The sequence below is a fragment of the Ostrinia nubilalis genome, chromosome W, assembly GCF_963855985.1.
Source record: "Ostrinia nubilalis chromosome W, ilOstNubi1.1, whole genome shotgun sequence".
NCBI classification, from domain to species: domain Eukaryota; kingdom Metazoa; phylum Arthropoda; class Insecta; order Lepidoptera; family Crambidae; genus Ostrinia; species Ostrinia nubilalis.
In genome coordinates, this window is record NC_087118.1 from 6,400,202 (window position 1) to 6,472,290 (window position 72,089).

General features: G+C 38.2%; 1 long non-coding RNA gene across 1 annotated transcript; it reads right to left on the reverse strand.

Annotated features, from left to right (window-relative positions):
- Positions 1 to 12,434: 12,434 nt before the first annotated feature.
- Positions 12,435 to 27,395, reverse strand: LOC135086397 (uncharacterized). The gene is made up of 3 exons (XR_010260467.1): positions 27,360 to 27,395; positions 27,234 to 27,284; positions 12,435 to 13,152 (listed from the first exon to the last, which is right to left on the reverse strand). It is a non-coding gene; the product is annotated as an uncharacterized LOC135086397 (long non-coding RNA).
- Between the last annotated feature and the right edge of the window lie 44,694 nt (positions 27,396 to 72,089).

Genomic DNA, 72,089 nt, shown 5'->3' on the forward strand with positions numbered 1-72,089 from the left:
TTGTCCTTTTAAGCAGTGAAAAAATCAAACTTCTAAGTTAACGCGATCAAAAGATATAGCAGTTTATACCGACACCTTAGACGAATTTCCGTCACACGCTAGGGAATCAAAACCTACAAGGTACTTCCCGTGAACTCAGAATCTTGAAATTCGGCACGAAGCAACGTTATACAGTGTGTCCGGGCATGTAGTGATCAAACTTTAAATGCGTAATCTACGGACAATTTTATCGATGAAAATACTTCAAATTTGGGGCCAGACCCATTTCTCGAAAAATTACATCGATTTAAGTTTTTAATTTTTAGTTTACACCTCTTCTTTAAAAAACAAGTGAAAGCGTGGGTAGCTTAACATTAATAGGCAAATATTTTATATCATGCGATAGCCAATGTTGGTGTTGTCTCAACATGCGAACACCCAATGCCTTATCTTTTTTATGTTTTTTAAGAGGTCGCTTTTATGACAGGCGAGGCACTCCCCCTTCCGGCGCACACGAGACGATTTCCATATTTTTTGTAGTGGTTATCAAAGTAATATTAATAATAATTGTAACAGTTTACAAGCTCACATTAAAACTATTTGCATCATACAACAGTGGTTTTAATAAAACATGGTGGCAGCGGTGGGATGGTGATTGTGGATATAATAAAGAAAAACATTCATCACCATCATGGCGGAAGATCTAGCCACGATTGTGGCCATGCAAACATCCATCCTTCAAACGATGCAAAAACAAATTGAAAAATATTAGTGTTCCGTGGCCCACGCCGGTAAACGTAGAAATAGACCCGGAAGATGCTTTCAAACTATTCCTAAGATCATGGGAAAATTATTGCCGAGCCACAGAAATTCAAGAATGGCCAAAAGAAAAGGAACCTAGAAAGGTAGGAATACTTTTTAATGCGATTGGTGAAGAAGCATTGAAAAAATACTCAAATTTCGGTATTATTCAAACCGAAAAAACCACATCGACTGAAGTCCTAAATAAAATGGCCTCAGTCATGGTCCCTAGAAAGAACATAATCTATAATAGATACCTATTCTGGAGCACCAACCAACACAGTGAATCTTTTGACATATATTACAGCTCCTTACTACAGCTAATTGAAGAATGCAACTATCATGATAAGGATGAAATGCTGCGAGATAAAATAGTGTTGGGTATAAAAAATAATACAATAAAGAAGGAGCTTCTGAAGAAAGAATCTTTAACACTGGGTGAAGCAGTCAACCTGTGCAGAGCTGCAGAAGCCACGGACTCACAAATGAGAAATATGTCAACTTTACCCAATGAGATCAAAGCTGTAAAAAATAAAAAGAAAGGAAAATGTCGTTTCTGTGGCACAATGCATATATTTCAAAAAGAAATTTGTCCTGCTTGGGGTAAAGTCTGCCAACACTGCAAAGGCCGTAACCACCTCGAGACTGTATGTAAAAAGAAGAAGCAAGTAAAAGAAGTTATAGAACAGGAAGCAAGAGACACAAGTACCGGATCAGAATCAGAAATATCTATTATCAATAAAATAGTGGAGAACAACAATAAGAACCTGGCTGAATGTGAAATTGAGTATAAAAGAAAATCAAGATATGGAAAACAAGAGTGGAGTACTACAACATGTTTGTTGGATACGGCTGCGGACGAGTGTTTAATTGGACGAAGAAACTTGGAGAAGATGTTTGGTGTGGACTTTGCCAAGAAAAATTTACGGCCATCTAATAAGACTTTATTTAGCTTTAGTGGGCATAATATCATGGTCCTCGGGGAAACTGACATTTTGTCAGGAAAAGTTGCTAAGTACCAGGTCACCTTTCAGGTGGTCCATGTGGACCACATTCCTCTTCTCTCTTGTAAGGCGTGCACGAGAATGGGTCTTGTGAAATTTTGTAAAGAGGTTTCATGTATTTACTCTCAATAGACTCAGGAAATAATAAACAAACACATAAATGCCTTCGAAGGTAAGGGAAGCTTTTCAGGTGAAGTAAATCTGGAAGTAGACCACACAATACCTCCAGTTATACAAAAGGCACGGCGAGTCCCAGTAGCATTACGACCGAAACTAAAAGAGGAACTATTAAGACTAGAGCAGGAAGGAATCATAACAAAAGAAGAAAACCATACAGATTGGGTAAGTAATATTTTAATAGTTAAGAAAAATGATAGTTTTCGAATATGTTTAGATCCTATTCCCTTGAACAAAGCAATTAAAAGACCTAATTATCAATTTACCACAATAGATGAAATTTTACCTGAATTAGGGAAAGCAAGAGTATTTTTCACATTTGATGTTAAAAAAGGATTTTGGCATTTGAATTTAACTGAAGAGAGTAGCAAACTAACAACATTCTGGACTCCATTTGGTAAATATCGCTGGAAAGTTCTTCCCTTTGGCATTTCTTCATCACCTGATTATTTTCAAATGAAAATGAGTGAAATGATTCAAGGTCTTAAAGGTGTAGAGGCACTAGTCGATGATTTATTAGTGTATGGGGTAGGAGATTCTATGTCGGAAGCTATATTAGACCATAACAAAAATCTGGAACAATTAATGCTAAGAGTAAATAAATTTAATTGTAAACTTAATAAAGAAAAAAACCGGCCAAGTGCGAGTCGGACTCGCGCACCGAGGGTTCCTGTACAAACCTGCAAGGTTTACAAAGTTCGTTCATTACGACAATCGAGTCATAACTATGGTATTTTTATTGCAAAATGAAATTCATAACATTACAATGGGGAAAGTAACTACTTAAAAGGAGAATGCCCAAAAGTGGTATCGCTCGAAATCTAATTGTACATTGAGGGTACCACACCGTAAATTCCTTTCTTCATTTGTAATGATTTGCGAAAGTAGTAAGAAATTGTAAAACCTCCGGAATAAAATCCGATTTTAATAAAAAGTATTGTAACAATGAGCTGCAATCAGCAATGAACACCTATCACCGAGCAACGACACTACGTAGTTCGCACGGTTGTCAATAGATGGCGCTGTTCGTAGTTAGCTCGCGGTATCATTTGATTTTTTCCTGTAGTCAGGGCTAACCACAAATCCCTTTCCCCTTGCAAAATGGTATAAATAACATTGGTATGCACGCAAGATTATTTTGTGTTTATATCTGATCCTTATCAAATAACGCTAGCTTTGGCGTAGCTAGGGTTTTTTTTTAGGCAGGGTAACTATCTACAAATATAAAACAAGTATTCTAAGGTAAAACCTGTAGCTATGCCAATGGACACCATTCATTTCACTTAAACCAAAATTACGTCAAGTCCGGAGTTTTATAAAAAAAAAATATGCGGTATGATTATTTTTTATTTATTTATTTTTCCTATATTTGCATTATAGGTAGGTACCTACCTCAGCGTTTTGAATTTTTGCGTTGATTTAGAATTTCTCACAGTTTAGAGGCAATTAGATTTAAGAAGTGTTTGATATGAATTTCAACTTTAATATCTCTACGCGTTCATGTGAAAAAGGGTAGGTAGTAAGTTTATAATTATTAAAAAAATATTTTATGTCATGTAAGCAAAAATAATATTTTAAATTTTATATAACTTCAAATTTATCATTTTCGCAATTTTTCCTTTATCTGTACTATATAACGTTGCTTCGTGCCGAATTTCAAGATTCTGAGTTCACAGGAAGTACCTTGTAGGTTTTGATTCCCTAGCGTGTGACGGAAATTCGTCTAAGGTGTCGGTATAAACTGCTGTATCTTTTGATCGCGTTAACTTAGAAGTTTGATTTTTTTACTTCTTAAAGGGACAATAGATCTAGGTATTTGGTATAAATTTCAATTTGATACCTTTATTCGTTCGTGAGAAATAAGGTAGTAAGTTTCATTTTATTAAAATATTTTTATTATATTATATAACTAAAAAAATGTAATTTTCGCAATTTTTCCTATATTTGCATTATATGACAATGCTTTATGCCAAATTTCAAGATTCTGAGTTTACGGGAAGTATCCTGTAGGTTTTGATTCCTTTGCGAGTGTCGAAAATTTGTTGAAAATATCGACATAATCGGCTGTATCTTTTGATTGGCTTGGCTTAGAAGTTTGATATTTTCACAGCTTAAAGGGACAATAGACCTGAGTATTTCATGTGAATTTCAGCTTGATACGTTCACGCGTTCTTGAGATAAAGGGTCTTGACAGACGGACGGACGGACAACAAAGTGATCCTATAAGGGTTCCGTTTTTTCCTTTTGAGGTACGGAACCCTAAAAATGAAACTCTTACAAACCTCTGTCAAATATTATGGCCACTTATTTACAAATAAAGGACTTCAACCGGATCCATCTAAGATTGAGGCAATAAAAAATATACCTATTCCAAAAGATAAAAAAGAACTCCAGAGGTTTCTGGGAGTTGTAACTTACCTGAGTAGATTCATACCAAATTTGAGCACAAGATCGGCTTACCTTAGACAGCTTACCCAGGATAAAGCAACCTGGGTTTGGGATAAAACAGCACAGAATGAGTTTGAAAACCTAAAGATATTAATGAGTGATCTGAAAACTTTAAAATATTATGACAAAAACAATCCACTAATCATTGAATGTGATTCTAGCGAAGGAGCACTGGGAGTAGCAGTATTCCAGGAGGGATGTCCAGTGGCATATGCGTCGCGGTGCCTGACCCCTACTGAAAGGAAGTATGCTCAGATAGAGAAGGAACTTCTCGCCGTTGTCTTCGCCTGTAAGAGGTTTGATCAATTAATCATAGGTAATCCAAAAGTTATCATTAAAACGGATCACAAGCCACTTTTGAGCATTTTTAAATGTCCTTTGCTGCATGCTCCTAAGAGGCTTCAGTCAATGTTGCTAATCCTACAGAGATATACTCTAGAATTACAGTTTATATCAGGTAAAGAAAATGTCATGGCAGATGCACTATCTAGATTTTATTTAGATTGCAAAAATATTGATAAATCTAAGGACATGAAAATATTTAAGATCATAGAAAAAATAAATCCCTTAAAAAATATACATATTTCTGATACATGTCTGAAGGAAATCGGAGATATGGGAAAAAATGATGAAAATTATATCAAACTATTTCAATTTGTCAATCAGGGATGGCCTACTTATCTTAAAGATGTGCCTGATTCTCTAAAACCTTATTTTAGCTTTCAAAATGATTTGACAACATATCATAACCTAATTTTAAAAAATACGGCAGTGTTGATCCCTGAAAACTTACGAACTAAGATGTTAACCAAGCTACACAAAGCACATTCGGGTATAGAAAACTCTCTGAAATTAGCTAGGGACGCCATCTTCTGGCCGTCAATATCAAAAGACATTAGAGACATGATCCAAAGTTGTTCCACTTGCAACAAATTCCAACCTAGTCAACAAAAACTGACCATGCAGTCTCATAGAATTCCAGAATATCCGTTTCAGATTGTTTCAATGGATGTCTTCTTTTACACACATAATGGTAAACAACATAAATACCTAATAACAGTAGACCACTATTCTGATTTCTTTGAGATAGATAAACTAAAAGATCTGTCAGCTAAATCAGTAATAGACTGTTGTAAGATTAACTTTTCAAGACATGGAGTCCCTGAGGTGGTAGTAACAGATGGAGGCACTAACTTTGTTAATCAGGAGTTTTCAGAGTTTGCCAAAAAATGGTCCTTTACTCATGTAACATCTTCTCCCCACCATCCTCAGGGAAATGGCAAGGCAGAGGCTACAGTTAAAATTGCTAAAAAATTGTTGCATAAAACAACAGATAAAAATGAGGATTTTTGGTTGAATTTATTAACTCTAAGAAATACTCCTAATAAAATTAATTCCAGTCCAGCACAGCGGTTATTCTCAAGAAGAACTCGAGGATACTTACCTGTGGGTGCGTGACAGTTTATATAAGTTTATATGATATAAATTCATTTCAATGACGTTCATATTGTATAATAAACGTATGTTATAATAACACTTGATATAATTTTTTAACATATAATGTTTACTTCATATAATGAATCATTTCTAATAATGTCATTTCAGATACCAATCAAAACGCATAAAGACATTTGATATAAACCTTACTTAATCTAAGACTCATTTGATGTAATTTTGTTTAATATAAATAATATTTCATATAATCATTACATAAAATAAATATTATTTGTTATAACGACTACTTGGTATACTCTTTAATTGATATAATTTCTGATAGATATAACTTTTAGTATGTTCTTCTTTAGCTTGACTTATAAATGACGTTAGTGACAAAAACGAATCGCCGTAAAACCGACTCCACGTAGTCTTGTCTGCCCTACCCCTAGAGTGTAATTTAGAAGCGCGTAGGCACGGAGGGGCGAGGGACCGCCAGAGCCCCGCAGTGCCGGAGCCGTGACAGAAGTCTCAAGTTTTTAGTCAAATTTGCATGCCTGCTTGCTTGCTTGCTTGCCTGCTTGCCTGCTTGCCTGCTTGCCTGCTTGCATGCTGCATGCTTGGTTGCCTGCTTGCTCGTTTGCTAGCTTGCTTGCTGCATGCAATGCTTATTATAAGAATTGAACTTCATATAAAATTATTATTTTTATATGATTTAAGTTTTATAGGAAAAGAATTTTATCTCATTTGATTGTTAGACATTTTATTTTTATACGATTTGAATGTTATTTGTTTTAAATAGTATACATTGTAAATTTTATAGAAAATATTCTTTATATCAAACCATTTTATATCAGTTGTTAGTTATTTGTCTTAAAATTATTCGTTTTAAACTTATATTATTCGTTTATTATAGTAAATAATTATTATATTAAATGATTTTATATAATTTGATGTTATATCCTCTAAGTATTATATGATATGTAGTTATATCATACATTACACACCCCCTTCTTACTGGACGACTCGCGACGATGACAACTTCGTCCGCTTAGCACGCTTATTTCATCGTCAGCTGACGGGTGTCCCTGGCGGTATACGAGCTCCATCTTCAGTAGTCGTTGTACTCAACTGTGAAATAAAGTACTCGACGAAATAAACTGTTTCTGACCAGCATCAACTCAACATCATATGGAAGCTATGTTCATGTTATATTAAGCAAAAGTTTGATTTATTTCTTTTACAAAAATCTAAATCTCAAAAAATAAATCTAAAAAAATCTTTTGTTTGACAATTAATATTACGCACCCTTCCTGGAATAAGTACGCAAGTGAAAAATGCCAACTTTTCAGGAGCGTAAAAAAACTGTCTTAAAAATGTATTACCATTATTAAAAATATGTGTTATACATCAAAAGATAGCTAAAAATGTCTGTGAGGGGCCTATGTATTTATATTTAAAATACACTTAATAGGTTTTGAGAAAAACTTAAAAAAGAGCGTTGCGTACTTATTCCGCGAAACAAATTTTAACACTTGTTGTTGTAATTATGAATATTGCATTGTTCACATGTTAAGGAATACTTGCTGTTTGGTATTATTGCTGATAACTATTTATTGGAGTTCAGATTTAGTCGTGCATTCAACGTGTAAGTGTGGTTTACGTAGTTTTTCCTCGAACTATTCGTAATTAAATAAATTCGTAAAAAGGATAACGTACTTTTACCTTGTGAAATATTACATTACTTATGGTAGTATTTAAAATTATAGCTTTATTCAAAATAAAAATGTAACAATATTTTAGCGTAACAATATTATAATTTTCGGAAATTGCATTTTTAGGGAGAGACGAGCTATCAAAAGGACTAATGCCAGTTTTCACCATCAATCCCTAATTTGTAAGTGACCCCTATGGTAATACATATGTAACGGTTCTAGCTACTAAAGAAATAAATAAGAATATTTTTTTCAGTTTAACTAATGTTTATTACAATAAATAATCTAATTTAATTAACGCTAAATAAGAGGTCAGCAGAGCTGGGCGAGGGTGTAGTATATATTCGCTGAATAGCCGAATGCGCAACAAAAACTTAGCCACAGTCACTGGCCTTATCAGTAGCAGGTTGACGGGTACTGGGAGTCCGACGGCCGGTGATGTAAGTGGGTGGTTCTTCAGGGCGATATTCAGGGAGACGGTGCTGCTCGTATGTTCTTCCGGTACCGGAGCGGAGGTCCGTGGAATGCCATAGAAACCAGATACTTTAGAATCACCCTAATTTTTATTTTGACCGCAACATTCGTGATCCTCGGCCGGAAGCGATGAAGGCGAAATTAATGACTATGGATAGCACGAATAGTGATCAATGATGAGGCTTACAATAATCAACTATTTAAATTTAAAAGGAAAAAGCATTGGTGATTGTAATATTAGGTATAGGCACAGAATAAGTAATAGTACAGGTACAGAAGGATTACTCCGCAAGACGATTTAAATAAATGCGAGTCTTGCTACGACGCGATACAGTGGAATTCAGCTCGCACAGCACTACGTACCTACAATTTTATTCACCTACAAGTTTTGTCTCTTTCTATCGCGTGCCTCTGAACTCTTCTTACGCTGTTAGGGTTGCTGTCTAGTAGTGTCTAGTAAAAAAATATTTAATCTACTGATTTGTAATGAGGTACGTATGTAGGTAAGTACGCATTCATTATGGAAAACCTTGGGAGAGGCCTTTGTCCAGCAGTGGACGTCATTTTTGGCTGAAACGAACGAAAGCATTCTGAGCAGTAGTCATGGTAGGTTAGGTTCCTATACTATCCTAAGAATTATTGATTACCTACATGGCCAACATACCTTTCAGCATCTTTGGGAAGCGAAAAAAAAGATAAATCCGGTAGATTTCTTTTCGAATTTAAACACCCGAACACCGCACAATAATATTTCTTTCTCTTTATGTCCATTTTTAAATAATACTTCGATCATAGAATTAGGTACTACAAGGCACGCCAGCGTCCTGACGGGCGCGAGCGTGACACTCGACTGATATAATACCCGCCGGCGGGGCGCTTCGCTGTAGGTAATTATCGGATGTACCGCGCGGAGTGAGCCAGGCCTGGTATAGGTAACTTATTCTAATTATGTAGGTAGGTATTAAATTATAAACCCAACAAGGGCGGTAATTTACAGTAAATTCTAGTTTATTTTTATTATAGCTAATCTATGATACTTTTATAGTTGTATTAAGGTGTAGCAAGCAAAAATGAGTTTGGTAATGACAATGTATTGATTGCAATAATTTCATCAGTGAGAATCATGCAACGTCATGGACTCGGTAGGAAAATAAAAAGAAGACATCAATAGCAAAAGGGAATTAATTATTACCGTGGATAAATAGCTTTGAACGTGCTTTTTAATAAAGTAAATTTTGAAAGCATGACGTAGCATAACTGTCATCGACCAATTTTATGATTTAACTACAGCTAAGTTTTTATAATTTATGCAACACTTACCCAATTTCTGGGGATTTCACTTCACTAAATAACAAGAAAACTGTTTAATAATAATATAGTGATTAGTGACTTTCGGTACTTAGTACTTAGAAATACGTAAGATAGGTTCGTATTCGCAGTATTTAATAGTAGGCGGACAGCCAGTCAGTTCACTGCCGCAGAAGAGAATGGTCAGTTTTCGTTTCTAAGATGGCGGCGGTAGACCCGGTCCGGGAGAACAATAGCGCACGAGCACGGCGCGTGCTACATGTTGCGGCACGAAGTGTAAGATCAGCCATTGCGTATAGTTTCTAACGGGCATTATTTGAAATGTCTGTTATTTTTTTTATTAGATCATATTTTTTTTGTATATAGGTAAGTATAGGTAGTTAATTATATAGTTTAATAATAAATAGACTATTTAGGTTGTATATTTTTATTTGTTATTAGTTTTATGTATAGTCGTAACGGAACCGTTACATACCCCCCTTTTTAGGTTAGGATTTTTCTTATAAAATCCGACTGCTAACACTTTGGGTTAAAAAAATCTAACTGAAAAATTAAGTATAATAATTATGTAGTTTTTGCTATTAGGTTAATTTAAAATCTTTGATATGCCAGGCTCCTAGTTTGTTTCCTGCCATATCTTCAAGATAGTAAACTAGTTTTGATTTCTTTTCAGCAATACGACATTTAATGAATTTTGGTGCAAGTTTTTTTGAAAATTTATTATCTTTGTCACTCTGATAAAAGGTTTTTCTCCAGATTATATCTCCCACGCTAAAATCTATATTCTTTCGACGAAGATTATAATTTGTGCTATTCCTTGAATGTGCTTTTATTATTGAAGCTTGGACCTTATCAAAAATATTTCTAAGACAACCGAGATTTTCAGCATAGGCATCTCGAGGAGCGAAGATGATGTTATCTTCTATATCAGCATCATTGTAATGAGAACCGCAGATCACCATTTCGCGACCAAATACTAAGAATGAAGGAGTGAAACCTGTTACCTCATTTACTGAGCTATTCAAAGCGAATTGAATTTTCGGAATAAATGTATCCCATGTCCTATGGTCATTTTCTATAAAGGTAGAAATAGCTGTAATAATAGTTTTGTTATAACGTTCGACGGAGTTAACTTGTGGTGTGTATAAAGGCGTGTAGAAAATGTTAGGTATGTTATAGGTTGTAAATAAATTTTTCATTGTATTGCTAATAAATTGTCTACCGTTGTCCATTAATATAGTGCTGGGTACGCCATGGATTAAGAAAACGTGTTCTTCTAAAATTTTACTAATTATATCAGCGGTTGCGCGATGGATCGGGAACATTAAACAATATTTTGAAAAACAGCAGTTGATAACTAATAAAAATGTATTTTGTTTTCTAGTCGCAGGTAAGGGTCCTACTAGGTCGATGCTGATCATTTGAAAGGGACGGCAACAATCTTTTGGGCGGCCCATTGTACCGAGAGCAGTGTGAGTAGGGTGTTTATAAGACAAACAAGTATCGCAGTTCGTTACAAATGGCAATGCCAGATTTTGTATGGAAAGTGGCGTCTTTTTTTTTTCGCGCGGCCATCGACCAAACTTTGATTTTTGATTACAAAATAGTGTAATAAACCAAACTTACTATGGCATGTATACCTCTAAACTCAGTCTGAACTGAGTTACGAGCATTAGAAGTTTGATGATTTTCATACTAGATTTGCTTTTTGTGCGCAAGTTTTGTAAGAAATTGCAACAAAATATTGCGCTATTTTTTTATTGCGCTGATTCTGCTCCATACTGATGTCTGGAGCCTTTAATGGATGATATTGTTTGTTTACACATACAATCTCACTATTTTGTTGCAATTTCTTACAAAACTGTGCGCGCAAAAAGCAAATCTAGTATGAAAATCATCAAACTTCTAATGCTCGTAACTCAGTTCAGACTGAGTTTAGAGGTATACATGTCATAGTACGTTTGGTTTATTACACTATTTTGTAATCAAAAAACAAAGTTTGGTCGATGGCCGCGCGAAAAAAAAAAGACGCCAATTTCCGGCATTGTCTTTTACTGACGTCAAGATGCATACCTGGCCAAAAATATTTTAAAGACAGACGTTTAAAAGTTTTGAAGATGCCAAAATGTCCGGAAGTAGGTTCCGAATGATTTTGAATAATAATGTCTTGTCGGAATTCAGATGGTATCACTTCCTTCCATTCAAATTCTCTAGTAAGAGGGTTGATGGATCTAATGTATCGAAATAGTTTACCATTGGAGACCCGGTAATTCTCGAATGAAGTAGGGGAACTTGAGCAACCAGCGTACATCTTCAAGAACCATGGATCATCCGTTTTATAAATAGGGTAGTTTTGTAAGTCCGTTTGGTTGTTAATAGTAGCAATAGGGACTGATCGGGATAAACTATCTGGAACGATGTTATCTATGCCCTTGCGGTGCTTGATGTCGAAGTTAAAAGCAGAAAGACGAACGCCCCAGCGAGCCAACCTTCCGGTAGGATTGTTTAGGTTAAGAAACCATTTTAGTGAGGAGTGGTCAGTGAAGACTGTAAATTTGAGACCGTTCTCTAAATAACATCGCCAGTGTTCAATAGCGGACAGTACTGCCAAGGCTTCGCGTTCAGTGGCACTGTAATTTCGTTCTTGCTTACTTAATGATTTGCTCATGTACGCGATCACCTTTTCTTCGTCTTCGAAGGTCTGTGTTAAAACTGCTCCTATTCCATAGTCACTGGCATCAGTATGAACTGCGAAGGCTTTAGTATAGTCGGGACATGCTAAGATAGGTGCAGTAACGAGGTGGTTTTTTAGTTTTTTAAAAGCTTCGTCGGCTTCTTTAGACCATAAGAAGGGTGGGGCATTTTTACCCTGTGAAGTTAATTTATTAAGGGGAGAGGCTATTTGGCTGAAATTTGGAATGAAGCGGCGATACCAGGAAGCCGTGCCAATGAACCGCCTGACCTCTTTAGCATTATTAGGGATAGGGTATTGTTTGCGTGTTCAGAGTGTGTTCCTAGGCTTCTAATTTCTAGCTATTGTCTGTGACTCCTAATCTTCTTGTGTGTATGGATCAACACGAGTAAATCAGGCGACTTTGAAGATATACTGGGATTTATTACTTTACAATAAAGCGTTTACAATATTTCAGTTGAAAGTTCAAATGAGAATGAGAGACGTTAAGCGTCCGTGCAATCGTTTTTATAGGTGTGCTTCAGCGCCATCTGTTGTGGTTTCTTGACATCGCGTGACGTAATCGATGCGGTGCTCGGTGATAATATTGCCATTGATCTTTGGTTGGAGCTTCTCACGCGCTCCAATAGATGGCTCTTCTTAACATTCCGGCGGGCCTTGAGAGACTCCCTCTCAACATCTCAGCTCACGTCATGTCACGCGCCGAGCCTCGAACCTGGCACCTCAGCGACCGGAAGTGGGCATATCTTTGAGAATGCCCTGTGTATGATGCCTGTGGCCGTCCGAATGACAGCAACCCTTGGTACGCCGTCACTGCCTGAAATCAGAGTTATTATGCGTCCTAACCGCCATTTCAGCGGCGGAAGGTTATCGTCCTTTATGACAACTAATGTTCCAGTTTGCAAGTCTTCAGTTTTCTGTTGCCATTTAGTACGTTTCTGAAGCTCTGATATGTACTCTGTAGACCATCTCCTCCAAAATGTCTGCCTCAGCTGTTCAACTCGCTGGTAACGATTGAGTGTGTGCGTGGTTGCAGCGGTAAAATCACTCTCTGCAGGTGCAGTCAGCGGCCGGCCAATAGTGAAGTGGGCAGGAGTGAGTGGAGAGTAGTCGTTGGGGTCTGAGGATAAAGGATACATAGGGCGGGAATTCAGGACAGCTTCAATTTGTACCAAAACTGTGCTGAATTCCTCATAAGTCATGTTTACATTTCCTACCACACGTGTTATATGGTGCTTACGGGACTTGATCCCAGCTTCCCATAAACCGGCAAAATGAGGCGCGTAAGGGGGAATGAATTTAAATTTAATGTGATTATCTGAAGCGTAATCAATGATAGACTGAGAATTACTATTTAAAAAATCTGAAAATTCACGAGCTGTTCCTACAAAGTTACGTCCATTATCGGAAAATATTTGATAAGGTTTTCCTCTCCGGGAAATAAATCGTTTCAGTGCTAAAATATAACTCTGTGAAGACAAACTAGTTACTAGTTCCAAGTGTATCGCTCGAGTTGAAAAACATATAAATAGACATAAATAACATTTTTCTAGTCTGGAACCCCTACCTTTCTTATTTAAAATAAATAAAGGTCCAGCATAGTCTACTCCACAGTTTATGAAAGGAAAATTTGCAGTTACTCGTTCAGTTGGTAAGTTACCCATGATTGGTTGTACTATTTTACCTTTCAAACGACAACATATGACACACTGGTTAACGACTTTTTTTGCTAAGTTTCTACCGCCTAGTGGCCACCAATTGTCTCTGATATGAGATAAAATTAATTGAGGCCCAGCGTGCAATAATTTTAAATGTTGACTTTGAAATAATAAATAGGTAAAGATATCGATAGTGGAAATATCAATTACTGTAAGGGACAAAACACGACTTTTCAGGAGAGCCAAAAAACGATTTTTTCTTTATACTTCAATATCTTTTTATGTGATGTTACGATTTAAATAGGTTCTATGGCAAAGTTTCTTAGAATTTTCTGTTCTTTCATAATATAAACGCCAAATTTTCGAAAAATGGGTAGTTTAAAAGATAGCATGTCCCTTACATTAAAAAAACGAGCTTGACTGTACCTTACAATGTTGAAATTTCACAGTATGGAATGTCATGTATGTTGTAAGGTACATTTAAGAATAAACACGACAGTAATATTATTGTAACTTGACAATTTTAACATTGAAACCTGATGTAAGTAGAGGTTGCATTCGAGTATTCATTAACAAAACGAAGAGAAGAGATAGAAACAAGACAACTTAGTGTTCACAAATGCAGTTGGACGCATCAAATACACATCACCAACAAAACATTTAGTCACTGATGATGCCTACGTCTGCATTTGTGAACAAGTTGTCTTGTTTCTATCTTTTTCTGTTCATTTTTACGCAGTTAGGTTTTTTTTTTTCAATCATCGTTCGTTCGTTTTAGCCGAATGACGTCCACTGCTGGACAAAGGTCTTCCCCCAAGGATTTCCACAACTACCGGTCCTGCGCCGCCCGCATCCAGGCACCTCCTACAACCTTCACCAGATCGTCGGTCGACCTAGTGGGGGTCTGCAGCACATTACGTCTTCCAGCTCGTGGTCGCCACTCAAGAATTTTTCTGCCCCAGCGGCCATCAGCTTTGCAAGCTGCGAGCTCCATCCACTGCCACTTGATTTTAGCGATTCTGCGGACTATGTCAGTCACTTTGGTTCTCCTGCGGATCACGTCATTTCTGGTTCAATCACTACGAGCATAGCACGCTCCATCGCCTTTGACCTTGAGTCTTCTTATGAGGCCCACAGTAAGCGACCACGTCTCAGATCCATATGTTATCAAAGACTTTTGTCTTGAGACAGTGCGATATTTCAGACGTGAGAATATCACGAAGCTTCCTGAACGTTGCCAGCCGAGTTGGATTCGACGATTGACCTCTTCCTCGAAGTTAGACCTACCTAAGGCTGGTTTTAGTGTCACGCAGACCGTCAGTGCGGATCGCTCCGCACAGCCAATCTGTATGAACTGACAGGGAGCGAGCGATTCCTGCGGACCGCATTACTCTAAAACGCTTCCTCGAAGTTTACAGATCGGCTGTGTGAAGCGGATCCGCACTGGACGGTCCGCGTGACACTATAACCAGCCTAACTGGACTGTTTGTACTAGGTATATAAGTGTCAACAACTGCCGAGTGTAGAGTATCCAACCTTTAGAGGAGTGGGTGCAACACGGACATTTGACATGATTTTGTCTTGTCCATGTTTCATTTTAAGACCCCCTTGTTGAGAGGCTCGACTCAGGCCATTGTGCATTGTGCCTAGATCTTCCACGGTCTCAGCCATGGCTATGATATCGTTTGCGCATCGAAGGTGGGTTATTTACTCACCGTTGATATTTATGCCGAATCCGTTCCAGTCCAGAAACAGTTTCGGAGTTTTCAGTTCCCCCTGTCTGCTGCTGCAACTGGTTTCGAGTCTTGATCCTGGAGACGGAACGACATTGTGGCGTTTTCGTACAAGCCTTTCAACATTTCGATGTATCGATATAGGTAGTCAATTTGACACCGTTGGAGAAACTGTAGTAGGTACTGCCCAGGTCTCGATCGAAGCTTTCTCATAGTCCACAAACGCCAGGCAAAGTGACTGACTATACTCCTCGGTCTTCTGTATAATCTGCCGTGGCGTATGTATGTGGTGTACTAAAGCGATTGAGAGGCTGGAAGTCATCGAGCTTACGAGCGAGACGATTCGTAATGACTCTCGAAAACAGCTTGTAGACATGGCTCGGAAGTGAGATGGGTCTATAATTCTTCAACAAGGTTTTGTCGCCTTTTTTGAAGAAGAGTGTCACCACACTTCTGTGCCATACCGTAGGCGTTTTTTCCCTTTCCTTCGAGGATGACGGAATTGAACAGCTTCTGAAGAGCCTTCAGCCCCTCGGTCAAAAACCCAACTGCGTAAAAATGAACAGAAAAAAAGATAGAAACAAGACAACTTAGTGTTCATAAGTGCAGTAGGAGTTGGAGGCATTAAATGCATATCACCACCAAAAAAAGTAATTGATATCCTATATGCATATTAACGTAAGGGCCTAATTATAATAAATCAAAAAATTTTAAATGAAGTAAGGTTCAATGAGTTCAAAAGTTAAAACCAACAGTTTAGGGTAAGGGCTGAATTGTATTATTAAAAGGAATTTACGTCCTTTAAATCATTTGTTTCCCCAAAAGTCGTATTCAGACGACCAAAAATGTTTAAGGTAAGGGACATTTTTTTAAAGATATCAACATTTCAAGTATACCAATCGATAGAGCCGAAAATTCTGAATGCGTTGGTATATATAACTCATTTTGGCCAAAATGTCCCTTACATTAATTGATACTTCCACTATCGATATGTTTACTACACAATAAAATGGGGTGCTTTTTGTCATATGAAAATTCAGAATTAACTAATCTGCCCCCGACTCTTATGATTTTGTCAGCATCTAAAATTATATTTAAACTGGAAATATTACGTTTTGATTTATTTATAGTAAGATTATTATAAAGCGCATTGTATTCTTCAGGAAACGATTCTATTTGTGCCTGTCTAACTATAAACAATAAGGATTTATCAAGTTCTTCTACTGATAACGGCCCGTGTAACCGCTCATCAATAGATTTTGTTCGTATGTTATGTATAAAACGCATTACATAAGCACAAGTTCTTTGTAATCGATTTAGTTTAGAAAATCGGCTGAAATCAATGATAGGTAAATTAGAATCGCTACTACACAACAAGTTTGTAGTGGGAAGTTTTAACTCAGGTAAATCATTTAAGTTCTGTAAAATATTATTTTGATTTTGTGACCATTTTATGCTATCTTCAAATAAAAAGGTGGGTCCGTTCCACCATAAATTTGATGAACTCAATTCATTTAAAAGTACTCCACGGGAAACCAGGTCAGCTGGATTATTTGACGAGTTTACATGCAGCCAAATTGTGTTGCTTGTCAACTCATTTATCTCAACAACGCGATTCTGAACAAAAGTCTTTAACTGATGTGGTGACATTTGCAACCATCTGAGAACTATAGTAGAATCTGTCCAAAATACAACTTTGTCAAAGTTCAATCGAAGTGATTTAATTATTTTATCATACAATCTAGCTCCCAATAGTGCACCGCATAACTCGAGCCGTGGAATGCTAACCGGTTTCACTGGCGCGACGCGGCTCTTCGAACATAATAATCTCACCGTGATGACGTCATCATTATTGCACGTCCGAACATAAGCGCACGCACCGTATGCAGCCTCGCTCGCATCCGTAAATATGTGTAACTAGCTTTCCGCCCGCGGCTTCGCCCGCGTGGAATTTTGTCTGTCACAGAAAAACAATATCGCGCGCGTATTTACTCATCGTTTAGACCTGGACTACGACAAACATTTTAAAACCAAAATCAGCTCAATCGGCCCAGTCGTTCTCGAGTTATAATCAGACTAACGAACATCAATTCATTTTTATTTATATAGATAGATAGATGATAGCTAGCGGCCGCCCGCGACTTCGTATGCGTGGATCCCGTTTTACCCCCTTCATCTATCTTCAGCGGTTAACTCCCCTTCCCGTAGGAATTTTGCAATATCCTGTTGTAACTAAGCTTTAAGTTTACTAAGGTACCTGCATGCCACATTTCAAGCATCTAACTTAAGCGGTTTAGATTTTTCATACAAAAGGATTTTTCCGCTAATTCCCGTTCCCGTGGTAATTTCGGGAATTCCTTTCTTAGTGCACCTCTACGGTACCTAAACTACGTCCCTTCCAAATTTCAAGTGCCTACGTTTAGCCGTTTAGGCTGTGCGTTGATCTGTCAGTCAGTCAGTCAGTTTCTCCTTTTATATATTTAGAAGATAGATTAGATGATAGCTAGCGGCCGCCCGCGACTTCGTACGCGTGGATCCCGTTTTACCCCCTTTATCTATCTTAAGCGGTTTAGATTTTTTTCATACAAATGTTTTTTCCCGCTAACTCCCGTTCCCGTGGGAATTTTACGATATCCTGTTGTACCTAAGCTTTAAGTTTACTAACGTACCTGCACACCAAATTTCAAGCATCTAACTTAAGCGGTTTAGATTTTTCATACAAAAGGATTTTTCCGCTAATTCCCGTTCCCGTGGTAATTTCGGGAATTCCTTTCTTAGTGCACCTCTACGGTACCTAAACTACGTCCCTTCCAAATTTCAAGTGCCTACGTTTAGCCGTTTAGGCTGTGCGTTGATCTGTCAGTCAGTCAGTCAGTTTCTCCTTTTATATAATATAATAAAATATTTAGAAGATAGATGATAGCTAGCGGCCGCCCGCGACTTCGTACGCGTGGATCCCGTTTTACCCCCTTTATCTATCTTAAGCGGTTTAGATTTTTTTCATACAAATGTTTTTTCCCGCTAACTCCCGTTCGCGTAGGAATTTTGCAATATCCTGTTGAAACTAAGCTTTAAGTTTACTAAGGTACCTGCATGCCACATTTCAAGCGTCTATCTTACGCAGTTTAGATTTTTTCATACATATGTTTTTTCCCGCTAACTCCCGTTCCCGTGGGAATTTTACGATATCCTGTTGTACCTAAGCTTTAAGTTTACTAACGTACCTGCACACCAAATTTCAAGCATCTAACTTAAGCGGTTTAGATTTTTCATACAAAAGGATTTTTCCGCTAATTCCCGTTCCCGTGGTAATTTCGGGAATTCCTTTCTTAGTGCACCTCTACGGTACCTAAACTACGTCTCTTCCAAATTTCAAGTGCCTACGTTTAGCCGTTTAGGCTGTGCGTTGATCTGTCAGTCAGTCAGTCAGTTTCTCTTTTTATATATTTAGATTCGATCCTAGAATGGTCACACGTTCCTACAACATGACGCGGTACGCGAATATTATGTAAATAAGTTAATGCTTCAATAAACTTTTCCCAGTTCCTTAAAATATTAATAGGTACTTCATCGTCCCAATCAAGTTTACATAACCATAACTGTTGTAATATCATTTTGCCAATAATTATAAACGGGCTTAACAAACCGAGAGGGTCATAAATCTGTGAAACAATTGATAGAATTTGTCGTTTACTAACATTATTACATTCAAAATTGACCTTTGATGTGAAATGAAATTCGTCGCTTTTGTTAAACCAACCTAAACCAAGAGTATTACTGGAATAATTTTCATCTAAAGAAAAATTTTTGGAATTATCAAAAGTTATGTTATTATTCAAAATATTTTCAGGCGAATTAAATGTCCATTTCCTTAAGGGAAAACAACCAGATAGACAAGTTTCAGATACACCCTTACATATGTGTGATAACTTCTCAATACAATCTGAACCAGTTATAAGGTCATCTACATAAAAATCTGTTAATATTGTACGTGAAATGTCTTCGTCCGTACAGTCAAAGCCTAGTTGTTTAATGCAACGATTGCTCAAGTACGGTGCAGACGCCGTACCGTATGTTACAGTATTAAGCCGGTACACACTGATAGGCTGTGATGGATTTTCTCGCCATAATATTAACTGTAAATCTCTTTGATTTTCATGAATTAATATTTGCCTGAACATTTTCTCGATATCCGCGCAAGCGACAAATTTATATTGACGAAAACGCAAAATTATAGAAAACAATTCGTTTTGCAATGCAGGCCCTGGCATTTGGACATCATTTAAAGATTTGCCAGTTGATGTTTTTTGGCTTGCATTGAAAACTACTCTTAGTTTTGTAGTAGTACTTTGCTCTCGTAAGACACCGTGATGCGGTAGAAAATAATGAGGTGAAGTGTAGTTTTCAATACGTGTCATGTGACCTAGGTCTAAGTACTCTTGCATAAAATCACTATACATTTTTTTATACTCTTGAGACCGTTCTAACCTGCGTTCTAATGACAAAAATCTATTTTTTGCAATGTCGTAACTATTACCTAATTCATCAAGTACTAATTCATTTCGTACTGGAATGCGAACTGAAAAACGACCATCAACTGCACGTTTTGTAGTTTCAGTAAACAGCTGTTCACAATGGCGTTCTTCCTCTGTAAGATATGGTTTATGTCTATAATTTTCTTCTAATTCCCAAAATTTACGTAACTGCTCATCTAATTGTAAAGATTGCAAATGATGACATTGTATTTTGTTATTTATTGATTTTGAATTTTAAACAATGCCTGAAATAATCCAACCTAGCGTAGTGTTTTGTAGGTAAGGACCTGCCGGTAAACGCATTTTCCCTTCTATCAACAATTCCCAAAACACGTCAGCCCCGATCAATAAGTCAATTTTTGACGGTAAATAAAATAACGAATCGGCTAACTGAATATTATTCGGAATGTCTAAAGAGTTATAATGTAATGGAACTGTTGGTAAATTTGAAGTTATATGTTTCAAAACTATACATTTACAGCGAGTATTATAATCACCGTTTGATGACCTGACCTTAATTTCGCACAACTCTGTTGACTGAGTGTGTGAATGCCCTATTCCTGTGATATGATATGTGGACTGTATCGAATCGACTTTTAATTTTTTACATAAATTTTCTGTAATTAAACAGTGTTGACTGCCGCTATCTAACAAAGCGCGAGCCTTATGATATACATTGTCATTACCTGCTATCTCCACTAAAGCTGTGGATAATAAAACAGTTTCTGACGCCTGCGTCACCCTGCGTATACAAACTATTGTTCGAATTCTCGTTTCGTGTCGGTTCGGCTGTATGTAACACTGCCGACGAGTGCAGTACGGGGTTCGAATCCGGTTGGCACTCCACGACTGATACTAATGCGTTTTCTACTTTATCATTATTGTTACTGTACAATAAACTGTTGTGTTTTCTACTGCACTGTTTACACGGACCAAAATAACAATCTGAAGCGAAATGTCCAGCTCGTAAACAATTAACACATAACCTTTTATTATTAACGAATTCTAATCTCTCTTTAACGTTTAAATCCAAAAACTTAGTACAAGAATAAAGCGAATGATTTCCGCTGCATAATGAGCATGTGCGGGTACTTTTGGAATTCACATTATTTTTTGTTGAAGCGAAAATATGTGATTTTTGTTGCGATTGTTGTTGAGGTTTTTTATTGTTATCAAAAGGGACTTTACTATTAGAAAATGATGAAGAATTATGCGCTTTAATCATTTCTAAAGTGTCTGCCTTATTTTTCAAGAATGTAATCAAATCAAATCAAATCAAATCAAAATCTTTATTTACTCACACAGACATTGAAAACATACATGAGATAATTATGATTATGATGTTTAATATCAGTGTGAGTCTGATGCCAATGCTAGGTATCGAATACCTGTGTTACAGGACATCAGGCTCCCACCGCCTCGAACCTTACAGCACTTAGACAAGGCTATGAGCTAAGTGTAAGAACAACATCCATGTGGACAAAGATTTAACAAAAAAAAGAAAATAAGTAAAACATAATTTACAGAATAAAATTAAGAAGATACAATACGATACAGAAAAAAACAATGTACCTAGTGCACAATAAGAGTGTATGTGTATCTAGGCACAAGTGTGTGATATGAATGAGTGTGTGTGGATGAGAGGGTGAGCCCACTTCTAATCAGACGCTCCGAGACGGAAGGCCGCCGCCCGTCCGCAGGACCATACATGGAAAGTTGTATGATAATAGCGTTGGTATAAAATTGTCATGGCACCTAACGACAGCAAGTGTGTAAGCCCGCGCACGCACGAAGACCGCCCAGCCCAAAAACGTCAAATCAGAGAGAGCTCTAAGTCCATAGGTGTGTTTTAGATGTACTTATTTAATTAGTTTTTCGGTTTGATCGTAGTTACGATTCAAAAGCCACTCCGTGATAGTTCTCTTAACCCCACGTTTTAGTAGCGGGTAAATATTGAGCAAAGCATTAAGTTTATTGTACAAACGATCGCTTCGGAAACAGAAGAATCTGTGGGCAAATATTGTTTTAAACTGTGTTTTGGTGCAGGCTATATTTTTTCTGCGTCTAATTTGACTAAGCTGTGGGTCATATGAGAGCATAGAATGCTTGCGCAGAACCACTGCTAGTATGAAAAGCTGCCGAACAGTTAACACCCTCCAGTGTCTGTATACATCAATTGTGGGGTGCAAACGCGGAAGGAATGCACTGACTTTCAGTACCGCTCTTTGTGCTCTTTCAACTCTTATGAGGTGAGTCTTGGCAGCACCACCCCATGTAGTGATGCAGTAACCCAGGAGAGATTGACACAGGGAGAAATAAACTGTTCTTAAGAAGGACTGATCAGAAATGTGGCGTAGAGTTTTGAATACAAAGATCAGCTTCCTTACTCTAGCAGCCAAAAGATCCAGATGAGGTTGAAAGTTAAGGTGGCAGTCGATCATGATGCCCAGGTATTTAATTGTGTCAGTTCGGGTTAACTTAGGGCAATGGCAGTTAGACTTAGTCACACATGAGCTAGAATGTGACACAAGCGAATGTCCAGTGGAAAGGCCTCTCTTAGAAATGGCAAAGGTAATATATTTAGTTTTACTTACGTTAAGTGATAGCAAATTAGAAGCCAACCAATCTGTAACCATATTCAACCCATCCTGAGCATGGTGGAAAGCCAACTCCCATGTATCAGCATGGAACAGCAGGGCAGTGTCGTCAGCAAAAGCCACCATCGTTCCATTTATCATTCTTGACTGTAGAAGGTCATTTATGTAAATGAGAAATAGCGTAGGGCCAAGGACACTGCCCTGCGGCACACCGATTGTCACCGGCAATTCATCACTGATCCACTCACCAATTTTTACGGCTTGAGAGCGATTAGCGAGATAATTCGCGAAAAGTTGTAGTGTCAGTCCGCGTATACCCAACCTCTCCATTTTTTTCAAGAGAATTGTGACAGAGACCGTGTCAAATGCCTTAGCCAAATCCAGAAACACACCAATCACCTTCCTCCCCCCGTCCAAATCTCTGGCTATGAAATCGGAAAGCGCAAGGGCAGCGTCGTCGGTTGACTTCCCCGAACGAAAACCAAACTGAAGAGACGATAGTATATTGTGTTTGTCAAGGAAACCAACTAGGCGCTTGTTTAGTAGTCGTTCCAGGATCTTAGACAGGACGGGGAGCAGCGATATGGGCCTATAGTTGTTGACACAGTCTCTGTCACCACCCTTATAGACAGGGGTAATGAGAGACTTCTTGTAGTTATCAGGGAATACTCCAGTCCCCATGCATAAGTTACATATGTATGTTATTGGTGGAATTAGCAGCTTACTATACTGTTTGAGCAGCTGGCCAGATATCAGATCAATGCCCACAGCACAACCATCTTTTAGGCTCATAACAAGATTAGCGACTTCAGTCATATCAGTGGGCTCAAGGACAAGTGAATCTGGGAGAGGCAAAAGCGAACCAGTGGGGCTAGGAGTGGCAGGATTATTAGTTATTTTGGCAGCAAGGCTTTTTCCAATGTTAGTGAAGAAGTCATTCACGCTATTCACACCAACTTGCGGATCAACATGAGCAACTAAGTCCATGGACGTGGTTTTTGATTTTTTGTAGTGAGTTGTATTTCTTACAGCCTCCCACAGTTTCCTGCTATTATTACATGCGTTTGTAATTTGTTGTCTGTCATATGCGCGCCTAACCTTTTTGAGTAATGAGTTGCAAAAATTCCGATAACGCTTATAAGTAATCCTGAGGTCATCGTCCTCTGGATTATTACTCGACTTTATGTGTAATTTGTCCCTGTGACGCATGCATCTAAGAAGCCCAGGAGTAATCCAGGGCTTGTTGATCCTTTTCCTCCCAGCAATATTAATAACTCTAGTACTACGTTTAATTACATCAGATAGACTATCAGTCAAGAAACTAGAGGCCTCATTAGCGTCTTGCATGTCATATAGCGGTGTAAAGTCAATACCATCAATCAGCATATCCAATTTACTTTGGTCGAGAATATGTCTTGTCTTAACAGGGGGGAGTGGGTCATTATTTGTGTCCAAGAGAACAGCGACGCTACTATGATCAGTGATAGAGGAGTTCATGATCAAGCACCTAAAGACTTTATTTGATTTGATCATAACATGATCAAGACAGGAACGTTCGTGCGTAGGGACGTTATGTCCAGCATGTATGTTGAATTCAGCAAGTAGGTTTAGGTAGTCCCAAGAGCGAAGGTCATTGGTATTTTGGACAATATTAATGTTAATATCACCGACCAGTATAATATTCTCAAAGTGTTTCAGTTTATTCAGAAGTGAATTTAATGATGAGTTAAAGATCGCAGGTTCCTTATATCCAGGTGGTCGATAGATTGCAACAATTGCAGTAGATTTATTTAGTTTAACCACTAGACAATTTGCATGTTCAAACTGGGGTTCCTCAATAGATGGGCAAAAATCATTTTTGTAGTATATAACCACTCCCTCGTTTTGTGTCTTGTTGTTATTAGTAGTGGCATACAAATAGTCTTTTAATTCAGGAATGTACCTGGCAGACGGAAGCCAACATTCTGTTAATATTAAGAAGTCCCAAGACACATTTATTCTCGCAAGTAGGGTGTTGAAATTATCAAAGTTGCAATTTAAGCTTCTAATATTTTGTGTTAGAATTTTTAATGAATTGTGAGTTGGATTCATAAAACTTTGGCATTGTTCTGGATCGCAAATAGATTGACAAGTGTATTTGTATGAGTCCAAGTGAATATTTAATTGATGTGAATTAAGCTGAGTCATCTATATATAATGAGACAAAGGAACAGTAAATTAAATGTATAATATGTGATCTGATAATGTAGTCGTGAAGTTAGTAAGTAAGTAGGTATAATAATAATAGCAAAATTAGATCACTCAATCAATGTCTCGAGGTCACTTTCACAGGTTAGTCGCCGCGGCGGATCCTCTTCAGTTTTCTTGACAAATACCTTCCCGTATGAAGTCCAGGCAGCCAGAAGATTCTTGCTCTTGACTCGCTCCCTGGCCAGGTAGAATAAACGCCTGTTCTTAGACGTAAGGAAGTCCGAGATGTAAATAGTTCTCGCTGGACCAGGTAGGCCAAGAGTTGAGGTGTTCAGTGAAGCCTCCCTACTATCGCGTTTATTTTTATTATAATTACGTAGGCTTGAAATAACGCTGTCCCTTCTGTTAGTTGTGGTAAAGTCTGCAACAATAGCGCTAGACCTGGATCTATAGATGTGTCGTATTTCAAGGTCCTGGAGCTCAGATGATGATCCCACAGTCGAGCAGATGTTTTTCACAGTCTCGGTTAACGCTTGTTTATTCTCGTTTTCAGCAATGGGAATGTTCCTAATCTCGATCGAGGTAGATCTGGCGTCCCTCTCCAACGAATCTAATTTATTCTCTAACACTTGAATTTGTGTCTTGTAATTTAAGTTGTCTTTTTCAAGTGTATTTACTTTAGTCAGCAAGGTATCGTATTGAGCTGACATCAACTCCATAGATGATTTAATCTGCGTATTCTGCTCGATTAGAGTCGTGAGAGCACAAGTTAGGTCATCAAATTTCTTTTCTTGAAATGACTGCAGTTCGTCCAATCTATGTGAGAAGGACGTGTCCGAGTGTCCGGGTGATTCCAATATTTTGCGCTTTAATCTTCTAGTAATATGTTGCAAACTGTCCTGCTCCTCAAATTCAGGGTCTTTATTGATAAGTGGGTCGGAGCCGTAGTGTTTAGGACTTAGATTTTTCTGCTTAGATAGCGGCGGGGAGCGCTGCGTACGAGGCATATAAAGAAAGAAAGAAAGAAAGAAAGAAAGATACATTTATTACAGTGGACATCACACAAATACAGGCAATTACATAGACATGACAGTGGCACATAATAATAAAAGAAGAAAAAATAAAAACAAGAGTAAACTGAGCAGTGCCACCCATTCACCAACAAGATGCCCACTGCAAACTGCATATCTATCGCCGTAGCAAATAAATCAGTAAAGTAGGCCTAAATGATGATCGATGCCGACGGTGAATGCACGGCGATCGGGGGCAGGGCCTGCGTAGGCGCAACACAGCGGGAGTGACTGGGCGGAGCGAGTTACTAGCGCGCAAGACAGAAATATTGCTATCACTGTCAGACAACGGTACTCACGCGCTGTTGCATTCACTCGCGCCGTATGGGTACCTCTCGCCACAGCTGTGCTCCTGGTATCACTCGCGAAATTGTTTGAGTATTTACAAAACGTTATTATAGAATAAACAATAAATGTTGCTGGACACACGACCGTTCTCAGCGGCAGTCCGAGGCGATACGAATGAGATCGTCTAACTTATGCGTTTTTGATGCTGCGTAAATAAATTATTTTTATGTTCCTCCCACTCTTTCTCAACTACTGCGTCTAATTTGGAGGTAATGATATAAATAATAAGTGTATCCCAATATTCTACAGGTTCCCCGAGTGTCTTTAAGGCGCGTAAATTCTTTGAAACTATATATAAACAATTAATTTCCTTAAATGAAATGAAGTCTCTTTATTTAGATTTTGAATGGTAAATAAAGACTTCACATGATTATGTACCAGCAACTTGACGTTATTATACCTCTCATTGAGCAAATCCCAAGCTATTGTGTAGTTTTCTGATGTGCATTCTATTGATTTAATAACTTGAGCTGCCTGACTAGTTAGCGATGTACGCAAATAATGGAATTTACGAATGTCATCAAGCTGGGTGGAGTTGTGAATCATAGAAAGGTAGGTATCCCTGAACTCTAACCAATTTTCAAACGACCCGTCAAAGGAGGATAGTGAAATAGTAGGAAGCTTAATATTTATCGAAGCTTCACACCTAGAACTAGCACTAGATGAATCAGAAAGGCTAAAACGTTTTATTAAACTTTCTGCTTCTGCCATGGTTTCGTAATAAATATTTTCAAATGATTCACGATGTTCTAACTGAATTGCAGTTTCACTATCTAACACCATGAGCATTTCGATGGAGCTTTGAATGCTATTAAATTCACTAAATAATGATTTGGCTAATTCACTACGCAATTTTAATTCGGTTAATTGTTTATCGCTAGGACGAGAGTGGCTATGAAAAGAATTTACAAATTTTACGAATAACGTCAGTCTACCCTTGATTGAACCGCGTTTTTTATTTAATTCTCTAATTACAGTATCATCAGAATCTACGCACAAATTAGGAGATTTACAACGAACAGTTACGTTTTCAACACTCATTTTGACGATTTATAAAAGTGGGTACTCACCAAATTCCTGTAAACTGCGTACGTGACTCGTGAGGAAGCACAACACGGTACCTAGAGGAACAAGCACAGCTTTAGTAAAATTGAAATGGGATAAGATGGGGGAAAAAAGGAACGATTTGGCCAGACCCTTTGCTGATCCCTCGATGTGATGATGGATGATCCGGCTTGAAGGACCAATGTTTGCGTGTTCAGAGTGTGTTCCTAGGCTTCTAATTTCTAGCTATTGTCTGTGACTCCTAATCTTCTTGTGTGTATGGATCAACACGGGTAAATCAGGCGACTTTGAAGATATACTGGGATTTATTACTTTACAATAAAGCGTTTACAATATTTCAGTTTAAAGTTCAAATGAGAATGAGAGACGTTAAGCGTCCGTGCAATCGTTTTTATAGGTGTGCTTCAGCGCCATCTGTTGTGGTTTCTTGACATCGCGTGACGTAATCGATGCGGTGCTCGGTGATAGTATTGCCATTGATCTTTGGTTGGAGCTTCTCACGCGCTCCAATAGATGGCTCTTCTTAACAGGTATTTAGAAATGGAGTCCACTTTTTCAGGATCAGCGTGTAGGCCATTAATATCTACAACGTAACCAAGATATTTGAGTTGATGCCTGAAAAACTGGCTCTTCTCAAAGTTTATTGTAAGGTTGGCAAGCTTTAATTTTTCTAGGACTTTATTTAAAAGTGTGATGTGTTGGCTGAAAGTTTCAGATACGATTATTATGTCATCCACGTACACAAACACTTTGTGTTCGAATTCTGGTCCATAGAACAATAAATCTACCAATCTTTGTTGGGTTGCTGGTGCGTTAGTCAATCCAAAAGGCATAGATTTGAACTGATATGTACCGCGGGATGGAATATAAAAGGCAGTCTTGCACCTGTCCTCATCGCGTATTAATATTTGCCAAAAACTTTTTGACAGGTCGATACTGCTTAGGTATTTGCAATCTCGTAGATTATCAAGTATTTCTGTTATGTATGGTAAGCTGTAGGCGTCTTTTTTTGTAACCGAGTTTAGTTTTCGGCTGTCTAGACAGAATCGTAGTTCACCGTTCTTTTTAGGGGTTAGAAGAACTGGTGACGACCACGGACTCTCACATGGTTCGACAACGTCGTCCTTAAGCATCTCATCTAGTTGGGAAACCAAGATGCGCTGCTTTTCAGGGGACATACGGTAGTAACGTTGGCGAATGGGGGCAGCATCCCCGGTATCAATCGGATGTACGATTAATGAGGTTCGACCTAAACCTCTTTTTTCGTATGACATATCATAGAATTGTGATATTAAGTTGTCTGCAGTACGCTTTTGAATAGCTGATAGTTTATCATACGAATATAAGGCCGGCTCTAAGGAGTTGGTAGTAAATTGGGTAGCAGAGGTAGCAGATTCAGAGTCTTTGAGAAAACTTACGGCATCAAGGTGTTTTGGAAAGAGACCAAACGTCCGCCAGAAGTCCATCCCTAAAATAAGTGGATTTTTAATATCAGGAACAACATATACGTTCAAATAATGAATTTGTCTCTGGAATTGAATAGGTAGGTTAATGACTCCTATTGAATTTAGTTTTTCGCCACCAGCAGACACGAAGTGGGCATTATTAGTCTCCAGAAGTTGGAATCCCAAGCTCAAAAGACTTTCATGAGATCCATTACCTAAAATTGTGACACATGAGCCTGTGTCTAGGAGTCCAGTAAAAGTTTTACCGAGTATTTCTACAGACACATAAGGACGAGTAGTATCTAAGTTCGATTCGTTTTTATCGATTGAAGCGACAGAATTGAAAGCAAAACATTTTTTTATAAAGTTTAACCACTCCTTCCATTCTTTGTATTGGTCACTCCAACCGACTGTATTTAGTTTTTTGGCTGATCATTTTTATTTTCACGTAAGTGACAGCTCGGGCATTCGGGGTAACGTACACCCTTCTTTCCGCATTTAAAACATATTAAGAAGCGCGGTTGTTTGCAATTAGAAAGTGAGTGAGAATCTGATCTGCATCTAGGACAATAGATGTGTCTATATTGAGTTCGTTGAACAACAGCGACCTCATTATCGGATGTTTCACAGAGATCTACAGCATTTATTTTATTATTATTGTTGGTAAAACCTTTGTAAGTATTAAATGAGTTTGAGTTAGTTTGTTTGTTTTGATTATAATTATTTCTATATTTATCGTTATTTTTAGCATTATTTGTGTAAGTTGGTTTATAAGCAAATTCAGGGGCAAGTGTATTACTAGTTATGCGAGGAGGTTCCTGAAATTGGGTGAATCTTGATTGAATATTTTCGTAATGACGGCAGACAGTCTTGAGTTCCTCAATAGATCCAATGCTAGGAGAAGCAGCTAAGGTGTTAGCGTAACATGGGCGTATGTTATGCATGAGTATCTCTAATTTATCGTCATCGGACATTGGTTTGCTCAATCGCGAAAACATCCCATGCATGATTGACAAGTAGACTGTGATGTTTTCTTGTTCGCCCTGAGTACGAGAGCGAATTTCATCAGCAAGGCGGTAGTCGTAGTCCTTGCTGCTGAAATCTTCCTTGAGTAGCATACATAGCTCATCCCATGACTTAACCCTATCTTTATTGTATCTATACCAATGAAGTGCGTCATCGACGAAAATTTCATATGAAAAAGACAGTATTTTGTCAAAGGAGATCCCTCTTGATTGAACAAATTCATTGACTTTTTGTATAAAAGAATGAACGCAGGTTTGACCTGAAAATCTAAGTTTATGGATATCATTCGATATGCTGCGGTCGCATGTGGGGCATTCCACGCGAAGCGGGCAGGTAAAAAAAGTCGATGTTTCCGATTTCAGTAATATTTGAGTATGTTCTACCTATACATATTATTGATACGTGTACCAAATATTTTTGTAATATAATGACTAGTTTAAGAGTTATGGGTCTTCGAAGTTTTCGACAACCGGTTGGCATGCAGTACTTCAATGCCGATTATGGAGTCATAAAATTATATATTAAAATAATTAAACCACGGGATTTATTACTTCATTTACCGTGCTTTTTAACTGTATTTTTGGAAACGAAAAAAAAATTATTTTTTCCTAAAAAAAATGCAAATTAATTTTTTTTCCTTGATTTTCACAAAGTTTGACCCTTTCGATTTTTTTAATTTTTTTTATTTAAATAGCTAATATTGTGTAGAACATTCATGCCAACTTTCAAAGTGGGCGTGGAAGTGGATTCGGAGCTAGACTGAAAATACTGCCGAAGGGTGGCGTCCAGCGCCGCGCGTCGCGCTCTGCCGCGCCTGAAGCCCGCCGCCTGTGCGCGTTTAGTTAAATTGACAAGCAAATAAAATCACTTTTGACGGAATGTTTTGTAGATTTTTAATAACACCAAGACATTTTTAATACCTATTAAATACTAAAATACGTTATAAAATAAAGTAGTAGTAGTAAATAAAGTTGTGTTTTTCCGTATCGTGAAAAATAAATTACATTACTCTTAACTGTGAATATTTCCTAACAAAAATAGAATGAGCTGTTATTTTTATACCTTTCGAGTTACAAAAGGCGATTATGTGGGAGGCAGACGGTCGTCAGTGCTTTCATCCTATTCCTATAAAATTAAGTGGCTCATAATAATTTTTAGATATAATGAATACTAGACCTTTCATTCTATCTAGTCTTTTGAAAGGTCGTAAATTATTGGTAATTAGAAGATATTGTGGACCTAATTAATAGATCCACCAGTTAATTTAGGTCAGGACTAATACCCAGAACCGAACCGAACCGGCCGTGCCGCCGGGCATGTGCGGATACGCCATAACTAGGCTTGTGTAGTACATGTACTCTGTACTAATAGGAAGCAATTCCTTTAATTAAGTGAACGAGAACGAACTATTCCGTCTTGGTCGTTTAAATCGGTCTTTTAGTTCACTTTAGTACAGCCGATCACTATAGTGATCACCAATTTCACGTCTCGTTCACACCTATTCATTATAATGAATAGGTGTGAACGAGACGTGAAATTGGTGACAACCGCGCGCGAGCGAGATGGATTCGGCTCTGTGAGTGTGTAGCGAGTATTTTTCGATATTGGACCATAAATGCATATGAATAAAGACTTTTTTCCTATTTGAGTTGATGCCTGAAAAACTGGCTCTTCTCAAAGTTTATTGTAAGGTTGGCAAGCTTTAATTTTTCTAGGACTTTATTTAAAAGTGTGATGTGTTGGCTGAAAGTTTCAGATACGATTATTATGTCATCCACGTACACAAACACTTTGTGTTCGAATTCTGGTCCATAGAACAATAAATCTACCAATCTTTGTTGGGTTGCTGGTGCGTTAGTCAATCCAAAAGGCATAGATTTGAACTGATATGTACCGCGGGATGGAATATAAAAGGCAGTCTTGCACCTGTCCTCATCGCGTATTAATATTTGCCAAAAACTTTTTGACAGGTCGATACTGCTTAGGTATTTGCAATCTCGTAGATTATCAAGTATTTCTGTTATGTATGGTAAGCTGTAGGCGTCTTTTTTTGTAACCGAGTTTAGTTTTCGGCTGTCTAGACAGAATCGTAGTTCACCGTTCTTTTTAGGGGTTAGAAGAACTGGTGACGACCACGGACTCTCACATGGTTCGACAACGTCGTCCTTAAGCATCTCATCTAGTTGGGAAACCAAGATGCGCTGCTTTTCAGGGGACATACGGTAGTAACGTTGGCGAATGGGGGCAGCATTCGGCTCTGTGAGTGTGTAGCGAGTATTTTTCGATATTGGACCATAAATGCATATGAATAAAGACTTTTTTCGTTCGATCTACCTAATAGAATCAGTGTACTAAAATGTGCTAGTTAATAGTACTAGAAGACCGAACTAGTTCATTTGACCGATTTTCGGAGTTCGGAGCGATCCTTTCAGTGTCCGAGTAAGAACAAGCCTGGCCATAACGTATTTTTTAGTATTTAAAAGGTACTAAAAATGTATTGGTGTTATTAAAAATCTAAAAAATATTCCGTCAAAAGTGATTTTATTTGCTTGTCAGTTTCACTAAACGCGCACAGGCGGCGGGCTTCAGGCGCGGCAGCGCGACGGCGCGGCGCTGGACGCCACCCTTCGGCAGTATTTTCAGTCTAGCTCCGAATCCACTTCCACGCCCACTTTGAAAGTTGGCATGAATGTTCTACACAATATTAGCTATTTAAATAAAAAAAATTAAAAAAATCGAAAGGGTCGAACTTTGTGAAAATCAAGGAAAAAAAATTAATTTGCATTTTTTTTAGGAAAAAATAATTTTTTTTCGTTTCCAAAAATACAGTTAAAAAGCACGGTAAATGAAGTAATAAATCCCGTGGTTTAATTATTTTAACATATAATTTTATGACTCCATAATCGGCTTTGAAGTACTGCATGCCAACCGGTTATCGAAAACTTCGAAGACCCATAACTCTTAAACTAGTCATTATATTACAAAAATATTTGGTACACGTATCAATAATATGTATAGGTAGAACATACTCAAATATTACTGAAATCGGAAACATCGACTTTTTTTACCTGCCCGCTTCGCGTGGAATGCTCCATGTGATAGATATATTAGAAGGGCCGGCAGTGTTGTCCGTTGCTGTACTAGGAGTACTTTCTTGAGGGGCTAGTTTAAAGCTCGTTAGCTCGTTATATTGAGACTTAAAATTGGATGTGCAAACGTTATGGGTGTCATGAACATCCTGTGTTTTAGAGATTCTACTAATACGATGGTAGATATGATGTAAAAGAGTCTCAGTTCTGGTGAATAAGTTTTTGTCAAACTGTCTTTTAAGACATTCCAAATTATTTTGAGATTTTAAAAGTGACTATTTTACTTCTTTTAGATCGACAATGGGATCTAAATGTGACTCGAGTACGTCTTCGGATGGTGAAAGTTGAGATAGTTTAAGAATCTGTTTTCTAAGTTCCTGGACTGAGTCACCGCTACCGCCTCGTAGTTCTACTTCGTATTGTAGTTCTGCTTTTTGAAGAGAAAGGTACTTAATTGGATAAGCCATAGTAGAAATTTAGGTATGTGTTGCACAATATAATTTTCCTTTTCACTACAACTACGTTTGATTACAAAGCGTAAATATAAGCTAATGTGTGGCAACAGCACTGTAATACAGTTAAATGAACAACTAATTATAAAAATGTAGAAGATCAGTCTATTAGCCACACAAAAGTAAGTTAGCATAAATCAACCTTAATCTAAGGAGTTAGGCCAACACCAAAGAAAACTATTAAATGCAACAAAGCTCCAATTACGCAATTCAGCAGCGAATATATCCTATAGTTGGGCGCCAATGTAACGGTTCTAGCTACTAAAGAAATAAATAAGAATATTTTTTTCAGTTTAACTAATGTTTATTACAATAAATAATCTAATTTAATTAACGCTAAATAAGAGGTCAGCAGAGCTGGGCGAGGGTGTAGTATATATTCGCTGAATAGCCGAATGCGCAACAAAAACTTAGCCACAGTCACTGGCCTTATCAGTAGCAGGTTGACGGGTACTGGGAGTCCGACGGCCGGTGATGTAAGTGGGTGGTTCTTCAGGGCGATATTCAGGGAGACGGTGCTGCTCGTATGTTCTTCCGGTACCGGAGCGAAGGTCCCTGGAATGCCATAGAAACCAGAGACTTTAGAATCACCCTAATTTTTATTTTGACCGCAACATTCGTGATCCTCGGCCGGAAGCGATGAAGGCGAAATTAATGACTATGGATAGCACGAATAGTGATCAATGATGAGGCTTACAATAATCAACTATTTAAATTTAAAAGGAAAAAGCATTGGTGATTGTAATATTAGGTATAGGTAACTTATTCTAATTATGTAGGTAGGTATTAAATTATAAACCCAACAAGGGCGGTAATTTACAGTAAATTCTAGTTTATTTTTATTATAGCTAATCTATGATACTTTTATAGTTGTATTAAGGTGTAGCAAGCAAAAATGAGTTTGGTAATGACAATGTATTGATTGCAATAATTTCATCAGTGAGAATCATGCAACGTCATGGACTCGGTAGGAAAATAAAAAGAAGACATCAATAGCAAAAGGGAATTAATTATTACCGTGGATAAATAGCTTTGAACGTGCTTTTTAATAAAGTAAATTTTGAAAGCATGACGTAGCATAACTGTCATCGACCAATTTTATGATTTAACTACAGCTAAGTTTTTATAATTTATGCAACACTTACCCAATTTCTGGGGATTTCACTTCACTAAATAACAAGAAAACTGTTTAATAATAATATAGTGATTAGTGACTTTCGGTACTTAGTACTTAGAAATACGTAAGATAGGTTCGTATTCGCAGTATTTAATAGTAGGCGGACAGCCAGTCAGTTCACTGCCGCAGAAGAGAATGGTCAGTTTTCGTTTCTAAGATGGCGGCGGTAGACCCGGTCCGGGAGAACAATAGCGCACGAGCACGGCGCGTGCTACATGTTGCGGCACGAAGTGTAAGATCAGCCATTGCGTATAGTTTCTAACGGGCATTATTTGAAATGTCTGTTATTTTTTTTATTAGATCATATTTTTTTTGTATATAGGTAAGTATAGGTAGTTAATTATATAGTTTAATAATAAATAGACTATTTAGGTTGTATATTTTTATTTGTTATTAGTTTTATGTATAGTCGTAACGGAACCGTTACACATAACAGGAATTTTGTTTTATAGGGGTCACTTAAAAATTTGGGATTAATGGTGAAAACGGGCATAAAACTCATATTTCTCATTTATTTTTGCAAGTAGGCTTTTATAAAGCACTCTGATAGTTTTACACTCCCCAGTATAACCCTACCACTGCTTCAGGACATTTTTTTTTACAGTAGCGGTAGATAGATTTATGTTGTAAAATTACCATTTAAAACAGAAAATCCACAATCACCATTTGCAGACACCAAACCGAGGAATGAACTGCCGTTTGCAGTATTTGCGGACCAATGCGATCTACAATCTTTCAAGAGGAGACTCTAATACCTTAAAGACAATCAACGCACCTGTAACTCACCGAGGAGCGGGTGTCTATGGGCGGCGGGTAATCACTTACCATCAGGTGATTCGTCTGCTCGTTTGCCTCCTTTCCCTTAAAAAAACCCAAAAACATAACCACACAGAGGTCCGTTCAGTTAGAAAGAAAGTTGCAGAAATCACCAGACCTAAAAAGGTTAACGAACACACAGATTTTTTTTTTACAAAACAACGTACCTACCTGAAAAACAAAAAGAAACAAGAATGACAGTATACTTACCTCATCATGCGGTCGTCTGGAATAATACGGAGACAACTCGCGCACGATTGTATTTGATGCTTCGTGTTAAGGTTCGATTTATATGTCGGCTCGTCAGGGATTCGAACCTCAGATATTGTGGGCGAAATAGGGTATCGTGCAATGAGAATAAGACTTGTGTTCAAACACTTTTAATAATCTTCAGACAGAGTTCAAAATCAGCACTTAGTTCTTAGTACTACAATCTAGACTTCGTCGAGCGATAAAATAGGCACTAGGTGAAACGTGGGACAGTTCCGTGACGATGTCTTCTCTTGTCGGCGTCCGGAGCGAAAGTGAGTTCGATCCGTCCCGCCGTGACCGTTACGACTCTGTCGAAGCGCGCCAAAGCGGTGTTGCGCCGATTCGCCGCTAGGTGGCGCACTTGCGTTTCACTTTAGTATCCGTACTCATGACCGTCTGCGACACGGCCATCCTGCGTGTCACACGTCCTCGTGTGATCATCTGAAAAAAACCAAAAGAACAGCACAGTATCCGCTCGGCCAATCCTATTTCAAGCAACTTATGTGCTTTCAGAAATGAGGAAACTAAACTTTTAGTACTACTAGATACTCTTTCTACAACTACTAGTTACTCTTTCTACAACTACTAGTTACTCTTTCTACAACTACTAGTTACTCTTTCTACAACTACTAGTTACTCTTTCTACAACTACTAGTTACTCTTTCTACAACTACTAGTTACTCTTTCTACAACTACTAGTTACTCTTTCTACAACTACTAGTTACTCTTTCTACAACTACTAGTAACTCTTTCTACAACTACTAGTTACTCTTTCTACAACTACTAGTTACTCTTTCTACTACTAGTTATTCTTTCTACTACTAGTTACTCTTTCTACTACTAGTTACTCTTTCTACTACTAGTTTACTATACTCTATCCACTCTTCCAAATAAAAGCCATCCAAGTAGATGTCTAGTGTTTCTAACTAGTAACCATAGCTATCTATTAGAAACTACCTAGCTTTTAGGAATCCAATCACTACTATTCACAATTCCTAATAATTGCTACATTGAAGTCACTAAGACCATGTGGTAAATCATCATTACCAAAAATTACTTCAAAAATTGAATGAGTCCCAGGTATCACAATCGCGGTCCACATTTTGCTACCCTACCTCGGGAGCGTAAGTCAATCAACCAATGACTTTATGATCTTAGCTACACACTGCCAGATCCTACTGCACCACCCAGAACTATCGCACTACCGAATTCCCACGGACTACTCAGAGCAGATACAGCAGATACCAGTTTCTAATAGGCTACGGCTACGGCATCCTGGTACAATTTCCGACCAAACAATTGAGAAACCTGTGCTTGTAATTAATTAGATGGAACTTAGTCATCCAACTCGTTTCCCTCACAATCTCAATAGGTACTGGGCCTTCAGGGGTCTTCCTAACACGATCATGTGAATACTCAATACACGTTTGTTAATTAGGGATCTTAAAACATAACGGTCACCATCATAGATTTCCACAATTTGAAACGAAGGTAGATGGGTTGACTCATTATAAAGTGGGTCTGACATGGCGGGAAAACTCGAAATATTCGTCTCTATTTGCAGTATAGACGTCTATTCCCACAATCAATTAGAATTGAATACGAAATAATCAACGATCAGTTAGATTTTAACGGATGACTATTCGGAAACACGTACGCTACTATCTACCTAGCGATCGCTTGATACATTATCAAAACACAATAGAGATTAAGGTCCATCAAAACTCAATAAACTACATCATCATAATAACTAAGGTCAGCAAAGCAGTAAACAATACTCTTCATCTCCATCCGATTGTTTCTTACACCATATCACAAACATGGGCTACCTCCATCCGGTACCCGAATACAACACATCATGGGCTACTTTCATCCAGTACCCAAATACAACACAATCATGGGCTACCTCCCTCCGGTACCCGAATACAAACAATCCGGTGGACTCACAGCGATCGTTTACACCTCCCCGCCAAACGCATGCCATTCACAGTCATGGCCGCACTGCTACGGGAAATCAGGCCCGATTTACGCTTACGACTACGAATGCACGGGAGATGCAAGCAATCTGAGCGACTTGCATACTACGATACTGAGAAAAATAACTTTAAAATAATTGAGTTTTGATCGACTAATCCTACAACTGGTTTAAGGTCCTTCTCCATATGAATGTAGGAGATTCATTATCATCCATGAAAAAGCAATGTACCTCCATCAAGTACACTCATCTACCAAATACTTTATCTAGCATTTTTGTACTACATTAGACACGTCTACCTCAGGCGTTCTAATTTCATTGCAATCCAATGTTCATAATTACACTACCAATCGCTACCATAATCACTGCTATTAAAACATGAAAGTAAACTAACTCAATCCTAATTATTTTCTAAAATCGACACTTTTTAAGAACATAGAAGTAGCCAGGGCTATGTAACATGATCATTAACTTCAACACTTCAATAATGTTAGTCACTAATAAATTCGTAGGACACTCGAGTATCTCCATATGCCACAGTAATCACCATTACTGAAACTGTACCATTAAGTACCATCACAACACTGTGTGCATCACCCACGGACTACACACTACGGTCTACCAAGACCACGTCCTCTGCCACCGTGTGCATCACTCACCGACTACACACCACGATTTACGGCTCAAGAGCAAACTCGAGTTCCCATTACAGAAAAAAATAATAATCATCACCACAACTGTGATCAGCATATTGTACCTCGACTTCAACTTTAGACTGGTACATAACCCTATGGCATTCTTCTCAATTGATCATGAATAGTAGGTACGCAAGTGCAAAGTGGCAAGGCTGCTACTTTCCTAAGATGAAATCTTATTTTAAGCTCACCGCCCGTATTCTACTAAACGAGTACCTACAAGGTAAACCGACAAGGAATTCAGGAAGTCTATTTAAGCAATTCTAATAGTTTTAGTCTATTTACATACGTCACGTACGTCCGTATCGATAATATTCACATCAGTGGTGAACCTACCACCTAGGACTCAAATAATTTACAATAACATCTTCACTCAATGTAAACTCAGCTGAGGTCACGCGTGATTGAGCACGTGACGTAATTTATTGTATGTTCTTAACGGCCCCTTTTTTTTTATACCATTTGTACCACTTGATAAATAAAACAACGGAGTGCTCGCAATAACGTCTATTTGAGAACTGAGCTAGCATACAAACTGACATTGGTTTATAAAAGTAAATTCACAGATACCTCCATATGTTACACCTCCACCCTTATTAAACACAATAAAATTGTACATAATAATAACAAGCTTTAAACTTACACATAATATTAACTCACTCTGATATTTTGCCATTACTTAAGAGTATTCCGCTGTTCCAATACTATCTTTATACCAAAGAGATTATTTCAATTAATGCAATTGTACTAAATTATGCAATGCAATGCAAAAAGTTAAGACACTGAACAGTATGGAACAATCAGGAAACCGAATATAATGCTATACATGTGATATTATTTATCATTATTACAAGTAGGTATTATAAATATGTTTACATGTAAAATGCTTATTTAGACAATCCTACCATAATCATAGTAATACTATTTAATACTTAGTTATCTATAAAAGTAAACGTAACAAATAAAAAGGTACAAGTTATGGATATCCATATATTTCTGGGGGTTTTCGCGTACGTAACGGGTAACGGCGCTCACTAGCGATCGGGTGGGTTTCAGGGTTAGAAGCTAGGTCTATGTCCTGCTTATCCTGAGACAGACTGTCCCCTGACCCTTCACATTCGCCAATAACGCGGGACGTGGAATAATCATTCCTTTCCTCGCCCGCCGACATCACCGACCACCCCGCCCCCGGACCAAGACACGCCACCGGCGACAAACCTGATCCGTCCATAGTCCTCCCAGGAGCCGCATTTGTGCTGATCGAAGAGTTCGTTTCAGTAGGTTCTATTTGAACTAATTTAGATTTTAGCCTAAGTTGGTCTACGTGTCTATGTACCACTGTGCCATCTTCTAACTGAATATTATAATCTGTGTTACCTAATACTTCAATAACATTACCACCTAACCATTTTCGCTGTCCGTTATAAACGCGTGCCCAAACCGAATCCCCGCTTTGGAAGGATCGCCAGCCGCCGCCCGCGGCCTGCTGCTGCCGCCGCTGCGCCGCGTGCACGCACGCGCTCCTCCCGCGGCGGCTTGAGCCGGTCTAGCCTGGTTCGTAACGACCGACCTTGCAATATTTGAGCTGGACTTTCTTTTGTTGTGCTGTGTTCCGTAGTGCGATATATTAACAGATAACGCTGCAAAGCAACATCCACATCTATGCGTTGTGTAATTGCCTTTTTTATTACTCTTTTGCATATTTTGACCGCATTTTCTGCTAAGCCATTAGAAGCTGGGTGATAAGGTGCCGAAAAAATATGTTCTACTCCATTATTATCTAAAAAATATTTGAACTCGTCACTATTAAAAGGAGGTCCGTTATCGCTCACGAGCTGCCTAGGTATACCAAAACGGGCCCACATTTCTCGTAATCGATTTATGACCGCTTTAGCCGTGGTAGTCTGCATCCTACATACCTCAATCCATTTCGAGCAAGCGTCGACCACAACTAAATACTTATCGCCTCCTATTGGGCCCAAAAAATCGACATGTAACCTAGTCCATGGGCGAGAGGGCCAGGGCCACGGCACGGGCGCGTGGTGCGGCGGCTGTGCGGCCGCCTCCGCGCACACGGCGCACCCGCGGCAGCGCGCCTCCAGCGCCTCGTCCACGCCGGGCCACCACACGTAGCTGCGCGCGACACTCTTCGTCCGCACGATACCCATGTGAGTGTCGTGCAGTTCCCTCAGGATGTTTTCCCGACAAACGCTGGGTATTACAAGTCGATGACCCCACATCAGACACCCTAGTTCTATATACAACTCGTTACGTCTATTGAAATAAGGTTGAAGTTCCCGTATTTCGATTTCCTTCGGCCATCCGTCCTTAACGTAACTTAAAACGCGCATAAGAATTGGGTCTTTCCTAGTTTCGTTCTTTATATCCTCGTATTTCAATAAAAATGCTTCTGAAGCAAAATGCATATAGGTTTGCTCTGGTTCTGCTTCCTCGTAATTCGACGCGTTTAACTCTTTATAACCTTCTATCATACGAGATAATGCATCTGCCGTATTGCTATCAGTGTGAACATACTCAATGCAAAAATCATACGCTGATAACAATAAAGCCCATCGTTGTAGTCTACTAGCTGTCATACTAGGAATGCCAGAGTCTGGTCCAAAAATGCTCACTAACGGCTTGTGGTCCGTTCGCAAAGTAAACTGTCTGCCGTATAAATACTGGTGAAATTTCTTAGTAGCGAAAACAATAGCAAGCGCTTCCTTATGTATCTGGCTATAGTTACGCTCGGCCGCGGTGAGCGCGCGCGACGCGAAGGCCACGGGCCGCTCGGCGCCGCCCGGCGCGCGCTGCGCCAGCACTGCGCCCAGCCCGTGCGCGCTGGCGTCGCACGTCAGCACTAGCGCGTGCGCCTCATTAAAGTGCACCAGCACGTTTGCGCTCACGAGTAGCTTTTTTACCAACCTAAAGGCCTGATCATGACGATGACTCCAATACCAGTGCTTTCCTTTCTTTAACAAATCGTAAAAAGGCGATAAATAGAAACTCAAGTTTTTAATAAATTTACCATAAAAGTTTATCATTCCGAGAAATGACTTCAGTTCAGAAACGTTATTTGGCGGTAAAAGATTGATAATAGGTTTGATTTTTTCTGGGTCAACCTTTACGCCTTGACTATTTATTATAAATCCTAGATATTTAACCTCATTACAAAAAAAATCACACTTCTGTTTTTTTAATTTTAATCCATTATCGTACAGAATTTTTAACACCTTATTTAATGTCTCCCGATTTTCAGAAACAGTCGTCCCCCCGATTAAAATATCATCTAAAAACACAATAACATTAGGGATATTTTCTTATAACTGTGACATAATTCTCTGAAAGATTCCTGGGCTAGAAGAAAGTCCATAAACAAGCCTATTGTATTTAAAAAGACCCCTATGAGTGTTTATTACGGTCAAATTATTAGTTTCATCTAATAACACCTGATTATATGCCTGGGATAAATCCAGCTTAGTAAAATAATTGTTACCTTTTAATTTACTTAGTAAATCATCTATTTTTGGCACAGGGTACCTATCGACTTTTAACACTTTGTTTAATGTTACCTTGTAATCAGCACAAATGCGTAAAGCGCCGTCCGGCTTATGAACTATCACCAATGGCGTGGCCCAGTCCGAGCAGTCTACCGGCTCGATGATGCCGGCGCGCAGCATGGCGTCCAGCTCGGCGTCCACGCGCGCGCGCAGCGCGTACGGCAGCGGGCGCGCGCGGCAGAACACGGGCTCCGCGCCCTCGCGGATGCGAAGCGTCGCCCGACCGCCAGTGAAGCACCCCAACCCGCCGTCGAACACTTCCTTATATCTATCAACAAGTTTGTTTACAATGTCATTTTTCTGTTCACAGCTTAATTCAACAATTTTTTTCATACTTGTTTTGTTACTGTCTACAGCTAATAAACTATGGATAGGTATAGATGGTATTTTTATATTTAATTCGGATAGCCACTGTCGCCCCAAGAGGGACGTAGCTCCTTCTTTAAAAACGTACAAATCTAGTTTTTTGTAGTTACCGTTATGGTTAACATTTACCTCTAAAGAGCCCAATGGTTTTACTTTACTACCATTATAAAATCTGACTGACAAATTGCAATTTTTTATTGGTATTTGTTTAAAATGTAACATAAGTATTAAAAGAAATACAGGACAAAGGAGATCCTGTGTCAATTTCCATAGGCAATATTACATTATTTATTTTTACTGCTATGCTCACCGGTTTATATTGATTTAACGACATTTGGAATACGGGCTCTTCGTCGATCTCCTCCTCTTCATTGTGAAATTCACAAGAATTATCCTCTTGTACCCAATGCGCCGCGGCCCGATTCATGACCTTTGGACCCGAGCGCCCCCTTCCAGCACGTTCGCCACCGTTACCGCTCGTACCCCTGATGAAGCCACCGCCTTCTTGCCTTTGCCGCTGATACGACCCTCCTCTGTTAGGTCCAGGGTCGTTGAAACCCACATTTTGTTGACACACTCGCCGTAAATGTCCAACTTTTTTGCAACGACTACATTCATACGACTTAAATTTGCAGTCGCTTTTTTTGTGTCGAAAATCGCCGCATGCTAAACACCCTCCATTTATGTTTAGCCGATTTAACGTCCCCGCTAGGTCCGTTCCCGCCGAGCTGCGGCGCCCCGAGGCCTCCCATGGCGCCCGCGAGCCGGCCACGGCCGTGTTCCGCGTTGCCAGCGCGGCATCGCCGCCGTTGTACCCGCCAACCGACGCCGCATCCCGCTCGGCTGCCTCCAGCGAACTTGCCACTGCCACCGCTTTCGCAAATGTAATTTTTCCTTCCGCGAACAACCGTTGTCTCACTATATCGCTCCTTATTCCGCACGCAAATTGGTCCCTTAGGTTATTGTCCAAATTACTGCCAAATTCACAAAACCGTGACAGTTTTTTAAGTTCGGCCACGTAAACCGAAATACTTTCACCGACGCCTTGACGCCTTTGTCGGAATTTATATCGTTCAGCCAAGAAAGAAGGACTTGGTTGCAGATGGCTCAACATAACCGATTTTACTTCGTCCAAAGTCAGTTCAGCTGGTTTCCGAGGGCTTGATAGGTTCACTAATAGTTCATAGGCTTCCTCCCCCATAAACGCGATAAGTGTTGGTAATTGAAGTTCACTTTTCACATTGTTCACAATAAAGTACATTTCGAGTCGATCACAATATGACTGCCAATTACCGTCCTTCACATTAAATTCACTTAATTTCAACATGATAACGTTCGCAAATCAAAAAAAGTTAACCGGCGTCGTAAATTAATAGTCCACCCGCAGTCGCCACTGATAAATAAAACAACGGAGTGCTCGCAATAACGTCTATTTGAGAACTGAGCTAGCATACAAACTGACATTGGTTTATAAAAGTAAATTCACAGATACCTCCATATGTTACACCACTGAGCCAAACCAAAAAATATTTTGAATTAAGATTAAATTATCACTTGATTGGACGTAATACTAATTTGCAAACAACTACCTTTTACCTGATGGTAAAACATGAAAATTCATTATCTAAATTTTAATAATCTGCTTGAGGGGTCTTTCATACAAAATAAATATATGAGTGGTTTGTGGTCTGTTTGAATTTTAAATTTTCGACCGTATAAATATGGCCTAAAATGTTAGTAGGGTAAAATTGGGGTATCTGGATCAAAAGCATTCAACACATATAGTTTTCACTTTTCATTGATTCATGTATTCAACTATTCAGTTTTCATTTCTCATCGTACGAGGCTACGTACGATGAGTAATGAAAACTGAATAGTTGAATGAATCAATGAAAGAGTGAAAACAATGTGTGGAATGCTTTCGATCCAGCTACCCCAATTTTACCATTTTTTTTAGTCTTTAAAGTTAAAAAAATAACATCAGTTCCATTATGATTTAGTATCAATATACGGTTTTTCTTTCCATGTTTTCAATCTATCTATCAGTGAAATAAGTTAATAAGACATTATTATAATATTTCTTTAATTTTGATTGAAACGATAATTGAGTAGGTACCTACCTACTCACAACAGCATAATCGTTTCCAATTGATTTCATTTTACACGTCGAATCCCTAAATGGGAAGTCATTGTAATATAAGAACGTTGGCTCGGATTCTGCTATTAGGTACAGTCATTTCAATTATTATGGTTCTGTCATACACTAAATTTAATATTAAATATTTATATTCACTTAATTTAAATATTTGTTTTCTTTGAACATAATTAACTTATATCTTATATCATTATATCTATATAACTTATGTCTTGCATGTGATGTACTGAAAACTTGGATTAAAACATATTTTCATATTCAATGAAACATACTTTTAAAACAATACGTATTTACGCTAAACCTCTATTATTAGGGGAGACCGGGGTAAAGCCGTATAGCTAAGAATAAATACCCATAGAATAGAAACAAAGAAAACTACGTATTTGTAATTTACTTCTTTATTAAAGGTTCTCATTAGCTAGAAAAATCAACAATGAAATAACACTTAAATTTAACAGAAATATTATTTTTTAAACAAAAACAAAACCTCTAGTATTTCCGGTTTTGACCCGGGGACTGGACAAAACCGTATACATATACAGGGTGTTTCTTGTAAGGTGTCAAGCCGAAGTCAGGTGATAGGTGAGGACTAGACCTATCGATTTCACCCCCATGTATGTTCTACGATTTTTCATAGTTTAGAAGTTATCGTTAATTTTGTGATTTTTTCAAATTGTATGACCCAGTAGGCTTTAAATTTTTTTATCTTTTTTTTGGGTCGACTTTTCTCAGATTTCTTTTTTTTTGACAGATTTCCTATTAATTGCAGATTTTTGAAAAAAACAATCAACTTCCTATCTTTGATGCAAGATTCAAAATTTTTGCTAGAAACATAAAAAAATATGCCTTTAGCGGAACATCCTAAAATTTTCAACTTAAAAGTTTAAAAAAAAAAGAAATTCCATAGGTCCAAAATAATTTTAAAAACTGCGCAGTTTTCTGAACTTTCATAATAACACAAAAAAACATGTTCTTAATAGGCCATTATTTTCTGTAATCGCTCCACTAAAGTGGTAAGTCGGAGATTCCGTTACATGTTTTTGACTTTCTTAGGACTAACTAATGTTTGCAATTCTCTAAGTTTACGTTACGTAGAACACATTTAAAGACAATAACTGAACAGAACATTTTTTTATCCACAACGAGGAATCTCTTGCCATTCATCTGACCTGATGGAAACTGATGGATGATCAGCGAGCTTCACTCGGAATCCTAAACCACAGAGGAATTGGCTGTCCTAAATAGGTGGCCTTACCACTAGACCACAGTGGTGGTTGTTACTTTACGATTAAATTCGATATACCTACATATTAGAGTGTGAGAGAAAGGGAAAGAGTTTGTGTGCGTGTGTGTGTGTGTGTGTGTGTGTGTGTGTGTGTGTGTGTGTGTGTGTGTGTGTGTGTGTGTGTGTGTGTGTGTGTGTGTGTGTGTGTGTGTGTGTGTGTGTGTGTGTGTGTGTGTGTGAGAGAGAGAGAGAGAGAGAGAGCAAAAATGGGTGTAATAATTTAATTTAAAGTAAATGTTCAAAATGTCCGCCGTTGACCTGAATGCACATTCGACAACGACGCAAAAAAATTCTTTGTAAAACCTTCTTCTTCATTTTAATTTGGTTTTGTGCTTCAGTCAGCTTTGTCCGCAGTTCATCAATATTTTCATATTCCCTATTGTATACCAGATGAAGGGCAAGAGCTTCCTCGTTGTGGATAAAAAATGTTCTTTTCAGATATTGTCTCTAAATGTGTTCTACATAACGTAAACTTAAGGGATTGCAAACATTACTTAGTCCTAAGAAAGTCAAAAACATGTAACGGAATCTCCAACTTGCCACTTGAGTGGAGCGATTACAGAAAATAATGGCCTATTAAGTACATGTTTTTTTGTGTTATTATGAAAGTTCAGAAAACTGCGCAGTTTTTAAAATTATTTTGAACCGATGGAAGTTCTTTTTTTTTTTTCAAACCTTTAAGTTGAAAATTTTAGAATGTTCCGCTAAAAGCATATTTTTTATGTTTCTAGCAAAAATTTTGTATCTTGCATCAAAGATAGGAAGTTGATTATTTTTTTTCAAAAATCTGCAATTAATAGGGAATCTGTCAAAAAAAAGAAATCTGAGAAAAGTCGACCCAAAAAAAAGATAAAAAAATTTAAAGCCTACTGGGTCATACAATTTGAAAAAATCACAAAATTAACGATAACTTCTAAACTATGAAAAATCGTAGAACATACATGGGGGTGAAATCGATAGGTCTAGTCCTCACCTATCACCTGCCTTCGGCTTGACACCTTACAAGAAACACCCTGTATACGACATCCTCAGATGATGAAAATACGGGTTTGAAACGCCCTAATCCTTTGTTTGTAGAAAGATTTTCACCAGATGACCTGAATTTATTTACGCGGTCCTGCAAAGTAGATTTTGGGATGCTATATGTAGTCGACGCTTTTAAATATCCCATTCCTCCTTCGATAACACTTTTCACAGTTTTTTTCATTGTTTCGGCATCCCAGCTTTGTCAAATTTGTAAATTCAGCCAATTGCGCGGCAAATTTGTAAATTATGTAAACAAAGTCAAAACCGTATATTGGCCGATTTTACCCCGTACGCTTTTACCCCTATGCACACAGTAAAGACATTTATCAAATACTGCACACACACACACGATACTTGCCGGTAAAAATATTGTAACAAATTCGTAAATACACACAATTCAATATAAAATAAAGCACACTTACTTGTTAGTTATATTCATTTCACTATTTAAACTCCTATTTTCCAAAAAATTAGATCAAACAACCAAAAAACAAATAAATTTTGATAATGCGTTAACGTTCGTGCCTGCAGCAGCAAGTGTCTGTTGACAGATTGATCCTATTGGTTGCTAGCTGTGAGTAGTATATGCGCCGCATATTTTGAAATAATAACGGAGAAATCTATACAGTACGGTTTTACCCCGGTATACGGTTTTGTACAGGTCTCCCCTATGTAATTTTAAACATTTACCTATACTCGTATTAATGGATATAAGGTATTAGGATGAAAAGAAAATAACACAAAAATATTATTTTAATTATTTATTTTAAAAAAACCTATGATTTTTTACATTATAACATTGAGTACATATTACAAAACAATTTTAGTTTTAATTTTATCGAGTAAGTCTTTAGCACATTCATAAACTTCATCGGAATATGTATAGTCAACTACATGTTGTGCACAAATACTAGCTTCACATTTACACTTAAAATTTTCAGCATTTTTTAATTCGTCCATATCGAATATTTGAAGTCTTATCAACTTAGATTTCGGTCCTTCACTTGGTTTTCTTACGTATGAATATAAAATATCGCTCGCTTTTCTTTTTCTCGTACTATCATTATTTCGAGTAGAGACGGTCTCATTGTGTCGATCATTTATTTCAAGCGGTCGTTCATGATCGAAGTAGTTCCTAACATTCTGTCGAAGCAGTTGATCTGCAGGGATTGGTGAGTAGTCGAAAACAGGTGATGTCTGTAATGAAAGTATTTATATTTTAAAACAAGTCAATATATTATAGCTTGTCAAATATATTTAAACATGCATAAAAAACATTATCGTAATAGTTAAGTAGGAATTCGCTTACCATCATTGCGGGAATTGCTTTAAATGTGCACAAGACGACAGGCAATATTCTATTAGTTTTATTTGTTTCAATCATCTTTTTATAAACATTTGTTTTTTTTTTGTTTATTGTGTTCAAATAAAAGTACCTTCAATGAAGTCATTTTCTAAAGCTTAATATCCGCAAACGATTTTAAATCTAAGTAAATTAGTAATTTTAAATTATATGAAACTAGCTTTTACCTACGGCTTCACTCGCATAAAATTTTGTTTGTCACAGATCGTTTATAGCCTATTTGTTATTCTAGGTTATAAACAATAATACTGTAAAGTTTCATCAAAATCTGTTCAGTAGTTTTTGCATGACAGAATACGGACGCTGGAAAGAATATGGACAACGAAACCTTAAGTTCCATGCTCACTCTACCTATACATTATACCGCTTCGAAATTATGGATCTAGTAAAAAAAGGAAAAATAACTGATACGTCAGCCTCAACAGGTGCTTCGGTCGAGCAAAAATTGGAGGGGCGCGTCTTCGTGGATCGTACTATCTTATACTACTAGTTCTAAACAGCTATGCATAAATCGGATATTTTTTATTTTACAAGAATATTTTTTATTTTATCTGTCGGTTTGGTATAGTGAAACCAGGCCTTTACAAACTATTAGATGTTAATATGCGCGAATGGGATGAAATCCTATACACTTTGTATAGCGTTGTTTCACTCTAATAGTAGCTTAAGCATTATTGGGAGCTAAGTTACAAAAAAGGGATTGTTGACACTGCATTTCTGCAGTTATGAATTATGTTTAGTCACATTGTATTTTTACAAATATGGAAAGTATCCCATGTGATCCTACATGTATTTAAGCTGAGATTTGGTAGGAAATGTCACAGTCCAGTTCAGGGAGTGCAGTTCATCTTCAGGAAATCGTTATTATCAAACATTGATATTAGCAGAATGTAAGTACCTAGATTTTAAGTATCTATTCAATTCTATTATTATCGTTGTTGTTGTCATTCAATCTTCTAATCATTCATTTATCGACTATTCAACTATTCAAGTACTGTTCAATTCATTCTGTTTTTTTTATTGTACTGGTTTTATGTAAGTAATATTATTGTAGGTTTTTATCGTAACCTATTTTATAAACTCGTGTAAGTGTACCTATTTAGTGTCTGTATAAGAATGTTAATTTATCTGACTCAAAGTTAACTCAAGTTGGTAAAGTGTGAGGATCCTAGCTATCCTGGGAGTTACTGCCACTGACCTTCAATGAAATACGAATATACTGACCAATAGAAACGCAATTTTATTTTACTTAAATTTCCCAAAGCTAACACGTTTGCCCGAGCCGGTCAGTGCGCAGTAACTGGCCGACTCTTTGATTCACACGTCACACAAGCATTCAAAATCGCTGACATACACCTTTCATACTACATGTGTCCCTACACTATTCCCCCCAAATTTTTCCAAACAAAAATTTTCTTAAAATATAACTTAATTGTACTCATTCTATCACACTGATCTTTCATTCATCTCTCATACATTACATAGTTCTCCTTACATTCCAATTAACTTATTACAATGTATTACAGTGAACACACAATTGCAATAACAATAACACTTCTCACTAAATCCTTATCGTATCCAGTTACACATGGCTGGCTACGTGTGGTTGCGAACGCTGCGGTGGTACCGCGTGGGCGGCCGCTGACATTCCCAACGCATTATTCACCTGTCTGTCTAACCATCTTCTAAATCGGTGACGATAATATTTCAACACTGCTCCAATTATGATTATTCCCAATAACACTGCTATTCCGATCATTATCAAATCATATTTATGCATATGATTTTCCACTACATTATTCTGAGCGATCACTACTTCTTCCTTTGAATACCCTTTTCCCATTTTAATATTTAAATAATAATTTACAATGATTCTGTACTACTCTTTACACTTTCTTATTTAAAGTGAAAACAAATTTCTTAACAAAATAAGTTTAAAAATGCTCATAGCAGTGATTTCCATTTTTTTTTTTTTTTTTAATTAACAATTTAAGAATCTTACTGGTGGCTTAATTTGCCGTCCACTTTTTGTTGTTCTATCGTTCACTAATATACTACTGGTTTTACATTCCTTATTTGATTCATCCGTATTTGACTCTTTATTAGCACGGGCGGTACATTTATCACTCTGATCTCGTTCATTAATGTACTCATTTAACAAAAATGCAGGCTTCAATCTATCAATGGATATGTTTATCATCCTATTTGGTAGTTGAATCTTATATACTTTATCGCTTCTATTTATAACTTTATAAGGTCCATCGTACGGTGGACTAATGGTTTTCGCACCGCATCATTTCTAATAAAAACATATTCACATTTTTTTAATTCGTTATGCACAAATAATGTCCGTGAGTTTCGTGACTTCTGCGGCACTGGTTTTAAATTATTAATGTTATACTTTAACTCTTCCAAAAATGCATTGTCATGTCAGCGTTTTATGATATTATAGATATTTATTATTGTTGATTATTTATTTTTTTAAAACATTATTTAATTTTAACACTAAAATAATACATATTGCATATTTTACGCCGCACGCTTGCTTGTGCAAAACCAGAGATACGCAACCGGTCTCGACCGGAGCGCTTGACTAGTGGTGGGGAGAGTTTATAAATATCGGTGTTGCACAAGCAAGCGGGCATTAGTGTGCCGGCTCTTGGAGAGGACGGACGTCTAAATGTTGTGCTGCCACAATAAATGTAAGTACATGCTGTTATGCTGTTACTATGAGTAATTATTGCTATATTTATTATTTTGATTATCGATAAAAGCTTATATACATCATAATTAAAGTTATGTATTAATAAGATATAACTATTCATTGCTATTTTGGTTGATTTATATAGAAATATAAATTAAATACATACCTACATATTATCTAGTTTGAATGTTTATATTTTGTCCTTTTGATTAAAGTATTTAAAATATGATAAATGTTTTTATATAACCCCCTTTATAGTGATAAAAGTATAATTAACACATCAAGATGCCCGACTATCTGACATTTCAGAAGTGGGATCGAAATTGCTATTTTTTTTCTTTTTCTCCCAAGTTCGCTTATTTTTATTTTTTTTACTAAATGACCGGTCATTTCGAACGAACGAACGAAATGACCGTTTGCTGTGTCGAACGGACACACTGCGTAAAGGTTTTTGAATTTTTCCAGAAAATGAACCAGCCTCTTGCATCACCACGGGCGCGATCAAATTCGCGTCCGCCTGAGCAGATAGACAGGGCTAGTCCAAGCCCTGTGTTGAAGACACCCGATGTTGGTTCTTACCAACAACGCATCCAGCGTGACAAACTGTCGCGCAGTCACCACATCGAGGAGCGCGGTCGCCATGACGAGCGATCGCACAGCCGCCACGACGGGGAGTGCGGTCGCCGTGACATGCGGTCACGCAGTCGCCACGGCGGGGCGCAATGCCGTGACAAGTGGTCACGCAGTCGCCACGATGAAGCGCATCGCCGTGACGAGCGGTCGCGCAGTCGCCACGGCGGGGTGCGTCGCCGTGATGAGCGGTCGTGCAGTCGCCGTGACGAGCGGTCGCGCAGTCGCCACGAGCGGTCGAGTAGCCACCACAACGAGTCACACGACCAGCGTCATGAGCGGTCGCCCAGTCGCCACGGCGAGGCGCATCGCCGTGACGAGCGGTCGCGCAGTCTCCGCAAGCGGTCGAGCAGCCACCACAACGAGCCACACGACCAGCGTCATGAGCGGTCGCCCAGTCGCCACGGCGAGGCGCATCGCCGTGACGAGCGGTCGCGCAGTCACCGCAAGCGATCGAGTAGCCACCGCATCGAGCCACACGACCAGAGTGATGAGCGGTCGCGCAGTCATCGCGACGAGCCACGCCGCCTGCACGCCGACCAGTCGCCTAGTCTTCGAGACGGTGTGTCGACCAGCCAACCAAGTAAGCTCCCTTTTCGTTTAAGCGATAGTGAGTCAATTCCATGTACCTTTACGTTAGATAATATCTCTCAAATAGTACAAGTGCTAAAGTCAATTAATCAGACCGATTCATTGGATAAATTGGGCCCTATGAACAATACGGTACCGGAATTCGATCCCAGGAGAAAGGAACAGACGATGGTCATGTGGTTACATAAAGTCAATGAGTGTGCTAGTATTTACGGTTGGACAGAAAAACAAATAATTCACTTTGCATTACCCAAATTACGTGGCGTCGCTCAGCGATGGTATGAGGGGTTATCTACTGTTCTTTACTCTTGGGACGAATGGCAAAAGAAACTGATCTCTGCATTTCCGTCTGAAGAAAATTACGGCCAAATGCTAAGCGATATGTTAGCTAAGCGAGCGCGATTCGGTGATTCTTTAGAAGAATATTACTATGAGAAAATAGGCCTGCTAAACAGATGCGGTATTGTAGGCACTAAGGCGGTAGAATGTATCCTACATGGCATTGACGATAGGTCCATAAGGCTAGGTGCCGAGGCAGTAAAGTTCGATGACCCAGATAAACTTTTATCATACTTACGTAATGCGAGACACGTTAAACCTTCTAATGATCGTAAAGTAGGTAAACTTCCCTTAAATAAAAATCAGGATTCTCAACCCAGACCATTTAACAAACGTTGTTTAAATTGCAAGCAAGAAGGTCACTTACTGGCGCAATGCACGGTTCCCTTAAAAAAATGCGGGAAATGTAGTAAAATTGGCCATGAGACTGAACAATGTTATTCAAAACGACCAATACCAGATAAAACTGTCTTACGGGTAGCTAGTAACGAGATAGAGATGATATCAAACGATTCGGTAGATCTTGGTGCGAATCAAAAATATTTTAAATGTGCTCTAGTTAATGGAATAGCGATACCGGCTTTCATTGACTTCGGTAGCGAGTGCTCAATGATTAAATTAAGTGAGTTCAAAAGATTTAACACCCACTTTACTACGACAGACTTGCCCGTACTGAGAGGATTTGGCAATTCCATGGTAAAAGCCTTAGGAAGCCATAAAGTACAGATTGTAGTCGATGGAGTAGCAGCACACTTAGATCTTGTTATAGTCCCGGATACGGCCATGCATGTTCCCTTGATGATTGGCCAAACTTTTACAGAGCAACCACATATAGTCATTAGAAAAACAAGTGACTCTTTGGAAATAACAAGTTTGGAATTACCTTCAACTCCAATCCATAAAGTCAAGTTGTTCTGTAAAAACGTAGTCCAGATTTCAGGCTTAACTATTATCGAAGTTTGTACAGATAATCCAGATTTTAATGGAGAAATATATATTGAAGGAAGTTTACGTCTCAAAAATGATATTCCGTACTCTGTTTCATCCTGGTTATTTAACATAACTAAAGGCCAGGGTCAAATTGTTGCGAGTTGTTCTCCATCATTGAAATTCACATTAGAACAGGGCTTCCTAATTGCTCGTGGACATGTAGCTCATGAAGATGTTACCACTAAAGCTTTGAACGTCATGAATGTATCAGCATACAAATCAAATCCTATTACAATCGCGGATTTGAACATAGATAATGATCTATCCGATGAAGAAAAACAGCAACTCTTAACATTGTTGAATGAGTATCGCGACTGTTTTGCTTTTGAACTCTCTGAGTTAGGTTGTACATCAGTAGAACAAATGAAAATAGTTTTGCAAGACGACCAACCTATAGTCTACCGGCCGTATAGACTTGCCATAAGCGAAAAGGAAAAGGTTCGGGAAATAGTCAGTGAATTACTTGACAATGACATTATACGTCCCTCGACTTCACCTTATGCAAGCCCCATAGTACTTGTACGCAAAAAAACCGGGGAAATTCGCCTTTGCATTGATTATAGGGCTCTAAACAGAAAAACTGTAAAAGAAAAATACCCTATGCCTCTCATTGACGATCAGTTAGACATTTTGGCTGGTAATTCATTTTTCACAACCTTGGACTTGGCATCAGGGTACTACCAGGTGCCTATCCGGGAGGATGACAAGCCCAAAACAGCATTCGTAACACCCGATGGGCATTACGAATTCAATCGAATGCCTTTCGGGCTTGCTAACGCGCCCGCTACTTTTCAACGCCTAATGAATCAAATCTTGGGAAACGCTCGTCACGGTGAGGCACTGGCATATTTAGACGATATCATTATTCCTTCCAAAAGTATTGCAGAAGGCATGTCCCGACTGAAATTTGTATTACAACTGTTTAAAGATGCAGGATTATCGCTAAAACCATCAAAATGTTATTTCTTCAAACGTACAGTTGACTTTTTGGGGTTTGAAGTTTCCGAGAATGGCATTCAGCCTGGTAGTAAAAAGATTGAGGCAATCAAACACTATCCAACACCTCAAAATCAGCACAATATTCGCCAGTTCTTGGGTTTGGCAAGTTTTTTCCGAAGATTTGTGCCTAAATTTTCAATAATAGCAAAACCTTTGACACATCTCTTAAAGAACAATGTCTCATGGGTATGGGGTACTGAACAGGAGGCAGCCTTTAACACATTAAAAAACGAGCTAATACAAAAACCTACGTTAGCACTATATAACCCAAATGCCGAAACGGAATTACATACCGATGCGTCTAAATTCGGAATAGCAGGAATTTTGTTACAAAAGGACAACAATGTTTTACGGCCTGTGGCATATTTTAGTAAGCAAACTACTCCCGAAGAACAAAATTACTCTTCGTATGATTTGGAAACGTTAGCAGTAGTATCCGCACTACAGAAATTTCGAGTATACCTGGTCGGTATCCCTTTTAAGATAGTCACAGATTGTAATTCCCTCAAAGCCACATTCCAAAAGAAGGATATGCTTCCCCGTGTCGCTCGATGGTGGGAACAATTACAGGAATTTAATTTTGTCATCGAATATAGACCCGGCGCGTCAATGCTTCACGTTGACGCATTAAGTCGAAATCCCATTCCATCGACTCTAAATGTTCTCTCTGTAACCGATTATAATTGGCTTACCACCGTACAGAGTGCAGATGACACCGTACAAAGGATAATGGGTATTCTCAAAGATCCCAAGCTCGATAATATGGTCGACATAAAGGCAAACTTCAAAATTAAGAATGGTAAATTGTTTCGTGTAACTCCTGAAGGCGATCGATGGGTCGTGCCAAAAGGTGTTCGCTGGCAAATTGTAAAACAGAGTCACGATGACATTGGCCACTTTGCTTTTGAAAAAACGTTGGAAAAAATAAAGTCTACCTACTGGTTCCCAAAAATGAGACATTTTGTAAAGAAATATGTAAACTCGTGCTTAGAATGTGCGTATTCAAAATCAACAACTGGGAAAAAACCTGGTTTTCTTCATCCAGTGCCAAAAATAGCGGAACCTTTTGACACGATCCACATCGACCACACCGGCCCTTTTATTCGTAGTGCCAAGGGAAATATGTATATCCTTGTGATAATTGATGCGTTTACTCGATACATTTATCTTAAACCCGTTAGGAATACAAAGTCTCAGACTAGTATAAAGGTCCTCCAAGAATACTTTGGAATAACCTCATTCACCAGTGATAATTTCAAACATTTTATGTCTGAAAAGGGAATTAAGCACGTTCTAAACGCCGTTGCCACTCCTAGAGCAAACGGGCAGGTGGAACGATATAACAAAATAATTGTTGACTCACTAACTGCAAAAACTATCGGAGTTAAGGAAAATAAATGGGATGAAATTTTGCCCGAGGTACAGTGGGGTATTAACAACACATTTAACAAAGGCATTAATCGCACACCAGCTGAAGCTTTATTTGGAAAAAGATTAACAGGGTCTAGTGAAGGTAGGATTATCTCTGAATTAGAAACTGATATTACTAAAATTAGTACTGATCAAAGTCTTAGCGAAATTAGAGATGAAATAAGTACACACATTGAAAAGAATCAACGAAAAGACAAAGTCAGGTTTGATAAAAAGCGCACCCAGCCTATAAAGTATCAGGTCGGAGACCTGGTAAGAGTAGAGCGTCAGGTACCTTCCACGGGACATAGTAGAAAGTTAATACCTAAGTTTCAAGGGCCATACCGGATAATCAAAATTCTTGATAACGACCGATTTCAAATTGAGGACACACCTATAACTAAGAAAGGTAACAGACGTTATTCAACAATAGTAGCCGTAGATAAAATCCAGCCATGGTTGAATTTTAATAGACCGCATGATAGCGATAATGAGGTATCGAGTGAATCTGATGAGTCGGACAAAATTTGTAATGAATCAGAATAAATGAATCTTTATTGAAATGGTCTGATTGATTGAATTGGTAAAGTAAGCTAGATTTATATCTTATTTTAAGATCATTTGATAAAGTGTAAAAATAATTATGTATTGGCAAAGGACAGAAGGGTCCTAATGCCACAAAATGGACAAAAGGTCCTATTGCTATAAAAGGGACAGAAGGGTCCTGATGCGACAAAGGGACTGAAGGGTCCCAATGTCACCAACTGGACAGAAGGGTCCTGAAGCGACAAAGGGACAGAAGGGTCCCAATGTCACCAACTGGACAGAAGGGTCCTGATGCGACAAAGGGACAGAAGGGTCCCAATGTCACCAAATGGACAGAAGGGTCCTATTCTATGAAACATTGTACTAGTAATCAGAGTATAATAAGTAATCATGATGTAAACCTGTAAGATGCATGAGGTCATGCCTTTTCTAGGATGGCCGACTGTCAGCGTTTTATGATATTATAGATATTTATTATTGTTGATTATTTATTTTTTTAAAACATTATTTAATTTTAACACTAAAATAATACATATTGCATATTTTACGCCGCACGCTTGCTTGTGCAAAACCAGAGATACGCAACCGGTCTCGACCGGAGCGCTTGACTAGTGGTGGGGAGAGTTTATAAATATCGGTGTTGCACAAGCAAGCGGGCATTAGTGTGCCGGCTCTTGGAGAGGACGGACGTCTAAATGTTGTGCTGCCACAATAAATGTAAGTACATGCTGTTATGCTGTTACTATGAGTAATTATTGCTATATTTATTATTTTGATTATCGATAAAAGCTTATATACATCATAATTAAAGTTATGTATTAATAAGATATAACTATTCATTGCTATTTTGGTTGATTTATATAGAAATATAAATTAAATACATACCTACATATTATCTAGTTTGAATGTTTATATTTTGTCCTTTTGATTAAAGTATTTAAAATATGATAAATGTTTTTATATAACCCCCTTTATAGTGATAAAAGTATAATTAACACATCAAGATGCCCGACTATCTGACAGTCATCACTAATTCGTTTATCTGACATTTCGTAAAAATCTCCAGGTAAACGAATTGTTTGACCGTAAACGTACTCCGCAGGACTCACGCCATTATCGCTTCTACCTACTGTGCGCAATCCTAATAAAATCGTTGGTAACTCGTTACACCATGACGAATTATCGGAAAGACGTGCCATTAAAGATTGTTTCATACTTCTATGGAAACGCTCTATGATCCCATTGCTCTGCGGGTGGTAGGGGCTACTACGGGACTTTTTTATACCCATTATTTTCAATAACTGTGTAAATAAATTACTTTCGAATTGTCTCCCCTGATCTGTTGTTACCTTGAAAAACGTACCAAATCTACAAATCCAATTTTCATAAAATACTTTTGCGACTATTTCCGCTGTTATCTCTGAAACTGGTATAACCTCTGGCCATCGTGTAAAACGATCTATCATAGTTACTAAATATCTATGGCCATCCTTACACGGTGGTAACGGTCCTACAATGTCTATATGAACATGTGATAAACGTTCAGTAGTAGAAAATTGTTGAAGTTCCGATACCGTATGCCTATTTATCTTTGCCTTTTGACACTGTATACAAGTCTTTGCCCATTGTCCTACATCTCTATTTAATCCTGGCCAAAAGAATCGTTTCGCTACTAACTTTCGCGTTGCCCTTACCCCTGGGTGACTTATGTTATGAATATTATTGAATACAGTTTTTCTAAAACTTTGAGGTAAGTATGGTCTACAACTTTTAGTTGAATTTTCACAATAAATCATTTCTCTACAATTTGGAATTACTATTTTTTTTAACAATATGTTTTTATTATTACTGTTCAAAACTTGCGTCAGTTCAGAGTCACATTCTTGCGCTATCGCTAATTCCGCGTAATCTATTGCGTCCGGTCCGTGTATTGTTTCTACACGCGACAGGGCGTCTGCAATATTGTTATCGTTACCTTTTATGTACTTAATATCCGTCGTGAATTCGCTAATAAATAATAACTGCCTTGTTCGTCTTGGAGTTTCACTGTTCGTTTCTACTTTATTGAATGCAAACTGTAAAGGTTTATGATCGGTAAAAATAGTAACTTGTTGTCCTTCAATTAAATGTCTAAAATGTTTTATAGCCAAAAAAATTGCTGTAAGTTCCCTATCATACGTTGAATATTTTTGCTGGGCTGTTGTAAACTTTTTTGAAAAGTATCCTAATGGGGTCCATGAATCATTTTCCCATTGCTGTAATACCGCTCCCGCTGCTTTATCCGATGCGTCTGTCATAAGCGCTAACGGAATATTACATGCCGGGTGCGTTAACTTAACTGCGTTTTTAAGACTCAATTTACACTGATCGAAAGCTTTAATTGTTTCCTCCGTCCATAATATTTTACTTTTATCTTTTTTCTTACAATTTGTTAAAAATGCATTTAAAGGTGACTGTATTTCCGCGGCTCTAGGTATATTTGGTCTATAAAAATTTATCATTCCCAGAAATCGTCTTAATTGGTCAATAGTTTCCGGTCGCGGAAATTCTGTTATGGCTTTGATTCTATTATCAAGGGGTCTAATTCCGTTTGTTGAAACTTCATATCCTAAAAATTCAATAACTTCCTTGCCAAATTCACATTTTTCTAAATTTATTGTTATTCCAAATTCCGCAAAACGTTTAAAAACTTGTCGTAAATGTTCGTGGTGTTCTAAAATATTATCTGAGGCTATTGTGACGTCATCAACATAATTAAAAAGGAAATCTAAATCTTTCAAAACTTTTTTGCTCATGAATCGCTGAAAACTTTGACTTCCGTTACGTAGACCGAATGGAAGACGTAAAAATTCGAATAATCCTAAGGGACAAATTACTGCTGTTTTCTCTATATCTTCGGGTGTCATTTTTATAAAATGATAAGCTCTATTTATGTCTAATCGCGAGAAAATTTTCTTATTTGACAAAATATAAGTAAAATCGTGTAACCGGGGAACAGGATAACGATCCGGTTTGGTGATGGCATTTAAACGCCTATAATCTCCAACAGGTCGGATGTCCCCGTTTTTTTTACTAACAATATGTAATGGACTAGCCCACTCACTTTTTGATGGTCTGCATATGCCCATTTCCTGCATCAGCTTAAATTCCTCCTTTACTTTGTGATATCTGTCCGGTGGTAATGGCCTTGACCTCGCATGCACTGGTGGTCCTGAAACTTCGATATGATGATAAAAATCATTGCTAGATTGTGTATCCATATTTTTAAATGAAATTGGTTTAGTAATTTATTATATATTATATTATATATTATAAATTCATTAATAACTCCATAAAAGGATGACTACTATCAATTGTACTTAATGACGGTTCATCGTGATTAATTATTTTGCCCAATGCTAATAAATTCGTCCTCTTATCAATAAGTTTGCGTGATATTAAGTCGACTAAGAGATTATGATGTTCCAAGAAATCCGCACCTAATATCGGTTGAGACACGTCCGCGATAATAAAAGTCCACCTGTATGGTCGACGTAACTTTAAGTTTACAATTAATGTTTTTGTGCCATATGTTTTAATTTGACTATTATTGGCTGCATACAGCTTATAATCAGAACATGTTTCTGACAACTTTTGTTTTTTTGAAACAGGAATTACTGAAACATTGGCACCTGTATCTACCAAAAATTGAAGTTTATTTTCTTGGTCATATATACAAAGGCGGTGATTACTACCTGGTACAAAATCGTCCGCCACCGTTTGCACCGATTTTAGTTTTCCGACGTCGATGACGATGTTGATTTCCATGCACACGGCTTTTCACATCTGGTTGACCTTTCTCGAAAACGAAAATGGTACTTGCACAGCCAATCCGGGTCATTTGGTGTCCGTGATCTTGATCGAGATCTACCTCTGTATGGTGCACGACCACGTCCGAATCCTTGTCCACGTACTGTACTCCGGCGATGTTCTCGTACTTCTTCTCTTAATGCTGCTACTTCCAGATTCAAATTATGCATTTGTGTTAAAATATCCCCTACTGGTATTTGGTTGCTACTTGTAGATGGTGCACTGCTAACAGCTGCAACTTCACTTCCTTGAACGTTTTCTATAATTTTATCCGCAATATTTGCCAAATTATCCAATGATTAGTCCTGACTAACCGTGAGTACTGCTCTGATGGATGTTGGAAGGCGAGCTAACCACAAGTTGTGCAGCGTTTGTTCTGATATTTGTGTGTTTCTACCCAAATCTCTCATTCTCCGTAATAATTGAGATGGTTTTTGTGAACCCAACTCCATTTCACTGACTAATTTCTGAAATTGTCGGCTTGCACTTTCCTCATAAACTTGTAGTAACCGTTCCTTAATCGCATTGTATTTTCCCGTTGCTGGTGGTGAAAGCAAAATGTCGCTGACTTGCTGTAATGCATCACGACCTAATTTCGCCACAACCACGTTGAAATTACATTCATCCCCTTGTTTTTGCGGTCCCATTACACTTTCTACTTGCGCAAACCAAAGACGCGGCATTTCCGGCCAAAATTCCGGTAATCTAACTTGGACACTGATCACTGCTAATTCTGTACTTGTTTCGGACGTACCTCCCATTTTGCTCGTTTTCGGTTCATCCGGTGGCGGTCGACTTTCCTCCATTTGTTTTCCGGCTGCTTGGAACATCATACTCTACTATCACTTTCACTATAACTATAACTTTCACTTATAACTAACTGCGCAAACCTAATTAACCAGGACAGTTTAGAATGCTCACACTTTATCGTCGGGGTCACCAATGTAGGTTTTTATCGTAACCTATTTTATAAACTCGTGTAAGTGTACCTATTTAGTGTCTGTATAAGAATGTTAATTTATCTGACTCAAAGTTAACTCAAGTTGGTAAAGTGTGAGGATCCTAGCTATCCTGGGAGTTACTGCCACTGACCTTCAATGAAATACGAATATACTGACCAATAGAAACGCAATTTTATTTTACTTAAATTTCCCAAAGCTAACACGTTTGCCCGAGCCGGTCAGTGCGCAGTAACTGGCCGACTCTTTGATTCACACGTCACACAAGCATTCAAAATCGCTGACATACACCTTTCATACTACATGTGTCCCTACATTATAATCGATGGAGACCTACCTAGTGCATCAATTCAGTTATTCACTACCTGCTAAATATTACATCTTACAGTGTTTAATATTAATATTATATTAAAATACAACTATTTGTTATTTCAGGTCTACTCATGGTACCGATCATTCTGAAGATGAGGTCGCCCAACCCTCAACTTCACATCATATCAACAAGACGAGTTGCGTCGTTGTCCCCTACAACAACGCATGTCTAGCCGGTCGCTTACGCTCGCCAGCGCTGTCGCTTAACCAGAGGTGCTTAACTCCGGTCCGCACTGCTTTGAGTATTATTTGTCTACTAGCGGCCGCCCGCGACTTCGTACGCGTGGAATTTTGTCTGTCACAGAAAAACTTTATCGCGCGCGTCCCTGTTTCAAAAACCGGGATAAAAACCATCCTATGTTCTTTCCCGGGACTCAAACTATCTCTATGCCAAATTTCATCAAAATCGGTTGCGAGGTTTAAGCGGGAAAGCGTAACAGACAGACAGACAGACAGAGTTACTTTCGCATTTATAATATTAGTTGGGATTGACTTCATAACGTTCACCATGCATATCGGCGCAAAAGAAAAAGTAGTTCTACCAACGCAAATACTACGCCACACTGCACGTGTTTCGACCGGTCCAAACGAGTTACGCACGATCACCCCACCCGAGTTACGTTATAAAAAGGCCGGTCGCCTCGAGCGGAGCGCATTCGCTCGCCAGCGCTCGAACCGACAACATCTGATTTTTGAAATAAGTTGATTATTTTTATATGGAATGTTGTTGATTGTAGTTTTAAAATATATTGTTGATTATTTATTGGTGTTGTAATAAACAGATATGATGAGTAAAGGAGATGGTTTTAATGATCAGAGTTCCCTTCCTATTACATCGGAAGAGGGAACGAATCAACGCCAACTGCCATCGACTAGTACAAGCAATACAACTATAGCTCTTATGGCAAATACATTCAAGGACACAATGCGTGAAATGATGAGTCAGCTGTCTCAGGATAATCAAGCTACTCTTGCAGAAATGGTAAAAATGTTTCGCCCGGAAGGATCTCACTCGGTTCGTATTTCTGATATTTATTTTCCCAGTTTTGATCCAGACAAAGGAACTGATGTGAGAGAATGGGTAGAACTCATAACAAGAACGCAAGAAGAGTACAATTTGAAAGACCATGAAGTACGACTAAAAGCAGCTGGTGTAGTCAAAGGCAGAGCACAGTTATGGGCTGATGACTGCTTACTCAGAACAACCACTTGGACTGAAATGAAAGAAGACATGATACAAACATTTGAACCAGAGTCCAGGTACTTTTCACATGTTCTTAAGTTTCGACGGTATACTATCGATGACGCTGATGATATTCCAGAATACATATCCAATATCTGGAAAATGTTCAAAAAATTGTCAAACCAAACCCCACGGAGCAAGATGCCGTAGAATTCGTTATTGGTAGCATTCAAGATGATAACCTTCGTACTGAACTTCTTAATAGTAAGTCAAATTCAGTACCAGAATTAATAGCAATTGCAAAGACTATGCGGAAACGTAAGGTTACAACACCTCGAGATTATGCACCCCCCAAAAGGATCAGATTTGATAACAGCAGGCCTAGTCTAGAGTGCTTTGTATGTGGCAAACCCGGTCATAAAGCCCGTTGGTGCAAGCAAAACGCAGTAACATTGAAGGAACACGCATCAAACGGGGTAACACAAAATAACGAAAAAAAGGAATGCTCGTACTGTTGTATTCCCGGGCATAATTACGAAACTTGTTTTAAGAGGATGAACGCTGAAAAACGAAACGCGGAAATGAATGTCAATCTATGTCAAAGCGGTAAGAATGTTTCCAATATGATATCTATTATGATTAACAATAAAATGTTCCAGGCTATGTTTGACAGTGGTGCGGATTGTTCTCTAGTGAAAGAATCCATAGCCTTATCCCTTCCTGGAACAAGAACGACCAAAACGACTCATCTGAAAGGTATCGGCCCAGTACCTACGATATCTTTAAGCCAGATAACTGTTGTCTGTAAAGTAAACGAAGCTCATATTGAGCTCGACCTTCATGTAGTCTTGGATCACGAATTGCCCGCTGATATTCTTATTGGAAGAGATCTGTTAAGCATTCCAGGGATTGAAGTAAAATTTACTAGCAATGGTATAGCGATCAGCAGCAACAATCAGCAAAATGTAGCGAAAATATATCAACTGTCGTCTTCTAATATTGACACGGACATATCTGAGAAAGAAGAATTAAATGATCTGATGAATTTGCTGGACAAGTACAACAGTTCATTTTCAGAAGGCGTGTCGGGATCTAGAATAACGACAGGTCAACTTACGATTCGACTGAAAAATCCTGATAAAGTAGTTAGCCGTCGTCCGTATAGGCTAGCCCCAGTTGAACGTGAAAAGGTTCAGAAAATGATTAAGGAACTTCAAGATAAAAACATTATTCGAGAAAGTAACTCACCTTTTGCCAGTCCAATCATCATGGTGAAAAAGAAAAACGGCGAAGACAGATTATGCGTAGATTACAGGGAATTGAACGCTAATACAGTGCGAGATCACTATCCTCTACCTATAATTTCTGAACAACTGGATCAATTGGCCGATGCCAAATACTTCACGTGCTTGGATATGGCAGCAGGCTTTCATCAAATCCCCATTTCTCCTGAATCTATAGAGAAGACTGCATTCATCACTCCAGATGGGCAATATGAATACTTAACAATGCCCTTTGGATTAACCAATGCTCCATCAGTTTACCAAAGGGCTATAAATAAGGCTCTTGGAGATTTAAGAGGAAAAGAAGCTCTTGTCTATATGGATGACGTCCTGATACCTAGTAAAACGATTCCTGAAGGACTCTTGAAGCTAGAGAAGGTCTTAGAAACTCTCACTAAAGCAGGATTCACTATTAACATAAAGAAATGTTCTTTCATGAAGACTTCTATAGAGTATCTTGGATTCATTGTATGCAACGGAAAAGTAAGGCCTAGTCCATCTAAAGTTGAAGCTTTGGCCAGATCCCCTCCACCGACAAACGTTAAGCAACTAAGGCAATTCAACGGTTTGGCTGGGTATTTCCGACGTTTCATACCTAATTTCTCTACTGAAATGATACCCTTATACAACCTAACTAAATCAGATACCAAATGGGAATGGACTACAATTCACGAAGCTGTACGTTCCAAAATGATTAACTACCTAACGTCAGCACCTCTACTTACAATATTCAGAGAAGACCTTTCAACAGAATTACATACAGATGCTAGTGCACTAGGTCTCGGAGCTGTACTAATCCAAATAAAAGAAGGGGTTCGTCATGTCATTGGCTACTTTAGCATGAGGACAACTCCAGCCGAATCTAAGTACCATAGTTATGAGCTCGAAACTCTAGCCATAGTACGAGCGATAAAACACTTTCGACACTTCTTGTATGGAAGAAACTTTACTGTTGTGACAGACTGTAATGCAGTCAAAGCTTCCCGCTATAAACAAGAATTGCTTCCTAGGATACACAGATGGTGGGCCTTCTTGCAAAACTTTGATTTTGAAGTAGAGTATAGAAAAGGGGAGAAAATGCAACATGCAGACTTTTTCAGTAGAAATCCTCTTAAGATTGTTATGAGCTTATCGACAAAGGATGACTGGCTCATAGTAGAACAACGCCGTGATCAAGAAGTAGTGAAAATTATCGACGAACTCCATAAAAATACACAAAGTCATCCAGAATATGAACTCAGGGATAGCATTTTATACCACAAAACGGATTCAAACGGAAAGACGAAACTAACCAAAGTCGTTCCACAGTCATACCAGTGGAGCCTTATAAACACTTACCACGAGGCACTCAAACACATGGGATGGGAAAAAACATTGGCAAAACTAAAAGAAAACTTCTGGTTTCCTAAAATGTCATCAACAGTCAGGTATTTTGTAGAGCATTGTGTGGTATGCAAAACTATGAAAGGAGCATCTGAAGCTACACAGAGTCGACTACATCCAATTGAGAAAGTTCCAGAACCATTCCACACTATTCATATCGACATTTCGGGCAAACTTAGCGGTTCTGCAACTCAAAAAGAATATGTGTTCGTAGCAATTGACGCCTTCACGAAGTTTGTTATTTTACAACATGCCAAAAGTAAAACTCAAGCCAGTGCATTAAAACATTTGCAAGAAGTTGTATTCCTATTTGGAGCTCCAAAACGCATAATTGTTGATGGTGACGGTGCGTTTGTTTCCCATTACAAAGGTTACTGTGACCAGTACGGCATTGAATTGCACCAATGCGCAGGGTATACTAGCAGGGGAAATGGGCAAGTTGAAAGGATTATGAGAATAATAAAAAATGGACTGACAATAATCAAACACACACAAAAAGCTCATTGGGATAAGTCACTTGGAACTCTTCAACTAGCTATAAACTGCACTATTTCAAAGACTACTCAACAAACGCCGATTGAATTATTAACTGGTAAAAGAGGAAGCGTCCCCCCGGAATTGCTGAACATAATAGATGAAGACAACGAACGCATTGATCCAGTATCTTTGAAGGAAGCTGTATTGGGAAGGATAACCGAGCAGGCTGAAAAAGATAAAGTAAGATACGATAAAGGAAAAGCAAAGGTAAAAAGATTCGAAAAAGGGCAATACGTCCTCCTGAGGGAACCGCCGCGATTAGGTACCAAATTAAGTATAAAGTATGATGGGCCATTTGAAGTAAAAAAGTACTACCACATGACAGATATGAAATACGACGAATTAATGGTCGTGGTCGATTCAGGAAGGTGTGTCACGAACATTTGAGAAGTGCACCAAACTTTGGAATCCAAACAAACGTGGCCGTATCGGCAATGAATAGAGAACAATCCAATCCAACTGAGTGTGATTAAAAGTTAAGTATAATGCTGTGTTTAATCTTTATTGTGTGATAATACGAACAATGAGGTTCGATTTTGAGTGTTGTGTGTACCAATACTAGCGCTGAGGCTATGAGGTCTTATGATTTGAATGAGGCTCAGTCAAAACAAGCGACATTATTGTGAGATAATATGGAATTCGAAATTTCATATAACAGTGCGCTCAAGACTATGGAGTCTACCTAGGAAAAAATACAACCGCAGTGATAATTTAACCTGTGTTAATGTTTTTCGTCTGTTTCAGATAAAAATAAAACAAAATAGGCGCAGGGACGCGCCTATCTGCAGAATGGCCGTATCGGCGCAAAAGAAAAAGTAGTTCTACCAACGCAAATACTACGCCACACTGCACGTGTTTCGACCGGTCCAAACGAGTTACGCACGATCACCCCACCCGAGTTACGTTATAAAAAGGCCGGTCGCCTCGAGCGGAGCGCATTCGCTCGCCAGCGCTCGAACCGACAACATCTGATTTTTGAAATAAGTTGATTATTTTTATATGGAATGTTGTTGATTGTAGTTTTAAAATATATTGTTGATTATTTATTGGTGTTGTAATAAACAGATATGATGAGTAAAGAAGATGGTTTTAATGATCAGAGTTCCCTTCCTATTACATGCATACTTGTGCGGCTTGTAAAAATCTATTCACCGATGGAGTACTGTGCAGCGTGTGCAAGCGTCACTTTGATTTTGCGTGCTCCGGCATCACCGAACAGGGGTACAGAAAACTGGGAGATCGCAGAAATGGCTGGCGCTGCCCAGGATGCAAGAATAAGGACCACTCACCGAAACCATCTGCCTCAGTCCCTTCTCCGACACCCGCGCTCTCATTGGAGGGCCTGCACCAAGACCTCAAAGCCATCCTTCTTAAGTTGGCTCCCTTGGCAGGACTTGCCGATGATGTAAAGGGCATCAAATCAGAGATTATCAACTTGCAGGCCTCACTGAATATGGCACATGAGTTGATAAGTGGCTTCACGCAAAGTATAAAGGCGTTGGAATCGCGAGTCAAGGATGTCGAGGAAAGTGTTTTGGCCATCCCGAAGCTGCAGGCCGAAGTAGTCAAAATCAACCAGGAATTGTGCGAAAGAGATCAGTGGTCTCGGGCAAGTAATGTGGAGATCAAGGGCATTCCTCCAAGTAAAAATGAAAATCTCTTCGAGATTGCTCTCAAAATAGGCTCCGCTATCGATTGTCCTCTCAAAAAACCTCAACTTCATTACGAGAGTGCCCTCAAGAAAACCCAATACACCGAAGCCAATAATAATGTGTTTCAACAACAGATACCTAAAAGAAGAATTCATCGCAGCAGCGCGGAAACTGAAGACTGTCAAACCTGGTTCACTGGGCTTTCAGAACGACGGGCAAATCTTCGTCAATGACCATCTTACGGTGCAAAACAAGAATCTCCTATCAAAAGCGAAGGCCCTAGGAAGGGAGTCTAATTTTCAATTCGTTTGGGTAAAACACTGCAAGATAATGGCCCGAAAGTCCCCTACCTCTCCGATAATTACTATAAAAACAGAAAGAGACCTTTCAAAAATAAAATAACTTCATTAAAATTTAATTTAAGTATTATGATAATAATATCATTATTGTTTACTTTTATAACATTACGTTCGAAGAAGCTTGAAATAACTAAATATTATTATTGTCTGCGGGCCGGCGGGTTGCGCTTGGGAGCACCTGACTTGCAACTTAACTTCGATGGGACGGTACTTCGTGCGTTCGTGCGATTTGTTGTGAGTATTGTGCGTGTTATAACTGCTACCATCCATACCGTAGTGAGCGCTAACGTCTACTCATTAAGGGTCATATTCGGTCTGCGTCTATGCGCGTTGAGCCTAATTTCGATTGCTGTTCGCTCGACTGAGAAATACAAAATTACCTTTAATTTTTATCTATACTCAATGTTTTCTCGTTCATTAGTTATGATCACAGTTCAAAACATTATGGACTTGTATTTTTATTGGAATGACCGTCGTGCGTCTGGACTGAGTATACGTGATTATAATGTGATTAATTACACTTTGAGTGACTGTTTACGATATTTATGGATTCCGACAATACCAAAAAATTTAGCGTACTATGCATTTAGTTTAGACGTTTTTAAAAATAAAAGAACTAAATTCACTTAACATTTATTACCAAAATACTCGAGGACTACGTAGTAAAACAAGTGATTTTAAACGTAGTGTTTGCCTAAATTCATACGATGTTATTGCGCTAACTGAGACTTGGTTATTGGATGGAATATACGATAATGAGCTTTTTGATGGACGTTATTTAGTGTTCAGACGAGACAGGGATTATGCCAAGGTGGGTCAAAGTCGGGGTGGCGGGGTACTTTTAGCCGTTCGTCGCGAGTTTACCGTAATTGAGCGACCAGATTGGTGTAGTACTGCCGAAGACCTGTGGTTAACTATTATCTCTAACAATAGTAACAATAAGCAGACTTTAATTCATATTTGCGTACTATATCTGTGTCCTCAAAACAAAGGTTATTCTTTTGATACTCAATTAAAAAATTACTCAGATAAAATGGTTGAAGTGTGTAATTCACGACCGGAAGATAAGTTTATTTTAATGGGCGATTTTAACCTGAGCAACGTCGATTGGATCCAAGACCATGGTGATCTATCTCCAGTGGGGGTAGTTGGCGAACATCAGGTAGACTTTTTTGACTCAATCACATTATGTAATCTAATTCAATTTAACAACAATCGTAACGTGAATAATCGAGTCTTAGACTTGGTTTTCTCTAGTTCATCCCTGCCTCTCTCGGTGCAGTGCTGCCTCGATCCACTTGTACCTGAGGACCCCCACCACAAATCGCTGGAGATATTGGCAAATCTCTCTGTCCCACCGTCTCTTGACTCCAGACCTAGACGTAAATACCTATACAATACTGCTGATTACGAGGCTATATCATTTTCTTTGGATGAGACGAATTGGCATGATTGTTTATATGGTGTACCGCTCGAGAATGCCGTGAAGTTGTTTTATGATAAGTTATACACTTTGCGTGATCAGTACGTGCCTGCTAAAACCATCATTACACGCAGATCACCTCCGTGGTTTAGTCCAGCACTCTTAAAAGCTTTAAAAGAGAAACATAAATATTTTCGCAAATTTAAAACATATAATAACTTACATGATTATCAAACCTTTTCTTTATTAAGGAAAAGAGTAAAAATTTTAGAAAAACAATGTTATGACACTTATATTAATAAAGCTGAAACTTCTATTATAAATAACCCAAAGACATTTTGGTCCTATATAAAAGCATTAAAAAATAGCGAATGCTCTTTTCCGGCTTCAATGATCTATGAAAATAGATCGGCGGATTCAGGGGAGGCTATTTGTGAACTTTTTTCTACCTACTTTCATTCAACCTTTTTAGGGTCTGAAGCTGGCACGTCTTGCACTCACGTCATATCCGACTCTTGCCCCGACACCTGCTGCAGTATAGGTAATATTGAGGTGGATACAGATGATCTGCTCAAACTATTAAAGTCCTTAGATTTAACCAAAGGTGCAGGACCTGATGAAATACCACCCATCTTTATAGTAAAATTAGCTAAAAGTATGGTTGTACCGATTTCTATATTATTTAAGCGTTCATTGCTTGAAGGTATTGTTCCGAACATCTGGAAATCTGCTTTCATTACTCCTATCCACAAAAAGGGCAATAGAGGCGATGTTAAAAACTATCGACCCATATCGAAACTATGCATTTTCTCGAAGGTTTTCGAGCGAGTTGTATACCAGCAACTTTACTCCTCTCTAGCGCCGTCATTTATACCACAACAACATGGTTTTCTTAAACGTCGATCCACAGTTTCGAACCTTCTGCTATCCAACGATTTCATAACGTCGTCTATGGACTCTGGTGGCCAGGTCGATGCTATCTTTACGGACTACAGTAAGGCTTTCGATCGAATTGATCACGTGATGCTTCTACAGAAACTGCAGTTGGCCGGCGTTCACGGTAACCTACTTAGATGGTTCGAGTCATATATTGAGAATAGGTCTCAGATAGTTGTTTTGAACGGGTACAAATCTAAATGGATGTCTGTCCCATCCGGTGTGCCCCAGGGTTCACTTCTTGGCCCCCTCTTATATTTATTATATTTTTTAATGGTTGAAAGGGCTGACAATAATACTCGGATACTTGAATACTTCCTTTTTATTTCCCTATAAATTTCAGGTACAGAGCAAGAGGCGTCTTCCACAAGTACGACCACAGAGCAAGAGACAATTTCTCTTTTTTTTTTTTCTAGCGTTTGGATATTATGATTGGATACACAACACCCCCTCCTCAATCAAAGTATCCAAACGTTGAACTTTAATATTACTTACTAACTTAACTTTATAGGTACTTAAACCATTTGGTTAAACTGAGCTTTGTACTAGAAATATTTGATGAAAGTAACATTATGTATAGCGCTTTAGTTGAACATTTTTTCTCTTAAGGAAACAAATATATTCTTACACAATGGCTTAGTTAATAAATCTGCAATCTGATCTGTAGTATTGATATATTGTAATTCTACTTCACCTGCTTCAACTTTATCTTTTACAAAATGAAACTTTATATCTAAATGTTTTACTCGCTTTAACTGCTGATTGGGATTACAAAGTTTAAGAGTGGACTGGTTATCTTCAAAAATTAACATTTGGAAATTGAAATCTGAAATACACAATTCACGCAACATGTTATTAATCCAACATGACTCACTTATACATAAACTCAAAGCAACATATTCACTTTCTGTAGTGGACATAGCTACTGTACTTTGTTTCTTAGATGTCCAACTAATTAAACAACCAAATACGTAACAACAATAACCACTTGTTGATTTTCTATCAACTAGATCGCCTCCCCAGTTGGCATCTGCATAAGATATGACTCTGTTTAAATGTAAATGTTTAGAAAAAACTAGTTGTAAGTTTAGTGTACCTTTAATATATCTCAAGATCCTTTTTAACTGACTATATAATTCCTGACTTGCACAATTCTGGTACCTTGATAACAAGCTGATACTGGCACATAAATCAGGTCTTGTGCACAACATAGAGTACATAATACAACCAATTATTTGTCTACATTTATTCTCTATCTCATAACTTTCGGACTTTTCCCTTTTTAATATAGTAAAATCGAATTTAGGATCTATAGGCACACTCACAGGATTGCAGTTAGCCATTCCAAACCGCTTCAATACTTTCTCTAAATAATGTTTCTGGCTTAAAGTTATTATTCCTCTTTGCACATCTTGCATTATAGAAATTCCCAAATATTCACTCAATAGCCCTAAGTCTTTCATGCGAAAATTACTCTCGAGACACTCTTTTAACCTGTTAATTTCAATTTCACTAGAGCCTGTAATTAATATATCGTCAACAAATATTAAACAGTAGGTTCTCTTGTTACCTTCAACTTTGGAATACAAGCACAGATCAGACTTACTTCTTGTGTATTCTTCTTTGTTCATAAAGCTGTCAAATTTTTCATACCAACAAATAGGAGCATTTTTTAAGCCATAGATTGACTTATTAAGTTTACAAACATAACCCTTTGGAACACAATCATTGTAACAAACAGGTAAACTCATATATACTTCACCTTTTATATCGCCATGTAGAAATGCATTGCAGACATCTAATTGGTAAACTGGCCATCCCATATTGACACAAACTGCTAGCAAAACTCGAATTGTACTCATAGTTGCAACTGGTGAATAAATATCTTCATATATTTGCTGTTTAAAACCCCTAGCCACTAAACGACATTTAAACTTTGATATTTTCCCTTGGTTATCTCTTTTGATTTTAAAA